Raw genomic sequence first — 72,089 nt, forward strand, 5'->3', positions numbered from 1 at the left:
TCTTCACGAAGTAGGCGATCTCCTTGCCCTTACAAACTCCTTGGTTCAACTCCACAATCTTGTCGGAGGCTCCCAAGTGACACCTAGCCAATCTAGGAGACACCACTCTCCAAGAAGTAACAAATGGTGTGTAGGTAATGAACTCCTTGCTCTTGTGCTTCAAATTATAGTGTCCCCAACACTCAACTCTCTCTCATAGGATTTGGATTTTGTGGAAAGAAGATTTGAGTTGAAAGCAACTTGGGGAAGTCTAGAGATCAAGATTCATATGGTAGGAATGGAATATCTTGGTCTCAACACATGAGTAGGTGGTTCTCTCTCAGAACATATGAGTTGGAATTGTGTATGTGTTCTGATGGCTCTCTCCACGAGTGAAGAGGAGGTGGAGGGGTATATATAGCCTCCACACAAAATCCAACCATTACACACAGTTTTCCAATCTCGGTGGGACCGAATCAACAAACTCGGTCGGACCGAAAAGGTAAACCTAGTGACCGTTAGAGATTTTCGGTGGGACTGACATGCAACTCGGTAGGACCGATATGGTTAGGGTTTGGGCATAACGTAATCTCGGTGAGACCGATTACACAAACTCGGAGAGACCGATTTTGGTAATTAGCTAACCAGAGAGTTGGTCAGGCAAACTCGGTGGGACCGATTTGCTCTTTCGGTGAGACCGAAAAGTTACAAAAAGGAAACACTGAATTTACATTGCAATCTCGGTGGGACCGATCCGCTCTTTCGGTGAGACCGAAAAGTTATGAAAGGGAAACAGAGAGTTTGCAATCCCATCTCGGTGAGATCGAGATCCCTATTGGTAGAACCGATTTGCTAGGGTTTGGCAGTGGCTTATGACAGGTGAAACTCGGTGGCGCCGGATAGAAAGAATCGGTAGGACCGAGTTTGGCTTTGGGTTTAGGTCATATGTGGATATGGGAAAGTAGTTGAGGGTTTTGGAGCATATCACTAAGCACATGAAGCAAGAGGCTCATTAAGCAACACCTCATCCCTCCTTGATAGTATTGGCTTTTCCTAAAGACTCAATGTGATCTTGGATCACTAAAATATAAAATGAAGAGTCTTGAGCTTTTGAGCTTGAGCCAATCCTTTGTCCTTAGCATTTTGAAGGTTCCACTTTCACATCCATGCCATGCCAATCATTGAGCTTTCTTGAAATAGTCATCTTGGAATAGCATTAGCTCAATGAGCTATATGTTGTTATGAATTACCAAAACCACCTAGGGATAGTTGCACTTTCACTGGTCATCGACACGCTCAATACTATGCTCCAGTTCGCGGTCCAATCCGGCATCCTCAAGTGCCTAACACTGCAGCATGCTCCTTCCAGTATCTCCCTGTTCGCCGACGATGTGGTCATCTTCTGCCACCCCGATGCCGCGGAGCTCTCGACCGTCAGCAAACTCTTGGACCTGTTTGGTGCTGTCTCCGGCCTGCGCACTAACTTTGCTAAGTGCCTCGCCGCGCCAATTCAATGCCCCGTCGACGTCTCTACCTCCATTGGCTCTACGCTCTCCTGCCCCGTCGTGGCCTTCCCGATCCAGTACCTGGGTCTCCCGCTGTCCATAAAGAGGGTGCCTCCACCCCAGCTCATGCCGATCATCGAGAAACTCACGCGCAAGCTGGCCACCTGGAAGGCCGCTCTTCTCAACCGCGGCGAGCGTCTCGCTCTGGTTCGCCAAGTCCTGAGTGCCATGCCGGTCCACCTGCTCCTGGCCATGGCAATCTCCCCCACCATCCTCAAGAAGGCCAATCGCATTCTCCGGGATTTCTTGTGGCATGGGCGTACGGATGCGCGCTCGGGATCCTGCTTGGTCAGTTGGGCGCGGGTATGCCGCCCTCTGGACTTGGGTGGTTTAGGTATCCGCGACCTCCGCCGCGCTGGAATCTCTCTTCGCGTGCGTTGGCTCTGGTTGCAGGCTACTGATCCCTCCCGGCCCTGGGCTCACCTTAAGCTACCCAACGACCCCGAGGTGCTTCAGTTTTTCCGAGCCTCCACGATATGGTCCGTTGGTAATGGCACTTCCTGCCGCTTCTGGATCAACCCCTGGCTGGATGGCAAATCTATTCTTGACGCTGCTCCTCATGTCACGGCCCTCGTCCCTCGCCGTGCCCGCAACTCTCGCACGGTGGCAGATGCGCTTACAGATCGCCGCTGGATTCGTGACATCCAGGGTGCTCTGGGCTTGGCGGCCACGGTAGAATACGTTGGCCTCTGGATCCGCCTCTAGCAGGTCCAGCTGCTCCCCCGACCGGACTCGATCCGCTGGCGTTGGGCAGAAAATGGATGCTACTCGGCCTCATCCTGCTACACCGCCCTCTTCCATGGCTCCACCTCCTCGCCCACCTGGCACCTCGCCTGGCAAACCAGCGCTCCCACCTCGGTGCAGTTTTTCATCTGGTTGGCGTCCCTCAACCGCTGCTGGTCCGCGGACCGTCTTGCGCGGCACGGCTTGCCCCACGAGCCGGCCTGCGTGCTTTGCTCCCAGGAACCCGAGACCATGCGCCACATCCTGGTGGGCTGTGTCTTCGCGCGGGCGACTTGGTATGCTATTCTATCCTGGTGCTCTCCTACCACGGCCATCCCTGATGGCTCGGTTGACTTCTTCGACTGGCTAGACACTACTCTGCTAGGCACTCCGACATCGAAGCGTCGTGCGCTCGCTACCGTGGCCTCTCTCGTCGCGTGGTCCCTCTGGCGGCACCGGAACGCCGTCATCTTCGACAAGATTGCGCCCTCCCTGCCATCGCTTATAGTCGCAATCAAGGATGAAGCTCGCTCTTGGGCCTTGGCTCGAGCTAGAGGAATGGACATGGGTCTTAATGTAACCTGATCGTGTCTCCGAGGGCTGAGCAACCCTCTGTCTCCTGCTCACCCCGTCACCACAGAGCCGCCATTTATGTGTACGTCTCCGAGGTGATCCCCCGTAACGCTTGTAACTTCACTATTCCTTCCCTATCAATGCAATGATACGCCACCTAAGCGTATTCGAGAAAAAAAACATCTTTGATCGGGAGATATGTGGTAATGGGCTTCCCCAAAGAGATGGTCATGAAGAGTATGAAGGAGATTGGTAATATAAAAGTAATCACTTCCATTTTATTTATGTGCTTGTGTTTGTGCCATTTGTTAACACCTTTTGATTTCAGGACATAGTGATGCAGATGCACTGCTCGAGCTACTGCTCACGTATACGGTATTTGACTATTTATCCATGTGCTTTGTTACTGAATTTATTCTATAGTGCTCTTGATTCATGGCAAGGATTGTTTATTCCGATTGATATGTGAAATGCAAGCACTAGATTGTAACGCCCTTGCCTTTGGCCGAGGGAGGACGCCGGATTTGGGGCTCGTCGCCGGCGAGATCGGACAGGAGAGGGGATCAGCGAGAGGGAAAGACAGATGCAGACGCAACCAGAGAGAGAGAGAGAGAATTCAAATTCATTCAACGATACCCCGCAGGGATCCACACGGCCAGCTTATATATGCTGCCAACAATACGAATGGCCCAAGGCCCGCTACACGCACCCAAGCCCACACCGGACCGACGCACACATTCAAACCTCCTGCCAACGCTTTACGTCTTCGCCTTCTGAACACGTCTTCCACCCTGCTTGACGGCTAGTGACAGTATCTCCATACTGACATTTCCCTCCCCTTGAGACCCAACTGGTCCCCAGGCCGGTGCATCTGGAAACCGTGCTTTGAGCACTTCATAGTCCTCCCAAGTGGCCACTGAATTCGGCACAGATGTCCACTTGATCAGCACCTACAAATGCGCCGCGTTGCCCTTCTTGACTAAACGCCTGTCGAGGATCTGTTCTGGAATCACTCCTGGAACTGACAAATCAAGAGGTTTGGGGAGCACTGTGAATACTGGTGTGTGATCTGGTACATGTGATTTAAGCTGAGATACGTGGAACACTGGGTGGACTTGACTTCCTTTAGGTAACTCGAGCTTGTAGGCAGCTGCTCCAATTTTGGCTATGATCTTAAACGGTCCAAAGTACTTTAATGTTAACTTAGGACAGGGCCTATTAACCAATGATGATTGAGCATACGGTTGCAGCCTCAGATAAACTTGTTCTCCTTCAGAAAACTCCGGAGGTGACCTGTTTTTGTCAGCATAGTGCTTGTACTTCACTTGTGCCCTTTGCAAATGTTCCTTCAATCTGCTAGTGTGTTCTGTCTGAGCAGAGAGCCAGCTATGGACTTCTCCATTTAGGGAAGAGTGATCTCCAGCTAGTTGTCCAATGTTGGGCTCATGTCCATACAGTGCCTTGTAAGGAGTACAGCCAAGTGATGAATGGAATGTAGAATTGTAACCAAATTCTGCTTGGGGCAACCGGCTTTTCCATTTTGCAGGGCAATCATGAACAGCACATCTTAAATACATTTCTAGGCACTGATTTACTCTTTTAGTCTGACCATCAGTTTGAAGATGATATGCAATGCTCATCTGTAATTCTGTGCCCCATACCCTGAATAATTCCTTCCAAAATGAGCTGGTAAAGATCTTGTCACTGTCAAATATGATGGACAGTGGTAAACCATGTAACTTGACCACATTGTTCAAGAAAGCTTTGGCAACTCCAGCAGCAGTAAATGGGTGTTTGAGGGGTATGAAATGGCCAACTTAGTGAACCTATCTACCACCACTATGATAGAACTGTAGCCCTCAGATTTAGGTAGCCCCTCAATGAAATCCATACTTATGGACTGCCATGGTCCTTCAGGAATTGGTAAGGGTTGCAACATACCAGGAGATTTATACAATTCATGTTTTGCTTGTTGACACACAACACACTGCTTGACAAAGTTTTCAATATCTCCTTTCATACCCTGCCAATGGAACAACTGTTTCACTCTGAAATATGTTGGTAAAATTCCTGAATGTCCTCCCACAGGAGAAGAATGAAAAGCTTGTATCAGTCTGATTTTAAGCCCTGTATTTTCTCCTATCCAAATCTGATCATTATGTTTCAACAATCCTTTATGCAACTGAAACCCTGGACAAGCAGCAGGATCTACAGCTAGCTTTTGCAGCAATTCTTGAGCTTCAGAGTCTACAGTATAGGAGTTCAGCACCTCTTGTATCTAAACAGGTTGAGATGTAGACACAACTTGAATAGGAAATAGATGAGCAACTCTAGACAAGGCATCTGCAGCAGTGTTTTCAACTCCTTTCTTGTACTGAATGCTAAACTGTAAACCCACCAGCTTAGTCATAGCTTTTCTCTGTAGCTCTGAAGTCAGTACTTGATCTCCTAAGTGACACAGACTCTGATGGTCTACTGTTGACAGGAACAGCTCCTGGTACAAGATTAATCACATGATCTATGTGTCTGTGACAAGGTAATGTCTTTGGATCACTGAACACATCAGAAAACTCCTGCAAAACTTCTTTCATTGGTGTAGCAACTTCATTTTCTGCATTTTTATCCCATACTAGTTGTATTAAAGCAACTGCCATAATGTCATTTCCTTTATCCCATTTAACTACTTGTTCCACTGGGATTTCAGTCAACTGTGTTTTTTTAGCTGGTAACACTCCTTGCAGTTTCACAGCTTTCCCTTGGTAATCAAACTGGATCCATTTTTCAGCCCATTGACATTGCATCACTCCCCACTTCTCCAACCAGTCCATGCCCAATATTATGTCATATCCTCCTAACTACAAAACCCTCATTTCATTAGTGAAATTGTGGCCTTGTATCCACCAAGTCAACTGTGGTACACATTCAGAGCACTGTAGTAGATCACCATTAGCCACTTTCACTGACAAGGGTGTAGGCAAGGCTTCTGGTGTTAGTTTAACTCTGTCCAACAGAGCCTGATCCACAAAACTGTGAGTAATTCCTGAATCTAACAGTATCAGCACAACTTGATTTCCAATTAGTGCTCTGAATTGTATGGTTTTGGGATGTGAAGCTCCAGACAGTGCCTGTACAGAAATAGTAGCACACTCCTCTTGCTGTTCTTCCAACAATGCATCTAACACAGCATCAGAAATGATTTGATGAGGATCTATACATTCTGCTGCTTTCAACTGGGCAGTACTGTTATTAGTGATGTTGCATACATGCCCAGGAGTGTATTTTTCTCCACAACTATAACACAGTCCATTTGCTCTCCTGTACTCCTTCAACTGTCTGGCCCTCCAAAGTTCACCTGGAGCTACTGATGATTTACTGTCCTGCTTGTTATATGTACTTTTCTGTCCACTAACTCTATTTCCTTACTCTGACTCATTTGCCTTTCCTGTATGAGAGCATATAGGGCAGCCTGGTGGACTGATTCAGGCAATTGCATCTCAACTCAAGCACTCAATTCCTCTTTCAGTCCCATGGTAAATCTGGTTATTAGCAGAGTATCACTAATGGATGGTTCATAGAGCTTAATGTTGTACACCAACTGATGGAATTTGTTTTTGTACTCTTCCACAGATCCCCACTGTTTCAGTCTCATCAGTGTCTGCAGCAGCTCCCTGTGAACATTAACGTCGAATTCTGCCAGTAATGTTGCACATAACTGCTCCCAACTCGGCCAACCTCCTCCTTGTTTATAGGACTGAAACCAGTGAGCAGCATTATCCACTAGATGCAGGGACGCTGAAGTGACTCTGAAACTGTTGGGAATACTGTACAACTGAAAGAACGCCTCGCACTGATCGATCCAAATCCTCACTCCCGTCCCATCAAATTTTGGGAAATCCATCTTCGGCATCCAGTTTCTCTTCCCTGTCGCCTCCTCTCGCATGACATGCTCGCCTTGCTCACCACTGGGGTAAGGATTGGGGACAGGTACCTGATTTGGCCATGGTTGGCTCCTCGCCGTGGAGCCCAACGCCGCGGGCGCAGCCCCGAGCACCCCTTCAGACAGCGGAGTTCCATTCAACGCTGCGCCTCCCCTGCCCACTGATGCGGCGACGCTCTGTTTCGCCGACTGCGCTTGCTCTTGCTGCACCTTGCCCAGAGTGTCGCAGGAGAGATTCACTTTCACTTGCACTTGGTCCAGGCGCTGAGACTGCTCCTCCAATTTCGTCCAGCGCTTCCAATCGGTCGCAACTCTCCGCCACCTTGCCCAACTTGCTCTGCTCCGCCCGCAGCTCCGCGAATTCCTTCAGCATGCGCTCCTGGAACAGCTCCATCCCGCGCGTGATGTGCTTCGTCTGGGTGCTGGCCTTGAACGCCGTCGTGTCGTTCCTCTCTGGAGCAACCCACCTCAGTTCGAGGATTACACCGATCGAACCCTAGGGTGATCGGAGACCGTCGCCTCGGAATTTGTTGTGTACGCTCTCAAGAATAGCGGAAGCGAGCCACGGACCGGTCGCTCTGATACCAGATTGTAACACCCTTGCCTTTGGCCGAGGGAGGCTGCCGGATTTGGGGCTCGTCGCCTGCGAGATCGGATAGGAGAGGGGATCAGCGAGAGGGAAAGAGAGATGCAGACGCAACCAGAGAGAGAGAGAGTGAATTCAAATTCATGCAACGATACCCCGCAGGGATCCACACGGCCAGCTTATATATGCTGCCATCAATACAAACGGCCCAAGGCCCGCTACACGCACCCAAGCCCACACCAGACCGGCCCACACATTCAAACCACCCGCCAACGCTTTACGTCTTCGCCTTCTGAACACGTCTTCCAACCTGCTTGACAGCTAGTGACAGTATCTCCATACTGACTAGATGACGATGATGCAGTGGGTAATAATCACTCTACTTCTGGCTGCATCCTCCCTGTTGTTGAAGATAACGATGATCTGGATTTTGGGAACTGGGATGGTGATGATGATGCTGGTGGTAGAGAGTCAAGCTCTGATGATTCTGGTTGTGAGGTACTCCCTCTGTTCCCAAATATTTGTCTTTCTAGACATTTTAAATGGACTACAACATACGGATGTATGTAGACATATTTTAGAGTGTAGATTCACTCATTTTGCTTCGTATTTAGTCACTTGTTGAAATCTCTATGAAGACAAATATTTGGGAACGGAAGGAGTAGATGATTACTTATCTTCAGTTCAGTAGCCAAGAATTGTTTGATCATATGCTGATATATTTGAAATCTTTGCCATGAGCACCCCTGTTACTTACTGTTTTGAGATTTCGTGAGTGTAGTTTGAGCACTTGATTTTTGTTACATAGAATTTTCACCATGTTAAAAATTTATCGTTTAAGAGTGTATTATTGTTCTGCAATATTCCCCGTAGATATTTTTGTTAGTCACCACTCGTTTTCTCTTCAGTTTTTATGCATTTGAATATTAGTAGTAAGGCTTGCAACTTGTGGAGTTATGTTGGTACAAGAAAATTATATTACAGGTGCTTTAACCAAGAGAATATATTACACATACCGCAGGCGCTTTAACCTGCAAAAATCCAAGTTTGTGCACCGGTTATGGTTTTTGATTCATTACCTCCGCTCGGAAACAAGTGGTGCGGTTTTAGTTCAAATCTGAACTAAAACAACGCCAGTTATTTCCTAACGGAAGGAGTAATTTGTAGTCCAGGATATAGTCTACAATCATACTGAGCTCAGAAGAGTTTGGAAGAAATAGAAGCTAAACTTGAATGCTTAATACTAAACAAAGAAGCAAGAATATGACTGGACCTAAATAATTATATCCTGCACTGTTGTAAAGTTTGTGCTGCAACCCAGCTCATCACTTCGTCATCTTCTCTTGAAGACGCACGGTTTGCTTCATCATCCATCCACCGGTGTTTAAAATTCTATCACGAAAGCAGCATGGAGAGACCAGATGATTGTGTTTCACTATTGCTATGCATCCAGCACAACCAGATGAAACAACTAACCTGCCCGTTCATTCCTGTCCAGCACAACTAGTACTTCATATTGTTACTTGCTATTGTATTAATGTCATTCTCAAACAGCACCGGAAGAAATGAGGTTCCTAAATTATTGCATTGATATAATTTTTTTTCTGTTTTGTTCGCTTGTTTCTTGGGAGCTCTATGCTATTCATCTCTTGATCATTGAATAGTGTAGGCCCCCTTCTTTTCTCTAGCCATATACATGTTGCTCCGTAGTTGTATATCCCTGTCAGCAATCACTTAGTTTGGCAGTAAGAAGTCAGTGAGATATATCTAGTATATTCTAATCTCTTATTTTGTTGTACTTTTATGCAGGAATTTTTGCGAGAGATGTCAGAGAGGGACGATAAGATCAACTCCTTAGTACACATGGGCTTTTCTGAAGATGAAGCAAATAGGGCTATTACAAGATGTGGCATGCTTCTTTTTGAAATCATTTGCATTAACGGTAATTCTTTCATGGAAAGAATACCTTATGCTATATATTTCTGTTTGAATTTCCCTAGGTGTGGATGCTGATATCTGTCTATTAGTTGATTCGATTAGTGCATCGTGTGCCGCAGAAGATTGTCATTCTAGAAACTTATCTGACCATCAGGTACCTTGTGAGGTACCTTGTGGTTTGATGTACACTTGAATAAGATGCCATTTTCGCTCTTTTAATTTGATGTAAGGACACCAGAATCTGTGTACATTTGGCAGGTTACAGATAGATGCTTCAATTCCTTTGGAGGCAGAAAGAAAGCAAGGTTGATGGAAGAGAGCAGGAAAAAGAGGAAGAGATATGGGGGTGAAGGACAAGGCAATCGACCTTCCTTGGATGGCAGCGATGAGGAATCAATGCCTCTCCCAAATCCAATGTCTGGATTTAACTTGCCTGGTTACAGGGGACCATCAGTTACCCGAATGCTTTCTAAACTAGATATCGGACCACCTTTTTTCTATTATGAAAATGTGGCCCGAGCTCCAAAAGGTGAATGGGCGAAAACTTCAAGGAATCTGTTTGACATTCAGCCAGAGTTTGTGGATTCTCTTCATTTATGTGCAGATTGATAACAGATTGCCTCTTCTTCCTCTGCCCCCAAGACCATATTTGAGGCATTCCCTCATTACAAGAAGTGGTGGCCTTACTGGGACCAGAGAACACAGCTCAATTGCTTACAAACATGTGTAGCAAGTGCATGTTAAACACATCAATATCTACATGGCTGGCGGATATCTTCATGAGTCGCATCTGGTTAGCTAGTTAGATTATAATGTTTATCTCTTGTAACTCTTATCTCTATCTCCTTTCTTCCTCTTCAAGAATGTAATCTCAACCGAATGTATGCGCTGTTATGGGAGGTACGCTCCATCTATATAACATGAAGCCGTCGGCCTGAGAAGGTAAGACGTTCCGCTAGTTCGCACATGGTAATCAGAGCCCCATCTCTTCCCATCTACTGAGATCCCATCTACCGAGCCTAGCCATGTCTTCCTCCTCCTCCTCCGGCGCTTCCGAGACCACCCTCAATGGGCAGGTCACCGAGAAGTTAACACGCACGAACTATGTGCTCTGGCGCATGCAGGTCACTCCTCATCTACGCGGCGCCGGCGTCTTCGGCTACGTCGACGGCACCACACTGGAGCCGGGCAGGCTTCATGTCACCAAGGACAAGGATGGCAAAGAAAGCACTGAGCCCAACCCTCTCCATCCAATCTGGGTCCGGGAGGATCAACAGATGCTGGGCTACCTGCTCAGCACCCTCTCCAAGGAGGTCCTGATTGCAGTGACCACGGTCACCACGGCGCACGCGCTCTGGACAGCAGTGGCAGGTATGTTTGAGCCACGTGAATAACATCAGGACGACGCTCATCAATGCGCAGAAGGGCAACCAGATGGTTGCCGCCTACTTTGCCTCTCTCCGTGGCCTCGCCGACGAGCTTGTCAATGCGGGGAAGGCCATCCAAGATGACGAACTCATCTCCTACATCATCCACGGCCTCGACGTCGACTACCAGCCCCTCGTCTCCGCCCTCGACGCACGCGTCACGCCGGTCTCCCTCGACGAGCTCTACGCCATGCTCAGCAACTTCGACCAGCGCATGGCCCAGTTTAATCACTCGGGCAGCGGCGGCTTCCGCTCCTCTGCCAACGCCGCGGTGCGTGGCCGTGGTGGTGGATCACGTGGCCGTAGCTCTTCTCGCGCCAAGGGGCGATCTGGCGGACACGGTGGTGGCGGCAACAACGGCGGCGGCAACAACCGCTCTGGTGTATCTCGTGGTCGTTGTGGCGGCGGTCCACCTCGGGCCCGACCGGAGACGCCTCGCTGCCAAATTTGCGGTAAGCCAGGGCACACCGCGAAGGATTGCTGGTACCGTTATGATGAAGACGACGAGGACTCCCAAGATGAAGAAAAAGTGGCTGCCGCCGCTGATGGATCCTACGGCATCGACACAACTTGGTACGTCGATAGCGGCACCACCAATCACATCACCAACGAGCTTGAGAAGGTCACGATGAAAGACAAGTATCGTGGCAAAGATCACATCCACACGACAAGTGAAGAAGGTATGCAGATTTGTCACATTGGTCATTCTACGTTTCGTACCCCTCACCGTCCAATTCATCTCAAGAAAATTTTGCATGTCCCTAGTGCTGCTAAAAGTCTCCTCTCAGTTCATAGAATTGCCCTTGATAATCATGTTTTCCTCGAATTTCATCCTTATTTCTTTTTGATCAAGTACCAGGCCACGAAGAAGGTTCTCTATCGAGGTAGATGTGTTCGAGGGCTTTACCCGTTGATTCCGGAGCTTAGGAGACTCAATAAACAAGCCAATGGTGTTGTCAAAGTTTCGTCAACACGGTGGCACGATCGATTAGGGCATGCTGCTTTTTCTTTAGTTGAAAAATTGCTTAGGAAAAATAAACTCCCATTTGTTGGTGAGCGAAATGTCGAAACCATTTGTGATTCTTGTCAATGTGCTAAAAGTCATCAATTACCGTATCCACTATCTACTAGTGTCTCTACCAAACCACTTCAATTGATCTTTTCTGATGTGTGGGGTCCTGCACCCACCTCTGTTGGTAGACATGAGTATTATGTAAGCTTTATAGATGACTATAGCAAGTTTGTGTGGATCTATCTTCCCAAAAAGAGATCTGATGTTTTTCAAGTCTTTCAAAACTTTCAAGCCTTGGTTGAACGAAAATTTGACAGCAAAATTATTGCAGTCCAATCGGACTGGGGGGGGGGGGGAGTATGAAAAACTCAACTCCTTCTTCCAAACACTTGGCATATCACACCACGTCTCATGTCCTCATGCCCACCAACAGAACGACTCCTGTCGGGGATATACCCCCGGTATGACCCGGCCGGAATCATGACCCGGCCGGGCTTGGCGACTCACCAGAGACCTGGCTGGAGCTTGGCGGCTCACTGGCGATCCGCCCGGACATGACGGTTTACATGTAACCCGCCTGGACATTGTGACTCACTGGAGACCCGGCGGGCGAATCAGACAGACGACAAGGCCCAAGGCCCAGCAGGCCGGCTTATACTCTGGTGGGCCGGCTTAAGAGGAAAGGGATGACGAATATTTTCTTTATGAGGAAGCAAGACCCGGACTTGTATTCAACTTGTGAGAAAGGATAGACTAGTCCTAGTCTTACTAGGACTCCACATGTAATCCGCCCCTTCAACATATATAAGGAGGGGCAGGGCTCCCCAAAGAGGGACAGAGAAGAAGAAAACAATCTCTAGGGCTAGACACTAAGGGGGAGCCGGCTTATGCGGCGACTCTTTCATGAGCATAATGAGATCTAGCCACAAACAGCATGTAGGGCTATTACTGGTTGATGTTTTCCGGGGCCCAAAACTGTCTAAATTCTTGTCTTATGCGTTGATCCGCCCTGCGTCTCTCATCCCGATCAACCCCTCTCAAGCTACCACAAAGATGCGTTGGCCTCGCGACTAAGTCCTCACACTAAGACATCTGCTGTGACAATTCCACGACAGTTGGCGCCCATCATGAGGCTCGCGCACGATGGTGTTGAGTTTTTGAACGGATCTCTCCCAGGGATCGAGAAGCTCGCAGTTGACCGGATTAAGAAGAGCCAGCGTGGAAAAGTATTCAGCGGCGACGTACATATTGGGTTAAAAGGAATTTAGGGTTTGGCATCGCCGATACAACGCGAACCGTCGAAACCGAATAGAAGAATATTTTTTTTGGCTAAAGTCGCGTGTCGCCGAGACCGACAGGAATTATGTTGCAGCCGTACGCCATGTCGGATCAATCTGTATCAACGCGCGTGTGTGAGCAAGGGTCAAGCCCCGAGGCAATACTACTACAGCGCTACTCCGTTGCTACTGTTCGTATAAAGTGGTCTACCAAGTAGTACTTGAGTACCGTCCATGTAAAAGCTCAGATTTTTGGGGAGGAGTAATTTGTCCAGCAAGTTTTTTAATTACCAAAAAAGGGAGAAGGCCACGACCTGGTATCAACTGGTTACGACTCGGGAACGGACGTGGGTTCATCCAACCGACCACGACTCGAGAGCGGCTTCCGCGTGTGTGACCTCGCTTCACAGGCGCCCAACGCCACCTCCGAGCCGGCCGCCTCCGTCGTCCACTTCTGAACCGCCTGGCCTGCATCGGTTGAGCCGCCGCCAGTGATGACCAAAGTCTACTACAGTACAAGTCAGTCCATTGCTGTCAACAAGTACTAAACCGATTAGTACTCCATTTGGTGAGGAAAACATCCAAATACTTGTGCTATGAATCAATCAACGGATGACTGTTGCGACATCTCCTTGCGCTCGTCCAGCGCCGGGTCACCGTCGCCGCCGTCAACCGCTGCGGCCTCACTCCCTTAAGCATCAACTGCGCCGCGCTTGGCTCACACCTGCTCCGTGCCTGCGGCCCTGACCGTTTTCTGCGCCGCCGTGCCGGACGCCGGCTCCGCCTCCCGCACGTCGGTTGACCCGCCAAAGCGCCTCAAGGCCCCGCTTCTAGTCGCTGCTGCGCCCTGCTTCACAGTTTCCGCTTCGCCGAGCCACTTCACTGACCTCGAGACGCCTTGACGACTTGTTGCACGCACATGCAGCGGCAATCTGCGGAAGTCAAAGACCGAAAGAAAGGAGAATAAGAAAAGCACTACTAGTACATCTCACGGGAGGTCTAATACAGGAATCAGCCAAAGTTAACATGATTGGTCACGGCTAATGCAATGATGTATATTGGCGTAAAAAAATGATGTTTGGGCACGCCCTCCAGAGATTGATGGATGCATGGGTGGATATGAAGACCCATTAAAGCCTGCATGATGAATTTTGCTTCGATTGCTACGTCCGACGAAAAACCAGGTGTTCTCAACACTGATTTTTTGTGTCTGTACATGTTAATTCTTTTAGAAAATATCTTCTTTTTTCTGGCCTGTACTGTTTTATACAGGATGACCCGGAGAAGGACATGAACTCTGCGATTACCCTTGCTCCGAGCTACCGCCTATGACTGTGCTGAGCCGCCCTAGCGCGAGCGGTTCTGCCCGATCCGGCCTCGCTACCGTGTTCGTCACTGAACCGCCACGAGTAAGCCGCCGCTAGCAGCGAGCAACCGCCGTGGCCACTACTACTCCACATGAGGTTAAGGGTGCAGTCAAGACATTGTCCATGTTTACCCGCTGAAAATACCAGGTGCTATCTTCTCTATATATCTTATCAGTACATATTAAATTGTTTAAGAACAATTATTTTGGTCTGTATATTTTTATGTGCAGCAAAGGTGGTGCCATGTTGTGTCTATGAAGTGTACGGCAGCAGCATCACGCGCCGGCGTCCGTGCCCGCTTACTGATGGAACAGGTGTGTGCAAGTCGCCGCTCGTGCAGCTTAATTTACATCAACCCGCCGGAGCCGTGTTGAGCCGCCCTTGCCGCTTTGAGCCGCCGGGGGTTATATTAAGTCGCCGGTCTGCCTAAGACACCTCTGTCGCGATAAACGGATCATCCATCGTCCAAACAAATCAGGTAATATCCATCCAAGTTGGTTTTATTAGCACATGTTGTTTTTGTCAAAGAACAGATTTATCTTTGCCTTGGTCTGCAATATTCTTTATGCAGGGCAATTATTTATGACAAAAGGTGATATTATACCGCGGAGATGGAGGCATGCCAACATCTTTTGGCACATGTGGTCGTCGTTACTCAACGGACTCCCGCACCGTCTTATAACGTCGTGGCCGTCTCTCGCGGCCGCACCGACTTACAAATCGTCGTGGTCGTTTCTCGCGACCGCACCGGTTTACAACGCCGTGGTCGACTCTCCCGTCCACACCGGTTTAAAACGCCGCGGCCGACAGATCTGTCAGCACCCGCGGCCGACTCGGCCGTGATTGATTCCAGTGTCACCATGGTGATCATCAACTCCTCGGTCATAATTGCTGACCTGACACATCAGATGAAATCCATCCAGTATATTTTTATATTATATATTGCTTTTTCCTTAAAAAGAGCAATTGCTCTGGCTTGCAAGTTCTTCAATACAGGACAAGTTATATCACTGAGCTGTTGAATGACTCTTACCGGTTTACATCACGATCAAATATGGAGAATCTCAAGACAACTCCTCGAGTTGCCTCGAGACTCGGGGGTTATGATGACATGACTAAGTAAATAATTGCCAGTTTAAGGCAGATTCAAGAACTCCGGGTCATTGGAAGAAAAAATAGCCCGGCCCCGGACGCTACTGTCTTTTTGATGAATATTTAAAGGCCGTCAGGAAATTTCCAGCTTAAAAGGAAGGATTTCGGTTCAAAATCCGGTTCAAGGTAAACCTGTTTCCCACAAAGCTTGAAGCTCTCAAAACCGGTTTAAAGTTCCGGTTCAAAAAGAATTAATCTCTTGCAAGTTTGAGTTTTCAGACAAATTAATAGTTGCCAAAGAGAACTTGCTGATGCGCGATTCAAACATGGGTATCCTGCCTTACGGCTTACGGCTTATCTTATTATGATCACTTGGGGGCTTCCTTCTCATCGAGCATAGCTGTCGGTACCCTCTTGATCGGCGCGATGCCAGAATTTATATGGTCACTTGGGGGCTTCCTGTTCAAACATAGGTCGTATTCGAACCAAAGAGAACGTAGCTGTCGTAACCCTTTTCATCGGCGCAAAGCCAAACTCACTAGGGGGCTTCTTGATCGTATCCAAATCATAGCTTAACCGCTTTTGGGTCCGACTTGGATCGTATTCGAATCAGGGTCGTTAAAAACCTCTCAAGGTCATTTGGGGGCTTCCTGTTCAAACATAGGTCGTATTCGAACCAAAGAGAACATAGTTGTCGGTACCCTCTTGATCGGCGCAACGCCAAAGCCACTGGGGGCTATATGATCGTATTCGAATCTTAGCTCAACCCCTTTGGAACGGTTTTCTGATCGTATACGAATCAGAAGCCTTAAATTTTTTAAGTCTTTTTTGCAAACAATTTTGGGTTTGACTTGAGACCTTTTTTGGATTATATCTCAAATGTATATAAGTGTTTTATGCTTAAACCAGCTTGACTTTTGACTATAAGTCACCAGCTTATGACAATCATCATGTATGTGGAAGCATTGGCTTCTAAGGATTGGGTTATCATCCTTACTGCACAGGTCATGTAAACCGGCAATACAAATTCAATATCACAGTGGTTATATGTGAGGTATTATGACCCGCCCTGCGGCAAACCGTCAAGGGTTCTTGTGATCTACTTGTGTGCAGGGTAAGACTACATTTGGGTGGTTACCCACCCTGCCTCTTGATGTTAAGTCGCCAGGGCATATATTGTTTAAACTCTATGCAGGATTTGCAGAACTATGACTTATATAAATGCTTCAGTCCAAGCTCATCACTGAAATTGGTGTCTCAAAAGGGTTATCAATTATTGATTTTCTCAAGGGCTATAGGCCATCGGGTTACAAAAATTCCGGCTTACAATGAATGCGCATTAAGTCGTCATCGGCCAAGAGCCACCAGGTATTTAAATTCCGGATCTACTTGTCAACCGATGAGGTATTCAAATCTTTAATAGCCAAAACTGACTGGATTTTCATGATGATATTGAATGATTGAGGTTTTCGTACCGGATTATATTATTCAAATCTTGAATAGCCAACATGGCTGGATTTCTATTGTGATTATCAGTAACCAGTGTTATGATTGAGGTTTTCAAAGTCGCTGTAGCGCAACGGCTATTATTTTTATCAATGGGCATGATTTATTTTACAATGGAGGAAATAGTCCCGAGTCGCTGCAGGCTTACGACCCGGCACTTGGGGGCTACATTGTTCAAATCGAGATTACATCGAATATACAAGTCCCATGTCACTGCCAGCATGCACCATGGTACTTGGGGGCTAATGCAAAGTCATTTTTTGCTCAACTTATTAAAGACCCGACTCATCACATTTTAAATGAACCGGCCCTTGGGGGCTACCAATTGCTCCTATCGGAAATTCAAGGTACACAAGCCTTAATTCATTATATTGAAAGATCCATTATTCAGTTGGTAGAGTACAAAGCTCTTAACCTTGTGGACGTGGGTTCAAGCCCCATGGTGGAGATTACATCATTTGATGGTATTATCAATGAATCATATACAAAGTCTCAGCTCAGTAATATCTTATTGACCCGGCCCTTGGGGGCTACACGTTGTTGCTCAAATTTACATGATCATATTTACAAAGTTCCTGCTCATTATTGCATATTGACCCGGCCCTTGGGGGCTACACTGGTTGAAATCTTTATGAGCATAAGGCAATTACAAGTCCCAGGTTGTTGCAAGCATGGCAACCCGGCACTTGGGGGCTACAGGTGATATGCATATAAGGGAGGAATAACTTCAAATTATCAGTTTTGAGTAAACCAGATTGACCCGGCGTCACCAATAACTATGACCTAGTGTCGGCAACAATTATGACCCGGTGCTATCAATATTTACAAACCGGATATTTTGGCAATGATAAACCGACAAGTTCTACAAGCCGACTGAAAGTTAGATGAGTTTTTCAAGACCAATATTTTTTAAGCCGGTGCTTTGGAAGCCGATTCAAGTGGATTATTTATTACAATATTTCTCTGTAAGATACCAATGTCTGCAAATTGGCTCTGAAGCTGGCCTATTGACCCGGAGTTCTCAAAAGAAGTATCTGGATTTTTGCATTGGCAAGGTTTGGACATATCTGTTAAAGGAGATTTGCTATAAGATCTTTGAGTATGCATCCAGAAGTAAATGACAAGGACTTAAAGATAATCAGGTGCCGGTTCAGGAAAATATTTAACCCAAAGCACAACCTATCAAGTTTGTTCTTGTGTTTATTTTACAGGATCAGTTTAACATGAATAAATCCAAATTAAACAGGGGGCTAATGTCGGGGATATACCCCCGGTATGAACCGGCCGGAATCATGACCCGGCCGGGCTTGGCGACTCACCAGAGACCTGGCTGGAGCTTGGCGGCTCACTGGCGATCCGCCCGGACATGACGGTTTACATGTAACCCGCCTGGACATTGTGACTCACTGGAGACCCGGCGGGCGAATCAGACGGACGACAAGGCCCAAGGCCCAGCAGGTCGGCTTATACTCTGGTGGGCCGGCTTAAGAGGAAAGGGATGACGAATATTTCCTTTATGAGGAAGCAAGACCCGGACTTGTATTCAACTTGTGAGAAAGGATAGACTAGTCCTAGTCTTACTAGGACTCCACATGTAATCCGCCCCTTCAACATATATAAGGAGGGGCAGGGCTCCCCAAAGAGGGACAGGGAAGAAGAAAACAATCTCTAGGGCTAGACACTAAGGGGGAGCCGGCTTATGCGGCGACTCTTTCATGAGCATAATGAGATCTAGCCACAAACAGCATGTAGGGCTATTACCGGTTGATGTTTCCCGGGTCCCGAAGCTGTCTAAATTCTTGTTTTATGCGTTGATCTGCTCTGCGTCTCTCATCCCGATCAACCCCTCTCAAACTACCACAAAGATGCGTTGACCTCACGACTAAGTCCTCACACTAGGACATCTGCTGTGACAATTCTACGACAGCTCCGCTGAACGGAAGCACATACACATAGTTGAGGTTGGGCTAGCCCTCCTGGCAGGAGCCTCCATGCCCCTCAAGTTTTGGGATGAGGCCTTTCTTACTGCTGTTCACATCATTAACATGCTTCATAGTCGAGTCATCAATAATCAAACTCCAGTAGAAAGACTTCTTCACATCAAACCAGACTATAAATCTCTTCGCGTGTTTGGGTGTGTTTGTTGGCCCAATCTTCGCCCATACAACAAAAGAAAACTCATGATTCGCTCAAAACAATGTGCTTTTCTAGGGTATAGCCCTCAACACAAAGGTGTCAAGTGCTTAGATATTTCCACTGGCCGTGTCTATATATCTCGTGACGTCGTTTTTGACGAAACACAATTTCGTTTCGCCACCCTACACCCAAACGCCGGTGCTCGTCTCCGAGAAGAAATTCTCCTCTTACCTACTCATCTTACCACCATTGATCAAGGGGGTCCGAATTCTGATGATCAAATGCTGACTAATCCTGCTACTAATGGTGTGCATGAGTTTTCTGATGATGTTCCAGGAGATAACAGCGAAAATAATGAAGAAATCAGTGAAAAAAACACGCCGGCAGGTCCATATTGCATGTGTCCGCATCCGGGAGGCAAATCATCCTCGGGATTGACTCCGCAGCAGCAGCTCAGTCGATCTCCCTCGGGATCGGCGCCGGCAGACGCGCCAGACACGCAGGCGACAGCGCCAGCCGACCGTGCGGCTGTCTCCAGCCCAGCGCACGCCGCGCGTCATGCCCCAACTGGTGGCGGCCTAAGTGCCTCTCCGCGCCAATCCTCAATCGACACGAGGTCGCACGTGTGTGATGCTCGGATAATTGATCCCACGCTAATGGTGCCACGTCACCACGGTTACTGCTGCTAATCTATCGTTAGATCAAACCGGTCCAAAATTCAAATTCAAGTGTGGTAAATAATAAAAGTTTTCAAACATTAAAGTAAAAATGTTCGGTTTGTACTAAATATTACACAGATAAATATGGTGTAGTAAACACATTTTTATAAAAGGCCTAAATAATTTAAAATGATTTAAAACAGGAAATAAAATAAACAAAAGAAAAGGAAAAATACAAAACCAGAAAAAACAAAACTAGCAAAAAAAGGAAAAGGAGAAAGAGAACCCCCCCGCTGGACCCCTTGGCCCAGCCGGCCACCCCCTGGCCTATAGGCCACCCCCACCCCGACCAAGACCCTAACCACCCGATCCCCACTTCCCCCACTCTCCCCTCACTCCCTCGATCTAGATCGAGATCGGGGCGACCACGCACCCGACCCCATCGACGCCACCGCCCCGGATTGCCGTCGCCGTTCACCGGAGGAGCCTCGCCGGAGCTCCTCCGCCTTGACTTCCCTGACCCTAACGTCGCCGACGCCGTCGACACACGCCGCTGCACCTCGTCATCACGTCGCCGTCGTCTTCGACTTCCTCCTCGACTCCCATTGCCCCGTGCCCTACAAACCCCTCGTGAGGCCCCTCCTTCTCCTCTGCCTCGCTCCCGCCGCGCACCGCGAGCCTCGTGCCGCGCACTGCGCGTCCCTGCCGTGCTACTCCTCCTGCCGCCCGTGCACCCACGCGCGCTCACGCGCGCGGGGCCGCGCCTGCGCCTCCAGCGCTCATGCGCCCGCGCGCCCGTGTTTGGCCCCGCCTTTCGCTGCGGCCTGCTGCTGTTGCGCCCGACCCTCGCCCCACGACCATTGCTCCTCGGTGTCGCCCGCCGTGTCCCCGCCTTGCCGAGGCCGCGCCGCCTCTCACTCATCCCCGCACGCTGACCGCCACGCTGCGCCACCGCGACTGCTCGCCGCCCCTGCTCCCGCTCTGCGGATCTGCTCCACCGCGCCGCCCCGCTCCCACCGGCCGCTCGCGTCGCCCGCTTGCGGTGTCCTCACGCCTCGCTTGCCCGTGCTGCTACGCCTTCCGCCGTCCCCTGTTGCATGTAGCCGCCGGCGCATACCGCGCTCCCCTGCGCCTGCCGAAGGCCGCCACGGCTCGTCTCGCCGGCGTCGTGCCACGCAGCTCCCCGTGCTCGGCGCTGCTCCCGTCGTCGCCGGCCACCGAGGCCCCGGGAGTGCTCGCCCTCGCCTCTCATGGCCACAGTTGCGAGCACCCGCAACCATGAACCCGCGCCCGCAAGGCCCTGGGCCACTTACACGCGGGCCCCAGCGCCTAGAACGTCTATAAAAAGGGGATTAAAAAATTATTAAATAAAAATAAAAATAATTAATAATTAATTAATTAGTTAATTAATTAACTAAAGAAATAATTAACTTAATTAATTTTGATTAATTAAATTAAACAACTAATTAAACGTTAGTTACCTAATTAACCTGATTAGTTAATTACTTAATTAGCCAATGACAGTGGGGCCCACCCCCCCTAATTAACCCTGATTAGGTTAATTAATGTGGTTAATTAAAATGGGTCACTGACAGGTGGGACCAACCTCTCAGGTTGACCAGGTCAACTGCTGACGTCATGCTGATGTCAGCAAACACTATTCTGGATAATATTGATTTAAATAATTAAACAAATTCTAAAAATGATTTAAATCTTTTAAAATTAATATAAAATAAACCGTAGCTCGGATGGAAAAAAATTGTACATGAAAGTTGCTCAGAACGACGAGACGTATCTGGATACGCAGCCCGTTCGTCCGCCACGCATCCCTAGCATAGCGAACACGCAACTTTCCCCCTCCGGTTCATCTGTCTGAAAACGCGAAACACCAGGGATATTTTTCCGGATGTTTCCCCCCTTCACCGGTACCACCTCATACCGCGTTAGTGTTGGAAATATGCCCTAGAGGCAATAATAAAAGCATTATTATTATATTTCCTTGTTCATGATATTTGTCTTTTATTCATGCTATAATTGTGTTATCCGGAAATCGTAATACATGTGTGAATAATAGACACCAACATGTCCCTAGTAAGCCTCTAGTTGACTAGCTCGTTGATCAACAGATAGTCATGGTTTCCTGACTATGGACATTGGATGTCATTGATAACGGGATCACATCATTAGGAGAATGATGTGATGGACAAGACCCAATCCTAAACATAGCATAAGATCGTATAGTTCGTTTGCTAGAGTTTTCCGATGTCAAGTATCTTTTCCTTAGACCATGAGATCGTGTAACTCCCGGATACCGTAGGAGTGCTTTGGGTGTACCAAACGTCACAACGTAACTGGGTGACTATAAAGGTATACTACGGGTATCTCCGAAAGTGTCTGTTGGGTTGACACGGATCAAGACTGGGATTTGTCACTCCGTATGACGGAGAGGTATCACTGGGCCCACTCGGTAATGCATCATCATAATGAGCACAAAGTGACCAAGTGTCTGGTCACGGGATCATGCATTACGGTACGAGTAAAGTGACTTGCCGGTAACGAGATTGAACGAGGTATTGGGATACCGACGATCGGATCTCGGGCAAGTAACATACCGATTGACAAAGGGAATTGTATACGGGGTTGCTTGAATCCTCGACATCGTGGTTCATCCGATGAGATCATCGAGGAGCATGTGGGAGCCAACATGGGTATCCAGATCCCGCTGTTGGTTATTGAGCAGAGAGCGATCTCAGTCATGTCTACATGTCTCCCGAACCCGTAGGGTCTACACACTTAAGGTTCAGTGACGCTAGGGTTGTAGGGATATGTATATGTAGTAACCCGAATGTTGTTCGGAGTCCCGGATGAGATCCCGGACATCACGAGGAGTTCTGGAATGGTCCGGAGGTAAAGAATTATATATAGGAAGTGTTATTTCGGCCATCGGGACAAGTTTCGGGTTCACCGGTATTGTACCGGGACCACCGGAAGGGTCCCGAGGGTCCATCGGGTGGGGCCACCTGCCCCCGGGGGGCCACATGGGCTGTAGGGGGTGCGCCTTGGCCTACATGGGCCAAGGGCACCAGCCCCAAGAGGCCCATGTGAAGGAAATATGCCCTAGAGGCAATAATAAAGTTATTATTTATTTCCTTATATCATGATAAATGTTTATTATTCATGCTAGAATTGTATTAACCGGAAACATAATACATGTGTGAATACATAGACAAACAAAGTGTCACTAGTATGCCTCTACTTGACTAGCTCGTTAATCAAAGATGGTTATGTTTCCTAACCATAGACAAAGAGTTGTCATTTGATTAACGAGGTCACATCATTAGTTGAATGATCTGATTGACATGACCCATTCCATTAGCTTAGCACCTGATCGTTTAGTATGTTGCTATTGCTTTCTTCATGACTTATACATGTTCCTATGACTATGAGATTATACAACTCCCGTTTGCCGGAGGAACACTTTGGGTGCAACCAAACGTCACAATGTAACTGGGTGATTATGAAGGAGCATTACAGGTGTCTCCAAAGGTAGATGTTGGGTTGGCGTATTTCGAGATTAGGATTTGTCACTCCGATTGTCGGAGAGGTATCTCTGGGCCCTCTCGGTAATGCACATCACATAAGCCTTGCAAGCATTGCAACTAATGAGTTAGTTGCGAGATGATGTATTACAGAACGAGTAAAGAGACTTGCCGGTAACGAGATTGAACTAGGTATTGGATACCGACGATCGAATCTCGGGCAAGTAACATACCGATGACAAAGGGAACAATGTATGTTGTTATGCGGTCTGACCGATAAAGATCTTCGTAGAATATGTAGGAGCCAATATGGGCATCCAGGTCCCGCTATTGGTTATTGACCGAAGACGTGTCTCGATCATGTCTACATTGTTCTCGAACCCGTAGGGTCCGCACGCTTAAGGTTACGATGACAGTTATATTATGAGTTTATGCATTTTGATGTACCGAAGGTTGTTCGGAGTCCCGGATATGATCACGGACATGACGAGGAGTCTCGAATGGTCGAGACATAAAGATTGATATATTGGAAGCCTATGTTTGGATATCGGAAGTGTTCGATCGGGATTTTACCAGAGTACTGGGAGGTTACCGGAACCCCCCGGGAGACATATGGGCCTTAATGGGCTTTAGTGGAAAGGAGAAAGGGGCAGCCCAAGGTGGCCGCGCGCCTCCCCCTCCCCTAGTCCTATTAGGACTAGGAGAGATGGCCGGCCCCCCTCTCTCTCTTTCCCCCTCGGGGAATCCTAGTCGAACTAGGATTGGGGGGGGGAGTCCTACTCCCGGAAGGAGTAGGACTCCTCCTGCGCCCTCCTCCTGACCGGCGGCCCCTCCCCCTTGGCTCCTTTATATACTGAGGCAGAGGCACCCCAGAAACACACAAGTTGATCCACGTGATCTATTCCTTAGCCGTGTGGGGTGCCCCTAGCCACCATAGTCCTCGATAATACTGTAGCGGAGTTTAGGCGAAGCCCTGCTGCTGTAGTACATCAAGATCGTCACCACGCCGTCGTGCTGATGGAACTCTTCCCCGCCACTTTGCTGGATCGGAGTCCGAGGATCGTCATCGAGCTGAACGTGTGCTCGAACTCGGAGGTGCCGTAGTTTCGGTGCTTGATCGGTTGGATCGTGAAGACGTACGACTACTTCCTCTACGTTGTGTCAACGCTTCCGCAGTCGGTCTGCGTGGGTACGTAGACAACACTCTCCCCTCTCGTTGCTATGCATCACCATGATCTTGCGTGTGCGTAGGAATTTTTTGAAATTACTACGTTCCCCAACAGTGGCATCCGAGCCTAGGTTATTTATGTTGATGTTATATGCACGAGTAGAACACAAGTGAGTTGTGGGCGATATAAGTCATACTGCCTACCAGCATGTCATACTTTGGTTCGGCGGTATTGTTGGACGAGACGACCCGGACCAACATTACGCGTACGCTTATGCGAGACCGGTTCCCCCGACGTGCTTTGCACACAGGTGGCTTGCGGGCGACTGTCTCTCCAAGTTTAGTTGAACCAAGTGTGGCTACGCCCGGTCCTTGCGAAGGTTAAAACGGAGTCTATTTGACAAACTATCGTTGTGGTTTTGATGCGTAGGTGAGATTGGTTCTTGCTTAAGCCCGTAGCAGCCACGTAAAACTTGCAACAACAAAGTAGAGGACATCTGACTTGTTTTTGCAGGGCATGTTGTGATGTGATATGGTCAAGGAATGATGCTAAATTTTATTGTATGAGATGATCATGTTTTGTAACCAAGTTATCGGCAACTGGCAGGAGCCATATGGTTGTCGCTTTATTGTATGCAATGCAATCGCGATGTAATGCTTTACTTTATTACTAAGCGGTAGTGATAGTCGTGGAAGCATAAGATTGGCGAGACGACAACGATGCTACGATGGAGATCAAGGTGTCGCGCCGGTGACGATGGTGATCATGACGGTGCTTCGGAGATGGAGATGACAAGCACAAGATGATGATGGCCATATCATATCACTTATATTGATTGCATGTGATGTTTATCCTTTTATGCATCTTATCTTTCTTTGATTGACGGTAGCATTATAAGATGATCTCTCACTAAATTATCAAGAAGTGTTCTCCCTGAGTATGCACCGTTGCCAAAGTTCGTCGTGCCCAGACACCACGTGATGATCAGGTGTGATAAGCTCTACGTCCATCTACAACGGGTGCAAGCCAGTTTTTGCACATGCAGAATACTCAGGTTAAACTTGACGAGCCTAGCATATGCAGATATGGCCTCGGAACACGGAGACCAAAAGGTCGAGCGTGAATCATATAGTAGATATGATCAACATAACGATGTTCACCATTGAAAAACTACTCCATCTCACGTGATGATCGGTTATGGTTTAGTTGATTTGGATCACGTGATCACTTAGAGGATTAGAGGGATGTCTATCTAAGTGGGAGTTCTTTAAGTAATTTTATTAATTGAACTTAAATTTATCATGAACTTAGTCCTGGTAGTATTTTGCAATATGTTGTAGATCAATAGCTCGCGTTGTTGTTTCCCTGTGTTTATTTTGATATGTTCCTAGAGAAAATTGTGTTGAAAGATGTTAGTAGCAATGATGCGGATTGGATCCGTGATTTGAGGTTTATCCTCATTGCTGCACAGAAGAATTATGTCCTTGATGCACCGCTAGGTGACGGACCTATTGCAGGAGCAGATGCAGACGTTATGAACGTTTGGCTAGCTCAATATGATGACTACTTGATAGTTTAGTGCACCATGCTTAATGGCTTAGAATCGGGACTTCAAAGACGTTTTGAACGTCATGGAGCATATGAGATGTTCCAGGAGTTGAAGTTAATATTTCAAGCAAATACCCGAGTTGGGAGATATGAAGTCTCCAACAAGTTCTATAGCTAAAAGATGGAGGAGAATCGCTCAACTAGTGAGCATATGCTCAGATTGTCTGAGTACTACAATCGCTTGAATCAAGTGGGAGTTAATCTTCCAGATAAGATAGTGATTGACAGAATTCTCTAGTCACCATCACCAAGTTAGTAGAACTTCGTGATGAACTATGATATGCAAGGGATAACGGAAACGATTCCCAAGCTCTTCGTAATGCGGAAATTGACGAAGGTAGAAATCGAGAAAAACATCAAGTGTTGATGGTAGACAAGACCACTAGTTTCAAGAAAAGGGCAGAGGGAAGAAGGGGAACTTCAAGAAGAACAGCAAGCAAGTTGCTGCTCAAGTGAAGAAGCCCAATTCTGGTCCTAAGCCTGAGACTAAGTGTTTCTACTGCAAAGGGACTTGTCACTGGCAGCGGAACTACCCCAAGTGATTGGCAGATAAGAAGGATGGCAAAGTGAACATAAGTATATTTGATATACATGTTATTGATGTGTACTTTACTAGTGTTTATAGCAACCCCTCAGTATTTGATACTAGTTCAGTTGCTAAGATTAGTAACTCGAAACAGGAGTTGCAGAATAAACAGAGACTAGTTAAGGGTGAAGTGACGATGTGTGTTGGAAGTGGTTCCAAGATTGATATGATCATCATCGCACACTCCCTATACTTTCGGGATTAGTGTTGAACCTGAATAAGTGTTATTTGGTGTTTGCGTTAAGCATGAATATGATTTGATCATGTTTATTGTAATACGGTTATTCATTTAAGTAAGAGAATAAATTGTTGTTCTATTTACATGAATAAAACCTTATATGGTTACACACCCAACGAAAATAGTTCATTGGATCTCGATCGTAGTGATACACATAATCATAATATTGAAACCAAAAGATGCAAAGTTAATAATGATAGTGCAACTTATTTGGGGCACTGCCGTTTAGGTCATATTGGTGTAAAGCGCATGAAGAAACTCCATGCTGATGGGCTTTTGGAATCACTTGATTATGAATCAGTTGATGCTTGCGAACCATGCCTCATGGGCAAGATGACTAAGACTCTGTTCTTTGGAACAATGGAGCGAGCAACAGATTTGTTGGAAATCATACATACTAATGTATATGGTCCGATGAATATTGAGGCTCGCGACAAGTATCATTATTTTCTGATCTTCACAGATGATTTGAGCAGATATAAGTATATCTACTTGATGAAACATAAGTTTGAAACATTTGAGAAGTTCAAAGAATTTCAGAGTGAAGTGAAAAATCATCGTAACAAGAAAATAAAGTTTCTACGATCTGATCGTAGAGAAGAGTATTTGAGTTACGAGTTTGACCTTCAGGTAAAAACAATGTGAAATAGTTTCACTACTCACGCCACCTGGAACACCACAATGTAATGGTGTGTCCGAACGTCATAACCGTACTTTATTAGATATAGTGCGATCTATGATGTCTCTTACCGATCTACCACTATCATTTTGGGGTTATGCATTAGAGACAGCTGCATTCACGTTAAAAGGGCACCATCTAAATCTGTTGAGACGACACCGTATGAATTATGGTTTGGCAAGAAACCAAAGTTGTCGTTTCTTAAAGTTTGGGACTGCGATGCTTATGTGAAAAAGTTTCAACATGATAAGCTCGAACCCAAATCGGAGAAGTAAATCTTCATAGGATATCCAAAGGAAACTATTGGATACACCTTCTATCACAGATCCGAAGGCAAGACTTTTGTTGCTGAGTTCGGAAACTTTCTGGAGAAGGAGTTTCTCTCGAAAGAAGTGAGTGGGAGGAAAGTAGAGAACTTGATGAGGTAACTGTACCTGCTCCCTTATTGGAAAGTAGTTCATCACAGAAATCTGTTCCTGTGACTACTACACCAATTAGTGAGGAAGCTAATGATGATGATCATGTAACTTCAGATCAAGTTACTATCGAATCTCGTAGGTAAACCAGAGTGAGATCCGTACTAGAGTGGTACGGTAATCCTATTCTGGAGGTCATGTTACTTGACCATGACGAACTTGCGAACTATGAGGAAGCGATGATGAGCCCAGATTCCGCGAAATGGTTTGAGGCCATGAAATCTGAGATATGATCCATGTATGAGAACAAAGTATGGACTTTGATGGATTTGCCCGATGATCGGCAAGCCATAGAAAATAAATGGATCTTCAAGAGGAAGACGGACGCTGATAGTAGTGTTACTATCTACAAAGCTAGAATTGTCGCAAAAGGTTTTCGACAAGTTCAAGGTGTTGACAACGATGAGATTTTCTCACTCGTATCTATGCTTAAGTCTGTCCGAATCATGTTAGCAATTGCCGCATTTTATGAATATGAAATTTGGCAAATGGATGTCAAAACTGCATTCTTGAATGGATTTCTGGAGGAAGAGTTGTATATGATGCAACCAGAAGGTTTTGTCGATCCAAAAGGAGCTAACAAAGTGTGCAAGCTCCAGCGATCCATTTATGGACTGGTGCAAGCCTCTCGGAGTTGGAATAAACGCTTTGATAGTGTGATCAAAGCATTTGGTTTTATACAGACTTTCGGAGAAGCCTGTATTTACAAGAAAGTGAGTGGGAGCTCTGTAGCATTTCTGATATTATATGTGGATGACATATTACTAATTGGAAATGATATAGAATTTCTGGATAGCATAAAGGGATACTTGAATAAGAGTTTTTCAATGAAAGACCTCGGTGAAGCTGCTTACATATTAGGCATAAAGATCTATAGAGATAGATCAAGACGCTTAATTGGACTTTCACAAAGCACATACCTTGACAAGATTTTGAAGAAGTTCAAAATGGATCAAGCAAAGAAAGGATTCTTGCCTGTGTTACAAGGTGTGAAGTTGAGTAAGACTCAAAGCCCGACCACGGCAGAAGATAGAAAGAGAATGAAAGTCATTCCCTATGCCTTGGCCATAGGTTCTATAAAGTATGTCATGCTGTGTACCAGATCTATTGTATACCCTGCACTGATTTGGCAAGGGAGTACAATAGTGATCTAGGAGTAGATCACTAGACATCGGTCAAAATTATCCTTAGTGGAATAAGGATACGTTTCTCAATTATGGAAGTGAAAAAAGGTTCATCGTAAAGGGTTACGCCGATGCAAGTTTTGACACTAATCTAGATGAATCTAAGTCTCAATCTAGATACATATTGAAAGTGGGAGCAATTAGCTAGAGTAGCTCCGTGCAGAGCATTGTTGACATAAATATTTGCAAAATACTTACGGATCTGAAAATAACAGACCCGGTGACTAAAATTATCTCATAAGCAAAACATGATCACACCTTAGTGCTCTTTGGGTGTTAATCACATAGCGATGTGAACTAGATTACTGACTCTAGTAAACCCTTTGGGTGTTGGTCACATATCGATGTGGACTATGGGTGTTAATCACATGGTGATGTGAACTATTGCTAATAAATCACATGGCGATTTGAACTAGATTATTGACTCTAGTGCAAGTGGGAGACTGAAGGAAATATGCCCTAGAGGCAATAATAAAGTTATTATTTATTTCCTTATATCATGATAAATGTTTATTATTCATGCTAGAATTGTATTAACCGGAAACATAATACATGTGTGAATACATAGACAAACAGAGTGTCACTAGTATGCCTCTACTTGACTAGCTCGTTAATCAAAGATGGTTATGTTTCCTAACCATAGACAAAGAGTTGTCATTTGATTAACGAGGTCACATCATTAGTTGAATGATCTGATTGACATGACCCATTCCATTAGCTTAGCACCCGATCGTTTAGTATGTTGCTATTGCTTTCTTCATGACTTATACATGTTCCTATGACTATGAGATTATGCAACTCCCGTTTGCCGGAGGAACACTTTGGGTGCTACCAAACATCACAACATAACTGGGTGATTAGAAAGGAGCATTACAGGTGTCTCCAAAGGTAGATGTTGGGTTGGCGTATTTCGAGATTAGGATTTGTCACTCCGATTGTCGGAGAGGTATCTCTGGGCCCTCTCAGTAATGCACATCACATAAGCCTTGCAAGCATTGCAACTAATGAGTTAGTTGCGAGATGATGTATTACAAAACGAGTAAAGAGACTTGCTGGTAACGAGATTGAACTAGGTATTGGATACCGACGATCGAATCTCGGGCAAGTAACATACCGATGACAAAGGGAACAATGTATGTTGTTATGCGGTCTGACCGATAAAGATCTTCGTAGAATATGTAGGAGCCAATATGGGCATCCAGGTCCCGCTATTGGTTATTGACCGAAGACGTGTCTCGGTCATGTCTACATTGTTCTCGAACCCGTAGGGTCCACACGCTTAAGGTTACGATGACAGTTATATTATGAGTTTATGCATTTTGATGTACCGAAGGTTGTTCGGAGTCCCGGATATGATCACGGACATGACGAGGAGTCTCAAAATGGTCGAGACATAAAGATTGATATATTGGAAGCCTATGTTTGGATATTGAAAGTGTTCCGGGTGAAATCGGGATTTTACGAGAGTACTGGGAGGTTACCGGAACCCCCCGAGAGACATATGGGCCTTAATGGGCTTTAGTGGAAAGGAGAAAGGGGCAGCCCAAGGTGGCCGCGTGCCTCCCCCCTCCCCTAGTCCTATTAGGACTAGGAGAGATGGCCGGCCCCCCTCTCTCTCTTTCCCCCTCGGGGAATCCTAGTCCAACTAGGATTGGGGGGGGGAGTCCTACTCCCGGAAGGAGTAGGACTCCTCCTGCGTCCTCCTCCTGACCGGCGGCCCCCTCCCCCTTGGCTCCTTTATATACTGAGGCAGAGGCACCCAAGAAACACACAAGTTGATCCACGTGATCTATTCCTTAGCCGTGTGCGGTGCCCCCAGCCACCATAGTCCTCGATAATACTGTAGCGGAGTTTAGGCGAAGCCCTGCTGCTGTAGTACATCAAGATCGTCACCATGCCGTCGTGCTGACGGAACTCTTCCCCGACACTTTGCTGGATCGGAGTCCGGGGATCGTCATCGAGCTGAACGTGTGCTCGAACTCGGAGGTGCCGTAGTTTCGGTGCTTGATCGGTTGGATCGTGAAGACGTACGACTACTTCCTCTACGTTGTGTCAACGCTTCCACAGTCAGTCTGCGTGGGTACGTAGACAACACTCTCCCCTCTCGTTGCTATGCATCACCATTATCTTGCGTGTGCGTAGGAATTTTTTTGAAATTACTACGTTCCCCAACACCATGCGCCTAGGGTTCAAGAAGGGAAGAGTCCCAAAAGGGGAAGGCACCCCTAGGTGCCTTGGGGGGGGGGGAGGGATTCCTCCCTTGGCCGCCGCCCCCAGGAGATTGGATCTCCTAGGGCCGGCGCCCCTCCTAGGCTCCCTATATATAGTGGGGGAAGGAGGGCCTCTCAATCCACACCTTTGGTGCCTCCCTCTCCCTCTCCAACACATCCTCCTCCTCCATAGTGCTTGGCGAAGCCCTGCCGGAGTACTGCAACTCCACCACCACCACGCCATCGTGCTGCTGTTGGAGCCATCTTCCTCAACCTCTCCTTCCCCCTTGCTGGATCAAGAAGAAGGAGACGTTACGCTGACCGTACGTGTGTTGAACGCGGAGGTGCCGTCCATTCGGCGCTAGGATCTCCGGTGATTTGGATCACGTCGAGTACGCCTTCCTCATCCCCGTTCTTTGAACGCTTCCGCGCGTGATCTACAAAGGTATGTAGATTCAATCCAATCACTCGTTGCTAGATGAACTCCTAGATGGATCTTGGTGAAACCGTAGGAAATTTTTTGTTTTCTGCAACGTTCCCCAACAGTGGCATCATGAGCTAGGTCTATGCGTAGTTCTCTTGCACGAGTAGAACACAATTTGTTGTGGGCGTTGATGTTGTCAACTTTCTTGCCGCTACTAGTCTTATCTTGCTTCAACGGTATTGTGGGATGAAGCGGCCCGGACCAACCTTACACGTACGCTTACGTGAGACCGGTTCCACCGACTAACATGCACAAGTTGCATAAGGTGGCTGGCGGGTGTCTGTCTCTCCCACTTTAGTTGGAGCGGATTCGATGAAAAGGGTCCTTATGAAGGGTAAATAGAAGTTGACAAATCACGTTGTGGCTTTCACGTAGGTAAGAAAACGTTCTTGCTAGAACCCTACTTCAGCCACGTAAAACTTGCAACAACAATTAGAGGACGTCTAACTTGTTTTTGCAGCAAGTGTTTTGTGATATGATATGGCCAAAGTTGTGATGAATGATGAATGATCTATATGTGATGTATGAGATGTTCATTCTATTGTAATAGGAATCACGACTTTATTGTGCACCCTAACTGTGCTAAACGCGTTCCCCCTAAAATTTGTTCATTCACTAAAATTACGACTATTACTTCTATCACACCCGATAGAATCACGATAGGAATCACGATAGAATCACGATAGAATGAACATATCACGACTTTTTGTAATAAGATGATCCCTCACTAAAATTTCAAGAAGGTGTTCCCCCTAACTGTGCACCGTTGCGAAAGTTCGTCGTTTCGAAGCACCACATGATGATCGGGTGTGATAGATTCTTACGTTCGAATACAATGGGTGTTGACGAGCCTAGCATGTACAGACATGGCCTCGGAACACATGCGAAACACTTACGTTAACTTGACGAGCCTAGCATGTACAGACATGGCCTCGGAACACAGAAGACCGAAAGGTCGAGCATGAGTCGTATAGAAGATATGATCAACATGAAGATGTTCACCGATGTTGACTAGTCCGTCTCACGTGATGATCGGACACGGCCTAGTTAACTCGGATCATGTTATACTTAGATTACAGGAGGGATGTTTATCTAAGTGGGAGTTCATTGAATAATTTGATTAGATGAACTTAATTATCATGAACTTAGTCTAAATTTTTTACAATATGTCTTGTAGATCAAATGGCCAACGTAGTCCTCAACTTCAACGCGTTCCTAGAGAAAACCAAGCTGAAAGACGATGGCAGCAACTACACAGACTGGGTCCGGAACCTGAGGATCATCCTCATAGCTGCCAAGAAAGATTATGTCCTACAAGCACCGTTGGGTGACGCACCTGTTCTCCCTGCAGAACAAGACGTTATGAACGCTTGGCAGGCACGTACCGATGACTACTCCCTCGTTTAGTGCGGCATGCTTTACAGCTTAGAGCTGGGGCTCCAAAAGCGTTTTGAGAGACACGGAGCATATGAGATGTTCGAAGAGCTGAAAATGGTTTTCCAAGCTCATGCCCGGGTCGAGAGATATCAAGTCTCCGACAAGTTCTTCAGCTGTAAGATGGAGGAAAACAGTTCTGTCAGTGAACACATACTCACTATGTCTGGGTTGCATAACCGCTTGACTCAGCTGGGAGTTAATATCCCGGATGACGCGGTCATTGACAGAATCCTTCAGTCACTTCCACCGAGCTACAAGAGCTTTGTGATGAACTTCAATATGCAGGGGATGGAAAAGACCATTCCTGAAGTATTTGCAATGCTGAAATCAGCAGAGGTAGAAGTCAAAAAGGAACATCAAGTGTTGATGGTGAATAAAACCACTAAGTTCAAGAAGGGCAAGGGTAAGAAAGCCTTCAAGAAGGACGGCAAGGGAGTTGCCGCGCCCGGCAAGCAAGCTGCCGGGAAGAAGCCAAAGAATGGACCCAAGCCCGAGACTGAGTGCTTTTATTGCAAGGAAAGTGGTCACTAGAAGCGGAACTGCCCCAAATACTTAGCGGACAAGAAGGCCGGCAAAACGAAAGGTATATGTGATATACATGTAATTGATGTGTACCTTACCAGTACTTGTAGTAGCTCCTGGGTATTTGATACCGGTGCAGTTTCTCACATTTGTAACTCAAAGCAGGAGCTGCGGAATAAGCGGAGACTGGCGAAGGACGAGGTGACGATGCGCGTCGGGAATGGTTCCAAGGTCAATGTGATCGCCGTCGACACGCTACCTCTACATTTACCTACGGGATTAGTTTTGAACCTCAATAGTTGTTATTTAGTGCCAAGTTTGAGCATGAACATTGTATCAGGATCTTGTTTAATACGAGATGGCTACTCATTTAAATCCGAGAATAATGGTTGTTCTATTTATATGAGAGATATGTTTTATGGTCATGCTCCGATGGTGAATGGTTTATTCTTAATGAATCTCGAGCGTAATGCTACACATGTTCATAGTGTGAGTACCAAAAGATGTAAGATTGATAATGATAGTCCCACATACTTGTGGCACTGCCGCCTTGGTCACATAGGTGTCAAACGCATGAAGAAGCTCCATGCTGATGGACTTTTAGAGTCTCTTGATTACGAATCATTTGATGTTGGGTAACGTAGCATAAATTCAAAATTTTCCTACGTGTCACCAAGATCTATCTATGGAGTCATCTAGCAACGAGGGAGGAGTGGATCTACATACCCTTGTAGATCGCGCACGGAAACGTTCAAGAGAACGGGGTTGATGGAGTCGTACTCGTCGTGATCCAAATCACCGATGATCCTAGCGCCGAACGGACGACACCTCCGCGTTCGACACACGTACGGAGTAGCGACGTCTCCTCCTTCTTGATCCAGCAAGGGGGAAGGAGAGGTTGATGGAGATCCAGCAGCACGACGGCGTGGTGGTGGAAGTAGCGGGATTCCAACAGGGCTTCGCCAAGCACTGCGGGAGGAGGGAGATGTGTCATGGGAGGGAGAGGGAGGCGCCAGGGCTTAGGTGCGGCTGCCCTCCCTTCCCCCCCCACTATATATAGGGCCAAGGGAGAGGGGGGGGGGGGCGCAGCCTTGGCCCTTCCTCCAAGGAAGGGTGCGGCCAGGGAGGAGTCCATCCTCCCCAAGGCACCTAGGAGGTGCCTCCCCCCTTTAGGACTCTTTCTTTCCCTTATCTCTTGGCACATGGGCCTCTTGGGGCTGGTGCCCTTGGCCCATATAGACCAAGGCGCACACCCCTACAGCCCATGTGCCCCCCGGGGCAGGTGGACCCCCTTGGTGGACCCCCGGACCCCTTTCGGCACTCCCGGTACAATATCGATAATGCGCGAAACTTTTCCGGCGACCAAAACAAGACTTCCCATATATAAATGTTTACCTCCGGACCATTCCGGAACTCCTCTTGACGTCCGGGATCTCATCCGGGACTCCGAACAACTTTCGGGTTACCGCATACTAATATCTCTATAACCCTAGCGTCACCGAACCTTAAGTGTGTAGACCCTACGGGTTCGGGAGACATGCAGACATGACCGAGATGACTCTCTGGTCAGTAACCAACAGCGGGATCTGGATACCCATGTTGGCTCCCACATGTTCCACGATGATCTCATCGGATGAACCACGATGTCAAGGACTTAATCAATCCCGTATACAATTCCCTTTGTCTAGCGGTACGATACTTGCCCGAGATTCGATCGTCGGTATCCCGATACCTTGTTCAATCTCGTTACCGGCAAGTCTCTTTACTCGTTTCGTAACACATCATCCCGTGATCAACTCCTTGGTCACATTGTGCACATTATGATGATGTCCTACCGAGTGGGCCCAAAGATACCTCTCCGTTTACACGGAGTGACAAATCCCAGTCTCGATTCGTGCCAACCCAACAGACACTTTCGGAGATACCTGTAGTGTACCTTTATAGCCACCCAGTTACGTTGTGACGTTTGGCACACCCAAAGCACTCCTACGGTATCCGGGAGTTGCACAATCTCATGGTCTAAGGAAATGATACTTGACATTAGAAAAGCTTTAGCATACGAACTACATGATCTTGTGCTAGGATTAGGATTGGGTCTTGTCCATCACATCATTCTCCTAATGATGTGATCCCGTTATCAATGACATCCAATGTCCATGGTTAGGAAACCGTAACCATCTATTGATTAATGAGCTAGTCAACTAGAGGCTTACTAGGGACATGGTGTTGTCTATGTATCCACACATGTATCCGAGTTTCCTATCAATACAATTCTAGCATGGATAATAAACGATTATCATGAACAAGGAAATATAATAATAATAACTAATTTATTATTGCCTCTAGGGCATATTTCCAACATTTGACACGTGCGAACCATGCCTCATGGGTAAAATGACCAAGACTCCGTTCTCAGGAACAATGGAGCGAGCAACCAACTTATTGGAAATCATACATACTGATGTGTGCGGTCCAATGAGTGTTGAGGCTCGCGGTGGCTATCGTTATGTTCTCACCCTCACTGATGACTTGAGTAGATATTGGTATATCTATTTAATGAAACACAAGTCTAAGACCTTTGAAAAGTTCAAGGAATTTCAGAGTGAGGTTGAGAATCAACGTGACAGGAAAATCAAGTTCCTGCGATCAGATCGTGGAGGAGAATACTTGAGTCATGAGTTTGGCACACACTTAAGAAAATGTGGAATAGTTTCACAGCTCACGCCGCCTGGAACACCTCAGCGTAATGGTGTGTCCGAACGTCGTAATCGCACTCTATTAGATATGGTGCGATCTATGATGTCTCTTACCGATTTACCGCTATCTTTTTGGGGGTATGCTTTAGAGACTGCCGCATTCACTTTAAATAGGGCTCCGTCGAAATCCGTTGAGACGACACCGTATGAATTATGGTTTGGGAAGAAACCTAAGCTGTCGTTTCTAAAAGTTTGGGGATGCGATGCTTATGTCAAGAAACTTCAACCTAAAAAGCTCGAACCCAAGTCGGAAAAATGCGTCTTCATAGGATACCCTAAAGAAACTATTGGGTATACCTTCTACCTCAGATCCGAAGGCAAGATTTTTTTTGCCAAGAATGGATCCTTTCTAGAGAAGGAGTTTCTCTCGAAAGAAGTAAGTGGGAGGAAAGTAGAACTTGATGAAGTATTACCTCTTGAACCAGAAATTGGCGCAGCTCAAGAAAATGTTCCTGAGGTGCCTGCACCGACTAGAGAGGAAGTTAATGATGATGATCAAGATACTTCTGATCAAGCTCCTACTGAAATTCGAAGGTCCACAAGGACACGTTCCGCACCAGAGTGGTACGGCAACCCTGTCTTGGAAATTATGTTGTTAGACAACGGTGAACCTTCGAACTATGAAGAAGCGATGGCGGGCCCAGATTCCGACAAATGGCTAAAAGCCATGAAATCCGAGATAGGATCCATGTATGAAAACGAAGTATGGACTTTGACTGACTTGCCCGTTGAGCGGTGAGCCATAGAAAATAAATGGATCTTTAAGAAGAAGACAGACGCGGATGGTAATGTGAGCATCTATAAAGCTCGGCTTGTCGCTAAGGGTTATCGACAAGTTCAAGGGGTTGACTACGATGAGACTTTCTCACCGGTAGCGAAGCTAAAGTCCGTCTGAATCATGTTAGCAATTGCCACATTCTATGATTATGAGATATGGCAACTGGACGTCAAAACGGCATTCCTTAATGGTTTCCTTAAGGAAGAATTGTATATGATGCAGCCGAAAGGTTTTGTCGATCCTAAGAATGCTGACAAGGTGTGCAAGCTCCAACGCTCGATTTATGGGCTGGTGCAAGCATCTCGGAGTTGGAACATTCGCTTTGATGAGATGATCAAATCGTTTGGGTTTACGCAGACTTATGGAGAAGCCTGTGTTTACAAGAAAGTGAGTGGGAGCTCTGTAGCATTTCTCATATTATATGTAGATGACATACTTTTGATGGGAAATGATATAGAACTCTTGGACAACATTAAGGCCTACTTGAATAAGAGTTTTTCAATGAAGGACCTTGGAGAAGCTACATATATATATTAGGCATCAAGATCTATAGAGATAGATCAAGACGCCTCATAGGTCTTTCACAAAGCACATACCTTGATAAGATATTGAAGAAGTTCAATATGGATCAGTCTAAGAAGGGGTTCTTGCCTGTGTTGCAAGGTGTGAAATTGAGCTCAACTCAATGTCCGACCACGGCAGAAGATATAGAAGAGATGAGTGTCATCCCCTATGCCTCAGCCATAGGTTCTATTATGTATGCCATGCTGTGTACCAGACCTGATGTAAACCTTGCCGTAAGTTTGGTAGGAAGGTACCAAAGTAATCCCGGCAAGGAACACTGGACAGCGGTCAAGAATATCCTGAAGTACCTAAAAAGGACTAAGGAAATGTTTCTCGTCTATGGAGGTGACGAAGAGCTCGTCGTAAAGGGTTACGTCGACGCTAGCTTCGACACAGATCTGGATGACTCAAAGTCACAAACCGGATACGTGTATATTTTGAATGGTGGGGCAGTAAGCTGGTGCAGTTGCAAGCAGAGCGTCGTGGCGGGATCTACATGTGAAGCGGAGTACATGGCATCCTCGGAGGCAGCGCATGAAGCAATTTGGGTGAAGGAGTTCATCACCGACCTAGGAGTCATACCTAATGCGTCGGGGCCGATCAAGCTCTTCTGTGACAACACTGGAGCTATTGCACTTGCTAAGGAGCCAAGGTTTCACAAGAAGACAAGGCACATCAAGCGTCGCTTCAACTCAATTCGTGAAAATGTTCAAGATGGAGACATAGATATTTGTAAAGTACATATGGACCTGAATGTAGCAGATCCGTTGACTAAACCTCTCCCTAGAGAAAAACATGATCAACACCAGAATTCCATGGGTGTTTGATTCATCACAATGTAACTAGATTATTGACTCTAGTGCAAGTGGGAGACTGTTGGAAATATGCCCTAGAGGCAATAATAAAAGCATTATTATTATATTTCCTTGTTCATGATAATTGTCTTTTATTCATGCTATAATTGTGTTATCCGGAAATCGTAATACATGTGTGAATAATAGACACCAACATGTCCCTAGTAAGCCTCTAGTTGACTAGCTCGTTGATCAACAGATAGTCATGGTTTCCTGACTATGGACATTGGATGTCATTGATAACGGGATCACATCATTAGGAGAATGATGTGATGGACAAGACCCAATCCTAAACATAGCATAAGATCGTATAGTTCGTTTGCTAGAGTTTTCCAATGTCAAGTATCTTTTCCTTAGACCATGAGATCGTGTAACTCCCGGATACCGTAGGAGTGCTTTGGGTGTACCAAACGTCACAACGTAACTGGGTGACTATAAAGGTATACTAAGGGTATCTCCGAAAGTGTCTGTTGGGTTGACACGGATCAAGACTGGGATTTGTCACTCCGTATGACGGAGAGGTATCACTGGGCCCACTCGGTAATGCATCATCATAATGAGCTCAATGTGACCAAGTGTCTGGTCACGGGATCATGCATTACGGTACGAGTAAAGTGACTTGCCGGTAACGAGATTGAACGAGGTATTGGGATACCGACGATCGGATCTCGGGCAAGTAACATAACGATTGACAAAGGGAATTCTATACGGGGTTGCTTGAATCCTCGACATCGTGGTTCATCCGAGGAGATCATCGAGGAGCATGTGGGAGCCAACATGGGTATCCAGATCCCGCTGTTGGTTATTGACCGGAGAGCGATCTCGGTCATGTCTACATGTCTCCCGAACCCGTAGGGTCTACACACTTAAGGTTCGGTGACGCTAGGGTTGTAGGGATATGTATATGCAGTAACCCAAATGTTGTTCGGAGTCCCGGATGATATCCCGGACGTCACGAGGAGTTCCGGAATGGTCCGGAGGTAAAGAATTATATATAGGAAGTGCTATTTCGGCCATCGGGACAAGTTTCGGGGTCACCGGTATTGTACCGGGACCACCGGAAGGGTCCCGGGGGTCCACCGGGTGGGCTGCCCCGGGGGGCCACATGGGCTGTAGGGGGTGCGCCTTGGCCTACATGGGCCAAGGGCACCAACCCCAAGAGGCCCATGCGCCTAGAGTTCAAGAAGGGAAGAGTCCCAAAAGGGGAAGGCACCCCCTAGGTGCCTTGGGGGGGAGGGATTCCTCCCTTGGCCGCCGCCCCCCCAGGAGATTGGATCTCCTAGGGCCGGCGCCCCCCTAGGCTCCCTATATATAGTGGGGGAAGGAGGGCCTCTCAATCCACGCCTTTGGTGCCTCCCTCTCCCTCTCCAACACATCCTCCTCCTCCATAGTGCTTGGCGAAGCCCTGCCGGAGTACTGCAGCTCCACCACCACCACGCCGTCGTGCTGCTGTTGGAGCCATCTTCCTCAACCTCTCCTTCCCCCTTGCTGGATCAAGAAGAAGGAGACGTTATGCTGACCGTACGTGTGTTGAACGCGGAGGTGCCGTCCGTTCGGCGCTAGGATCTCCAGTGATTTGGATCACGTCGAGTACGCCTTCCTCATCCCCGTTCTTTGAACGCTTCCGCGCGTGATCTACAAAGGTATGTAGATGCAATCCGATCACTCGTTGCTAGATGAACTCCTAGATGGATCTTGGTGAAACCGTAGGAAAAATTTTGTTTTCTGCAACGTTCCCCAACAGTTAGGGCACCCCTAGCACCGCTACTTGCCATGTCATGCATCACCATGCTTTTGTTTGCATTATATTTATTGTTTCTTCCCCCTCTTCTCTCGCTAGACACCGAGACCGACGCCGCTGCTACCCAGTACGACTACGGTGTTGACGACCCCTCTCTCTTGCCAGAGCAACCAGCCAAGCCCCCCCCCCTTGATCACCAGATATCGCCTACTCTTCTCTCTACTGCTTGCATTAGAGTAGTGTAGCATGTTGCTACTTCCCGTTAATCCTATTCTATTGCATAGCCTGTCATTGTTGCTACAACTGTAGATACTTTACCTGCTATCCTAATGCTTAGTATAGGATGCTAGTGTTCCGTCAGTGGCCCTACACTCTTGTCTGTCTGCCATGCTATACTACTGGGCCATGATCACTTCGGGAGGTGATCACGGGTATATGCTATATACTTTATACTGTTACATTACTTATGATACTGTTCGGAGATGGGGGCTGAAGGGGCAGGTGGCTCCATCCCGGTAGAGGTGGGCCTGGGTTCCCGACGGCCTCCGACTGTTACTTTGTGACGGAGCGACAGGGCAGGTTGAGACCACCTAGGAGAGAGGTGGGCCTGGCCCTGGTCGCCGTTCGCGGATACTTAACACGCTTAACGAGATCTTGGTATTTGATCTAAGTCTGGCCACTGGCCTATACGCACTAACCATCTACGCGGGGACAATTATGGGCACTCGACGTCGTGGTATCAGCCGAAGCCTTCGTGACGTCAGCGACTGAGCGGCACGCGCCGGATTGGACTGGAACGCCTGCTAGGCTAGGTCTGCTTCCGGGCACCCTCGCAACATGCAGGTGTGCAATGGGCGATGGGACCGGACCCCTGCACCATAGGATTTAGACTGGCGTGCTGACCTCTCTGTTGTGCCTAGGTAGGGCTGCGACGTGTTGATCTTCCGAGGCCGGGCATGACCAAGAAAAGTGTGTCCGGACAAAGGGGATCGAGCGTGTTGGGAAATGTGGTGCACCCCTGCAGGGAAGTTAATCTATTCGAATAGCCGTGATCTTCGATAACAGGACGACTTGGAGTTGTACCTTGACCTTATGACAATTAGAACCGGATACTTAATAAAACACACCCTTCCAAGTGCCAGATACAACCCGGTGATCGCTCTCTAACAGGGCGACGAGGGGAGGATTGCCGGGTAGGATTATGCTATGCGATGCTACTTGGAGGACTTCAGTCTACTCTCTTCTACATGCTGCAAGACGGAGGCTGCCAGAAGCGTAGTCTTCGACATGATTAGTTATCCCCCTCTTATTCTGGCATTCTGAAGTTCAGTCCACTGATATGGCCCTTTACACATATACCCATGCATATGTAGTGTAGCTCCTTGCTTGCGAGTACTTTGGATGAGTACTCACGGTTGCCTTTCTCCCTCTTTTCCCCTTTTCCCTTCTACCTGGTTGCCGCAACCAGATGTCGTAGCCCAGGATCCAGACGCCACCGTCGACGATGACCCCTACTACACCGGAGGTGCCTACGACGTGCAGGCCGTTGACGACGACCAGGAGTAGTTAGGAGGATCCCAGGCAGGAGGCCTGCGCCTCTTTCGATCTGTATCCCAGTTTGTGCTAGCCTTCTTAAGGCAAACTTGTTTTAACTTATGTCTGTACTCAGATATTGTTGCTTCTGCTGACTCGTCTATGATCGAGCTCTTGTATTCGAGCCTCGAGGCCCCTGGCTTGTAATATGATGCTTGTATGACTTATTTTATTTATAGAGTTGTGTTGTGATATCTTCCTGTGAGTCCCTGATCTTGATCGGACACGTTTGCGTGTATGATTAGTGTACGATTGAATCGGGGGCGTCACAACGCGGTTCGCCAGGACGGCGTGCGCTTCCGTGACCATCCGTTCACGTACAAGCGGCGCGACCAGGTTCGCCGACCTGACACGGGACCCGGATCTGCTGCGGGACCGGGCGCAGGCTCCTGTGCACCCATGCGCGCGCCGAAGACTGGCGTTCGCCTCGAGGCTGATTCGCCATCATCCTCCAATGATGAGGCCCCGGGATCTTCTGCGCCTACAGAACATGCTGCACCTGATCAAACTGCCACAGAAGATCCGGCTGGAGCAGATTCTGCTACAGGAGCTTCTGTTTTGAGATTCTCTGTGGCCGAGGATCCTGATGCTGCACCATCACGACGTACACGACTACAGCATGGGGTAATACATGCTGTTAATTATAAACACATAACCAAATACAATATGGTTTGTTCTACAGGTGAACCAGGTGAACCCCAGACGCTTCAGGAAGCGCTTGGTGATGAAAGATGAAAAAATGCTATGAATGAAGAATACATGGCACTCAAGAAAAATAAAACTTGGCATTTGGTTCCTCCACAGCAAGGTAAAAATTTAATTGATTGCAAGTGGGTATTCAGAATAAACAGGAAATCTGATGGAACTATTGATCGCTACAAAGCTAGGCTCGTTGCAAAGGATTTTAAACAACGGTACGTCATAGATTACGAGGACACATTTAGTCTAGTTGTTAAAGTTGCCACTATCCGTCTCATTTTGTCTATTGCCGGGATGGAATCTCAGGAAACTTGATGTTCAGAACGCGTTTCTTCACGGTGTTCTGGAAGTGGAGGTATATATGAGACAACCTCCTGGGTTTATAAGTAAAAGTGCACCCTTTCATGTCTGCAAGTTGGACAAAGCACTTTATGGTTTGAAACAGGCACCAAGAGCATGGTACTCCCGTCTCTGTCACAAAATGCAAACACTTGGTTTTGTCCCTTCAAAGTCTGACACCTCTCTGTTCATCTACAACAAGTTCAATACATGCATGTTTGTCTTGATATATGTTGATGATATTATTGTGACAAGCTCATCTGGTGAAGCTATCATAGGGTTGTTAAAAGATTTGAGTGCAGATTTTTCCTTAAAGGATCTTGGAGACTTGCATTATTTTCTTGGGATTGAAGTAAAGAGGCACAAGGATGGACTTCATCTCTCCCAAGAAAAGTATGCAGTTGACTTAGTAAGAAAAGCTGGTCTACAGGGTTGTAAACCTACACCTACTCCACTGTCCAGTTCAGAAAAGTTATCTCTCACACAAGGAACTCTCTTGACTCAAGAGGATAGCACAAAATACAGAAGCTTGGTAGGAGCTCTTCAATATCTTACTCTTACTAGGCCTGATATTTCTTTTGCTGTCAACAAAGTATGTCAGTTCCTTCATGCACCTACAACTGTTCATTTGACTGCTGCCAAACGGATAGTTAGATATGTCAAAAACACATTAAGCATGGGTCTCAATTTTAGCAAGTCATCCTCTACACTTGTCAGTGCATTCTCTGATTCTGATTGGGCAGACTATCTGGATGATAGACGCTCTACTGGTGGTTTTGCTATTTTCTTTGGACCCAACTTAATTTCATGGTGTGCTCGCAAGCAAGCTACAGTCTCCAGATCTAGTACAAAAGCAGAATATAAAGCATTGGCAAATGCCACGGCTAAAATCATATGGGTTCAATCCATGCTCAAGGAACTTGGCATAAAAAGTAAACAAGCTCCATGTTTGTGGTGTGATAACCTTGGTGCTACTTATCTCTCAGCTAATCCAGTGTTTCATGCCAGGACTAAACACATTGAGATAGACTTTCATTTTGTTAGAGAGAGGGTGGCTCACAAACAACTTGACATTCGTTTTGTGCATTCCAGTGATCAAATTGCAGATGGATTCACAAAAGCATTGCCGGTCAAGAGCTTTGAAAACTTCAAGTATAATCTCAACTTAATGGAGTTGTGATTAAGGGAGGGTGTTAAACACATCAATATCTACATGGCTGGCGGATATCTTCATGAGGCGCATCTGGTTAGGTAGTTAGAGTATAATGTTTATCTCTTGTAACTCTTATCTCTATCTCCTTTCTTCCTCTCCAAGAATGTAATCTCAACCGAATGTATGCGCTGTTATGGGAGGTGCGCCCCATCTATATAACACGAAGCCGTCGGCCTGAGAAGGTAAGACGTTCCGCTAGTTCGCACAGTGCAAAGTTGACAGAACGGATCCAGCGTGCTCTTGCAAGCTCAGGCAATCCACCACCAAAAAGTGTTCAGAAATATGTCATGGACGAGTGCAAAAAAATGGAATCTTGTGTGGGTTGGGAAAAACATTGTTGCTCCCTTGGATCCTGATGAGATGGAATTTCTACTTGGTTTCCCAAAGGACCACACAAGGGGAGTTAACAAGACACAGCGATACAAGTCTCTCAGCAACTCATTTCAAGTTGATACAGTTGCGGGAAGCAACCGACACCACCGTGATGGCTTGGAGGGCAAGCACTCAGCTTTGTTCTACGACTACGTCAGAATCTTGAATTTTGTCAAGTCGGCCATGGGATAGATGTAGAATGTAGCCTAATCATTGTAGTACGTATGCTATCTTTAATGCTTATATGTAGGAACTGTGACTTATCTGTGTTTAAACATTGAGTTGATGTGGAGGATGTTTATTTTGGAGAAAGATCACACTAACATTTAGCCATATGGTTTATTGTTGCTAACTAATTTAGAGCCTGTTCATCTTTATTTGAAAAAAAACTATTGCAGCCCCCAATTTATTGTTTGCTAGTGTCCTCAATGTGGAAGAGGGTTTAAAGTTAAGGACATTATCACTTTCTGTGCACCGGAGGTTGATCTTCCAAATAATGATCTTGAAAAGGTTGGGTTTGTTTCTTCACTTTGTCTGTATATTCTGGTTAGCCATGAACTGAACATTGTTGCATGTGTGCAGCAATTATTGTCTTGCAGGGAAAAGGTCGAATCCCTGGAGGAAGTGAAGTAATTTCTTTATACCATCTGTGAGCTTCTTTAGTTTCTTACCATGTATTCCTGTTCAGTTACTAGAGTAAAAAACAAAATACTTCTCTTGCTAGCTTGTATTGGTAACTTCCTGGTAACATGTTTTGTTTAATCTTGTCGTAAGGTTCTGAAACATGGGAAGTTGCTTGAGGAGATAATTACTGAGAAGGTACCTCAGTTGCTTATTTCACTGTCCAAATTCTGAATGATGACAATTGTGTCACTGTGTAGTATGTTTGCACCTGAAAAGAAGATGAGGTTCTTTATATGAACTAATACATCTCTTTTCTTGCTCTATCCATTGACTGTTCCTGTATAAGAAAGTTGATGTAGCAACAATCAATACTTGTCACTTCTGTGAGAAATTTATGCTTACATTTGCGTATGCCATGTTTCAGAATATACTTGTTCCATCCATGTGTTTGGTGTAGAAAGCAGTGCTTTATTACTACTTCCTTTTTGTTCAACTCGGCCTAAAAATGTCAGATAAATAAATAAGTTTGCCCAACAGGATTTTTTAACTATGGAGTCGAGTTTATGCTGTTGATTTCTTTCTTGGAGACCACATCCAGAGAGGCAGTGGAGGATGCATTAGCTCATCTTCAGAAGCTGTGCATTATCTCCTCTTAAAAACGTCAGACAGTGCAGGCAACCTCAGGTATGGCGAAAACGGGTTTCTTTGCAGTGCACATGACTGCTCTTTCTAACTTGATCTGCTTGACTACTTATAATTTGCACAAACATTCTCCTGCATAGTTTGTCCCGTATCATATGCTGATGTCATATTTCGAATCAGGTTGTTGTCTGTATCATATGGATAATATGCAGTCACGATGTTGTCTATATCTAGATGTAGAACAAAGCTAGAATGACGGAGAAAGATCTTCAGCAATCACCAAGGCTGATTACTATCTTTTCTTGTTTTCTGCAGTTGATGACTTCAAATTTTTCAAGGAGTGTACAAGGGTGTAAGGTTTCTGCACTTGTATTCATAGAGATCTGGGTGTTGGTAAATCTGTTTCCAATGGATTTTGAAGGGGAACTTTTGTTTTTATCGATGATCAGACAATACTAAGAGACTAACAAGAGTATGGTAAATTACTAGATCATCCGTAGTTCGACAGACTAGAACTTGCCGTGGTTACTTTCTTAGGGTTCTGAAAATAATTTCTCTGAAACTGAATCATTCAGTCATACCTTCAGTTGAGTAAATAATGGCTCTGAAAACTGGGATCTCTCATCTTGGTTACCTTAACCTATTGCACTGCAAAACCTGAAGCTCAAGCTAGGCTAGGCTCACAGAATAATGGTGATGATTAGTTAGCTAAAATCTGAAACTCTCTGCCCACTTGCTCTAGCTGACAGCAAGAATAATGAATAGTAAGCACTATGCTTGATTGTGTCCTGAATGCCTAATCAAGTTTCATCTGAATACAATTTCATTGTGTTTGACTTGAGAAATCGGTGCAGATGTTGGCGTCAAAGTTTTGTCTGGCCACGGAGAGATGCCTGGAGTTCCAGTACAGGCAATCTCTCTCTCGGGTATGACGAAAACGGGTCTCTTTTGCTTCTGCCATGACTCTGAATCTCCACTGCACTTGACTGCACCCTCTATCTTGATCTGTTTGACAACTTATAATTTCCACAAACATTCCCCTTCATAATCTGTCCTTGGTCTGAAAGAACAATTCCTGATGATATACTTCAGGTCAGGTTGCCATTATCCGTTTTCCTTCCAGTAAGTTTTCACTAGATTTCGTTTCTAAACCATGTAGATTGTAGAGCAAAGATAGATGATGGACTCACCAGGGCTGATTACTACTACCTTTTTCTTGTTTCCTGCAGTTGACGACTTCAAATTGTTTAAGGAGAGAATGGCATAAAAGGATGTAAGGTTTCTGTGCTTGCATCCATGTAAATCTGGGAGTCGGTCAATTCTGTTTGAATAAGGGGAATTTTGTTTTTCATCAAGGACAAGACAATAATAAGATATTAATAAAAGTAAACAAATGCTCAGAAAACTCGCTTCGCTTTTGTGCCACTTCAGTTCAGTAAGTTGGAACATTCTTACCCAACGAAATTAGATAATTTATACCTTCAGCTCAGAACCTATTGCGGTTACTTTCCTTGGGCTCTGAAAACTTTAGTTCAGTAAACGTACGATTGCTCCGAAACCGGGATCTCTCATCTTAGTTACCTGTACTTAGTCTTTCCGCTGGGTCATATTCCGAACTACGGCACTGATCCGTTCGTGGTCGCTACTCACCCAGACGGAGGCCAGGGAGCATTTGGTTACTGGGTCTTTCCGCTAGGAGATGGTAGCTCGGGATATTTTCAACCGGTTTGGATGGCGGTCATGTAATAGGATAGGCATTTGGATTCCCTATCTATTTTTTAGCCAGCCGGTTGTGGCGTTTTTTCTCGGCTAGTTGGTGTTTCTAGCCCCTTTTTGGCTCCGTGTGAGCTGTCTGTGCTTTTTTATTATTTGTGGAGACCTTTGGAACCATGTTGACACTACTTTATTTGGTTAATAAGAGGGCCGTATGCATCTTTCTGATGCAGAGGCCGGGGAATCACCCCTTTTCCAAAAAAAAAAGTTACCTGTACTTAGTGCATTGCAAAACCAGAACCTCAAGCTAGGCTCACAGAAGGGTGATGATGATTAGTAGCTAAGATTATGCTCGATTGTGTTGCGGATGTCTAACCAAGCTCCATCTCAATGTACTTTCTTTGTGTTTGCCTTGTGGGATGCATCCGAGTTTTATCCGATCGCGGAGAGATGCCTCGAGCTGCATTTGGTTCGTGGTCAACCACTCAACCCTGTCCCCGTGGGCAACCAGCTGATGTAGACCTCTGAGCCGTCGTGCTCTGAACCTGAACCTTAACCTGGACCTGGACTGGATCGGTCTGTATATTTTTGAGTTGTTCAAAGTAAGAGATGCTGAAACGGAACCTCCGTCGTCAGTGTGCTTGGTTTCTGTAGATTTTGAAGATGACATTATCCCTCTCTTTCAGAGGGGCGAGGTGATGTAATTGACATTGTGTTGCACAGATTGTTATCTTCCTTTTTGTTAGCACTGCATCTGGACATGATTTTGCTTTTGTAAACAAGATTTTAACTAATGCTGTTGATATCTTGTAGACCACATCCGGAGAGGCAGTGGAGGATGCATCTTCAGAAGCTGATCATCCACTATACTTCTTTCATTGTGCAGGCAACCTCAGCTCAGGTATGATTAAGCGGGTTTCTTTTGCTTCCGCCGGTACGACTCTGAATCTCCACTGCATCTTGAGCACACCTTCTATTTTGATCTGCTTGACAGCTTATAATTTGCACAGACATTCCCTTGCATAGTTTGTCCTTTGTCTGAAAGAAACAATCCTGATGTTATATTTCAAATCAGGTTATGAATGTCCTTGGTCCTCGGTAAATTCTGTTTTGAATGAAGGAGAACTTTGTTTTTTTATCAAGGACCAGATAATAATAAGATATTTACAAAAGTAAAGAAGTGCCCTGAAAACTGGCTTCGCTACTGTGTAACTAAAGTTCAGTAGTAAGTTGGATCATTAACACCCAAAGAAATTAGATCATTTATAGATTCAGCTCAGAACCTGTTGTTACTTTCTTGGGCCTCTGAAAATAGACCGTTCAGCTCAATAAAAAGTTGCTGTGAAAGTTGTGATCTCTTGGCTACCTGCCGCATTGGAAACCCGATATGCTCAAGCTAGGCGAGCGGAACAATGACGATTAGTGGCCTAAAATCAGGAGATACCGAGCTCGAAAACTCTGAAACTGAAACTCTCTACACATTTCTCTAGCGGACAGCAAGCCCTATGCTTGGTTGTGTCGCGGCCCTATATAACTTCTTTGTGTTTGCCTTGTGAGATGTAGGTGCAGGTGTTGAAGTTTCATCCGGTCGCGGAGAGATGCATTTCGTCGTCGACCCTTGATGTGGGCAGCGAGCTTGCAAATCATGGTGATTGCTTTTCTGGATGCTGTTTTTCCTTGTCTCTCTTGTGACTCTTTACCACGTTGATGTAACTAAGCTAGTGTGTGCGGCGCTTTTCTTCATTGAAACTGGCAGTTGTACTCCATCTGCTTGCCCAGATGCCTGAGCCAAACCTGAAGCTCCTCACATCAACACGCCTTTCCAATCTTCACATCAATTGCAGTTTTTCAAGTTGATGTGCACATAGATCTGCAAGCATTCTTTATGGGAGTCGGGGCTTTCTGATTTGAAGTTGCTGGAAAAGAAAGGACTCAGCTTCCGCAAAAGTGATCGATGGAGAGTGAGGGATACAAAATCGAAGCAGCAGAGAAGAGCTAGTCACAATTCACAAACAATAACAGGGGGAACAAAAGACTACATAATTTGTGTCATGGCAGGTCGCAAAGAATATTATTTCCCACACGGCTCCCGAAAGGGACCGGGCTCAACTATCATTACAATAACATAATAGATAATAGGTTTCAAAAGGATCAAGCCCCAACATAAAGAACAATAACAACTAGAGCATCTCTCTTAACAGAGGGCCTGGAGCAGAAAAGATTCAATACCGCCAGGGGTGGGTTGCTTGAAAAACACGTTGGCGTGTTCTTCCATGAGCCACACAACGGTCATGAGCTCGCCGCCGCGGTTTATCTGGCTGGCATGGGCATCTCTGCTGCACTGGACGGAAGCGAAGACGAGCAGACGCACCCATGCATCCAAGATGAGCGCCAACGCCTTGGGCATATCAAACACACCACCTCCGGCTCCGTTGCATGAGTGTTCCAGATCTGGCATCAGACGCTCCAGTTTATCCATGGCGACATGATCACGATCCTCGTAACAAGATATGATGCCAGGCTTATCACCGTTGCCTGCATCTACAAGTTCCAGCATCAGCCTGGCATATAAAGTCCCATGCCAGAGAGTTACGCATGCCTCTCCCATATCCTCGTGCGTGCGGTCTTGCAGGATGCTGAGAAGCCTCTTCACGCTATCTATAGAGGAAGTATGGCTACCCCATGGACAACATATGCACCTCAAATCTTCGACGGTTGATTCGTACATGCTGCGTAGTTCAAGACCGGGTATCATGTCAGGACGTACCGCTACGAGGAATACCATGTAATCTGACAGGGCCTTGATCGCCTTCAGATAAGTGGATGATGCCGCATCCTTGGGGGTGTCGATGGACAAGAGGAAAACATTTGTGAAGACGTGCCAGGTAAGGATCACCTCTTGGAGTTCGGCATCAAAGTTGAGAGCATCGTCTAATCTCTCGCGCCTCCTGGCAGTTTCATTGTATAGTGCAGGACGAAAGCCTGGCAAATCATTCATAGGTGGCATCATCCCCATGAGTCCTACCATGCCATTCTCGCAAGGTGAGGACTCAATCTCATTTTCTGCACTTGGATGGTGAATCTTCTTCACTAGTTGCCATACATGTTTGAACACCAACTCCTTGACATCCTGTGAAATCACTAGGGTTTCAGAGCAACGCCATTTGTTCCACCAATCCTCCAGGCCCATCATCTTGGCCACTCTGCTTCTTATCTTGTACGTGTCAGGGGAGAAGAAATGCAACAAGTTGAACTGCCCAATTGAGCCTGACCACCCTCTACTGCCGGCAGCCTTGACACGCCGACGAAGAGACAGGATGACAAGACCAAGATTACTCCAGCCTCTGGTCCACAGGAAACTACATGACCAGGTCGACCCCAGAGTACTGAACACCGACGCCATGTCCAGAAGGAAGGCCCCGACCAACAAGATGTACGTGGTAACAACATCGACTCTGTTGTAACCATTTTTATTACCACTTAACTGGAACATGACGAACGCGGCGAGGGTGGCCAAGGGTGAAACCAGACGGAACAAGTAACCATACCAAGTATGGATCACCACTGCCTTGGTGTAGATGATGTCATACATGAGGGAGAGCTCCATCTCCACCACCTTGTACGTAGCTTTCCAGTTCCAGCTCTTCCATTCATATATAGATGCAAGTGACCCTGTACCTCTAACTTTGAAACTAAACAAAGCCACCGGAGAATCAGACATAGCACCCTTGCAAAGAGGGAGCATGGCTTGAGCAAACAACAGGAGCTCCTCTTCATCACACTCCTCTGCCCTCAATGCCTGGGGAGAAAGCTCATCATAATTAGGGAGACGCCGATGATTATTGATAGAGCTCCGGATGCTGACCAGGGTGGCGCACTTGAGGGCCCAAATCCTTTCTGCATACTTGATGAGACCAATGGCGAATATCAAGCCGGTAGCCAATCCCAGGGAGGTGGGGATCTCCATGATGTGCTTATAGAGGACATAGGCAACCCCAAAGGCTTGGACGCCAAGATTTAGCAGGTGGCGTGGCCAGAGCTTGTTGTCCTCGAGGGCGTAGCCGGTGATGGTGTCCTGGCTACCAAGATGCACCAGGAGAAAGGGCGCCCAGAATACCGCGAGCTTCTGCTTGCGTGGCGAACCATTGATTGAGAGATGGCCGAGAGTGTAGACAGCGGTGGAGTCAGCCATGAGGTACACTAACCACAGGAGGATCCTCAGCACGGCGGAGGATCCGTGCCGACGGGTCCTAGCGAAGACAAAGAGGAAAATCTGCAGTGTGAAGCTGAGTAGGACAAGGATTTGGGTCGCCCATTCATTCCAGAGCTGCAGCATCGGACGTCCAGACATTGCTCCTCCGGAAATTGATTTACTGTAACAAAAAAAAGCTCTTATTAGCAACTAAATCTATGCATATTCCTTTAATTCGATAAAGAACACTTGATTAAGCATCAAGTTGAGATAAAATGCACCGGCCTCGGTAACAATAGGTTGCCAAGAGGTTGTTAAGACATTGAAGATCTATGCATTGTTATCTGCATATGCAAAGAAGTCTTTGTTGTTTATTATCAAAAATCAAGCCTACAGCAGCTGGCACAGTAAGTATTCTCTGGCCAAAGAAGAATGAAAGCAAAACGGCACCTTCACCAGCCCCATACGCCCAACACCCATCATCAAGAACAAACAGGCAACTAGCCTTTTGAAGTTTGAAAAAACAACTATACAAGTAAAAGAGCTATATCGCATCTTACTACCAATAAGTTCAGCAGCAAATAGACATTTAGACCAAACTTCCGAAATCTTCCATTGTATTAGTACTTAGTTATACACTACTACAACCAAATGATGGGGCCTCTTAGAACTAAATGCTATAATTAGTGCTACATTCAGTATATATATTACCGGCCACTCAGATCTGTATTTTTTCCTCTTTTTTCCAATTAAGAACACTCAAATATGCATTAAGATCATATAAAATGCATCACCCTCTGCAATAGCACGATGCCGGCAGCAGCAAGAAGGCAATAACATACAGGCAACCAGCCATTTTTTTTTTGACAACGGGTGTTTTTTATTGACTCAAACTTAGCATCAAGCGATACAATTGTAATGAGTACACACCCGGCCTCTGCATAACTAGGATGCACACATCCAACACTAACACACACACACGCAAAGTATCACGTCGGCAAATAGCAAAGTCATTCAAGACCGAAGCTATGCCTAGGCGAAGGGGAAAAGGAAAAAAAATCCCAAAAGTGATCAAAACAATGATTGATGACATACAACAGTGGACATCGGCTCCAATCATCTCTTGACAGCACGAGGGCTACAAAGATGGTTCTTCAAAAGCGACGTCTTCACGAAGAGAACGATGTGCAAGCGCCGCCGTCGCCTGATCCGACCATTAAAGATCAAATCGTGGATTTTCACCTTGAAGATCAAGTCCAAGTAAACTCCGAGCAATGCCTTCATCAAGGATACGACGCATAGAAAGCTGCCGGCCATTTGAAGCTTGCCAACACAAGTACAGGTAAAAGAGCTACACCGCATCGCACTACCGAAAAGTCTAACAGAAAAAACTGCGATGCCCACTAAACTTGAGGTATCTTCCTGAAACAGAGCTTCATTGTACGCAAGGAATGCGTATGCATGCATGACGAGTAACTGCAAACTACTCGTAGATTGCTAGCACGCATAGTGTTTAGCATTCCTGCGAAACGAAACGCCCCTGCAGGATTTGCCCTATGACTCTATGTTAGCATTACTCCGTCCCTAAAGCCTCGTACGCCTCTCCTTGAGATCTGAGTTTCTTGCAGTAGGGAGGCTCGATTTTGGAGGAAATGCAGCCGCCGACGAACAGGGGAGAGAGGACTGGGAGATTACCTTGGTTTTGGACGAAGAGCGACGCATGGCGCGGGTGGTGCGGTTCTGGATCCTCCTGCCGTCGGCCGCCAGGAGCTGGAGCTCGAGGAGCAATTAATAGGTAATAGCAGTGGGTGAGGAGGGTGACTGACCGGAAGGAGAGGAGGGAGGTCGTCGCGTTTCTTTGCGTTGACGCGTGAACCGCGGGTCAAGAGGCCCACCTGAATCCATTTTTTCATTATTTAAAAAGACCATACAGACATCCTCAACACCTCAACAGTGGAGACTGGTCAGCTCATAGAATAAAACTTACACAAGACAGGCCACGAACGCCGCTCGGGAGAGAGCAATGCGAACCCAAACCTACCCGCCATTAATGGCCTCCAGCTCCCTACCAACCTCCGAGCCCACCCCATCTACTCGCTAGTTAGAGCATGGCAGGATGGTTAATAGTATAGCCAACAACAAGAAGTGTATGGGTGAATCCGGATACATATGAACCCATTTTGAAAAACACATTTTGCAATGTTAAAAAATTCTGAAAAAAGGTGTGCGCGGACATCTCCATATTCTATGCGTGTGCAGAAAGTTTTACAGAAAAAACAACTTTTTTTGTAGCTTGTGCAAAAAAGACAAAATTTTGTACCGTGAAACGCTATTTAGAAGTAGTAAAATTTGTCTTTTTTATTGAGACAAAACAAAAATACTTTTTTACACAAAACTTTGTGCCGTGGACATACCTTTGCCAACATGTATGCATAATTTGTTTTTAGAATTTTTGAACATTACAAAACGCGTAAAAAGTACATTTTTGAAAAGCAGGTGCAGATGCCCCCATGTGCAGATCGTCCACTCGCAGCCAACAACCGCCTATATGAAGTTGCCATGTTAGCCAACTTACTAGCCCATTCATATAATAGTTAGATATACTAGTGTACTATACAATTAATGTATGGTTCACTTCTTTTCTCACAAAGGGTGTTGGAGCTCGTGTTACAGCTAGCTGTAAGCTTGTAGCCCGATTCTTTTCTCTCTCCTCTCCTCTCTCCTCCACCTAGACATAAATCTGATGTGGCATCTCTTATAGCCCGCCTACGTCACAGCTAGCCGCTGACTATAAGACGTTATCACATCATCTATAGTCAAGCTTATAGCCGGCAAGTATAATAGTCAGATGCAAATAAGTAGTACTTCATTGATACATGGCCCACCTCTCTCTCTCACAAAGTGTTTAGGAGCACGTGCTACAGCCGGCTGTTAGTTAGTAGCCCGCTTCTCTTCTCTCTCTTCTTCTCTCTCTGCCAACTCAGCAACAATATACTATTTTAAGTCTTACAGCCCGCCCACATCACCTTACTATACTTGCTCTTAGTACGTAGTCTCGATCCCAGCCGATTTCTCTCACCACAAACGACGCCTCAGATGACAGGGAAGTCACGCCGCGGAGCTCGCGCGAGGCGGACTACGCCCGGCGTCGCGGGTGGCAGCCCCGGCAGATCCCCGCGTCGCAGCCGTCGATTCCGGTGGAGATGTTGCCGGAGATCGACGCGGCGTCAACGGAGACACGGGGGGGATAATCAAGTAGATGGTGCGGGAACGCTTCCCTAACCGCGACAAGTGGCCAAAATCTGCGTGGAAAAATCATCCACAGTGCAACCTTTGCGGAGAGCTGCCGCTCCATCGGCGACGAGGGAGGGATGGAGTACGAGATGCTTTTCTAGGCCATTCAAGAGGCAGAGTCGCCGGATCCAGTGCAGGCGGCGAGATGGTGCCGCTTCAAGGCAAGCAACCTGACGCGGAGCATCCTACAATCATCTCCATGGACGTACCTTCGTCTCCCAAGACACCAAGTGGGCCGATGACTAGAGCTCGTGCAAGGGCCATGAAAACCGAGGTGAACTCGCTCCTCTCCGAACTTACACGTTCCACATCTGAGACATGTCTACTACCTCAAGCGGAGACAAAGTGTGTGATCTGGTATTTGGAGGAAGGCCATGGAGCTGCTACGAATAATGGACAAGATGACAAGGAGCCAAGCGCGAGAAGCAAGAGAAGGAGTTTCCGACAAGCTATAGCTACTAGATGTCCGGCACACAGCGGATCAGCCAGCCAGAAGGGCCAGCCGAGAAACTCTATAGCGGCTGGACGACCGGCAAGTACCGGACGTCCGACATGTTCTAGCGCCCGGACGTCTGCTCCCCTCCGGAAATCTGGTGCACCATGTCCAATACGAAAATGCCAGAAAATCGACTTCGTCCGTACGTCCGACGTCCTCTGAAAATCCGACATCATTTCGCCCAAGCCAAATCGATGGAAGTCCGGCTGATAACCCACAAGTATAGGGGATAGCAACAGTTTTCGAGAATAGAGTATTCAACCCAAATTTATTGATTCGACACAAGATGGGCCAAAGAATATTTGCAATTATTAGCAGTTGAGTTGTTAATTCAGCCGCACCTGGAGACTAAATATCTACAATAGCGTGATCAGTAGCACAATAATATGATAATTTTGAAAGTAGTGGTAATAGCAACAACAGTAACAGTGACAGTAGTAGCAGTAGTTTTGTAGCAATTGCGAGAGTAGCGGCAACGGTAGTAACTTGGCAAAGACAATATGTGAAAAGCTCGTAGGCATTGGATTGGTGATAATGTTGAATAATATTCATCATATAACAATCATAACCTAGGGCGACACAGAACTAGTTCCAATTTATCAATGTAATATAGGCATGTATTTCATAAGTAGTAATACGCAAGGTTGTCAGAATCACAATTTTGAATCGGATCGGTGCTTCTATGATAGGATCAGAAATCATAGAATTTTCACTAATAGGATCGTAGAAATGTAGATTCTGAGAACTAAAATGGTAGAATCAAAGGGGTTAGTTTGGATCGTAAAATCGTAGAATTGTATAACATAATCGAGATCCTGAGTGCATATGGAAAATAATTTGCATGACATCTTTTGGCATACCTTCCCGTGGCAGCGGAGTCCATAAGAAACTAAGAGATATTAAGGCCTCCTTTTAATATAGAACCAGAACAAAGTATTAACACATAGTGAATACATTAACTCCTCAAACTACAATAATCACTGAAAAGAATCGTAATTATTGTCACCTTGGGGTATGCGGATCATAACACGTAGAAGGTGCATATCACTTGCATGGTAGGATAATGAACACAAATATATTCATGAAAATATAAAGGGTTCAGATCTGAAATCATGGCACTCGGGCCCTAGTGACAAGCATTAAGCATAGCAAAGTCATAGCAACATCATAAGTGAACATGTAAGACGATGATTGTAACGCCCCGAGACCGATGTGCCAGGTGCCTTCCAGTTATTCGCTGTTGTTGCCTTGTATTTGCTTACGTGTCATGCATTTCATATCATGTCATCATGTGCATTGCATTTGCATACGTGTTCGTCTCATGCATCCGAGCATCTTCCCCGTTGTCCGTTTTGCGTTCCGGCGCTACTATGTCCTCTGGTGTCCCTTTCTACCTCTTTTTGTGTGTGGGTGTTAAACGTTTTCGGATTGGACCGATACTTGTCATGCGGCCTTGGTTTACTACCGATAGACCGCCAGTCAAGTTTCGTACCATTTAAACTTCGTTTGATATTCCAACGGTTAATGGAGGGACTGAAAAGGCCTCGTGTGTGTTGCAGCCCAACACGCTTCCAAAGTGGCCCAAAACTCACCTAAACCCCTTCTATCATCTATAGCGTTCGATCACGATTGCATGGCCGCAAACCGCACCTCATTTGAAGCCTCCTAACTCCTCCTACCTATAAAAAGGTCCTCCCCTTCGAAATTCCGGGTCTTCTCCTACCCTAACCCTAGCCCTTTCTTCATTCGCGCGCCGGACGTGTCCGCCGGCGCCGGACACTTTTCCCGCCGCCGCCCGCAACCACTGAGGAGCCGCCACGTGTCCTGGCCGGCCTCCCCACCGCCGCGGCCCGCGAGGCCCAGGGAGAGCCCTCCCCGGCCCGAGTCGCCGCCGACCGACGCCTGCGTCCGCGCCCGGTCCCCGCCGCCATCCTCTTCGACCCCGGCGCGCTCAGCCGTCGCCCGCGCCGTCAAGCGTCACCCCGCTTCGCCGTCTCCTCGTCGCCGCACCCGGCGCCGGCCACCGCCTCTCCGTCGCCCTGCGCCGCCCCGGTGCCCGTCCGCCTCCTCACCGGCGAACCCCGCTCCGGATCCGGGCGCCCCCGCAGCAAACTCTGGCGAACAGCGAACCCCGATGATCCTCGACTTCCACGCCCGGCTAGATCAGGATCTGGAGACTCGGTTGACTTTCCCCCGAAACCCTAATCTCAGTATTATTTTGCTGTCTTCATCATGTCATAACTCTGTCATCGTAGCTCCGATTTGTGCGTGTAGCATATCAAAATGTTCGTCTCGACGAGTACATCGTTTCATCTCATTGCATCATTTTCATTTGAGCTCATCTTGGTGCCAAAAATTCTGTTGGAAGAGGGCTATGTGATGATTATTTTAGATCTGTTTCAGCAAATGGACTTTTGTCATTTTTGCCATGATTAATGTGTGCATGCTATGATCATGAGCTCTACATGTGTTTTGAAATATGCCATGCCATCTTTACAGGGGTGTATGCCATGTATTTTTGTGATCTTCGTGGTGACTAGCACAAGCATGCAAAGTATCTTACTCAATGATGTTGATTTCAGGGACTTCAAATTTCACCAAGGCCTTGTCCTGTTATTGTTTTTATGCCATATGTTCATGTTGTTTCCTAGTGATCCGTGCCTCTTTTGAGCATGATCAGTAAGGATGTTTTGTAGATATTGTGGTGCTCTATCCATCCATGTCTTTATTTGCATTTATGGAGCACGCTAGCTTGAGTCAATCGAGCTCTAGTTTTGCTACAAAATGTTCCTTGCAGATTGTTAACATGTTTAGCGATTTTGCCAAGCTTGTTGTTGTTGATCCGTGCATGCTATGTTGTTGTTCTTGCCATGTATAGCTTCTATACCATGTCTACTTGCTGGGTGTATGCTTAGATTATCATGCAATGCCTCGTAGTGAGTGCATTGAGCTCGTAAACATGCCTACTTGTTAACTATTTTGCATGCTCCAGTTTTTCACTAAGTCTGAATCTGGTTTATGTTTTTGCTATGTTCACATGCTTGCAATTGTATCTTCTGATCCCTTTTGGCTCATGGTCACTAAGGGACTTTTGTTATATGCTTTGAGTATCTTCATGCCATGCCTTGCTTTGCCATGATATGTTCCTGTAGCATATAGTTTTCATGCTCTAAACATTGCTTGCTGATGATAAATTCCTGACATGCTGTTAATTTCACTAAGTCTGTAACCTGTTATCTTTTACACTTTTGCCATGCTTGTTTGGACCTGTTAATGAGTGATTTAGCCGTAGCTCAGTGTTCATCTTTTGTTAAGCATCATGAGTGGATCCCTGCCATTTATCTTGTTGCTATGTTTGAGTGCAGTAACTTATTTGTCTTGATGCATTTAGATGGCCACTTGCTGTTAATCGCAGACCGGTGCTATATTTGTTTTGCTTGCCATTTCCAAACCGTGCATCCGATTCCGGTGATCTTTATATCGATTTCAACCGAAATCAACTCCTCTGTCCAGTGGAACTCTTGGATTTCCATGTTGAGGCCAGGTTCATTCATTCATTTCCAAATCTTGCATATGCATCACATACCGCATCCCGCATATCATACCATGTTTGCATCATGTTGCTTGAGCATTGCACGTGGTTGATTGTGTTCCTTTTGCTTGTTGTTCTTGCTTGGGTAGAGCCGGGAGATGAGTGCGTGATCGAGGAGCCCGTTGAGTACACTTACGAGGATCAAGTCAACTTTGAGAACTTTGCAGGCAAGATGACCATACCCTCGAAATCACTTCTATCTTTGCTTACTAGATGCTCGCTCTTTTGCTATGCATATGCTACGATACCTACCACTTGCTTATCATGCCTCCCATATTGTTAAGCCAAGCCTCTAACCCACCTTGCCCTCGCAAACCGTTGTTTGACTATGTTACCGCTTTGCTCAGCCCCTCTTATAGCGTTGTTAGTTGCAGGTGAAGATTGGAGCTTGTTCCATGTTTGGAACATGGTTATTTTGTTGGGATATCACAATATCCCTTATTTATTTAATGCACCTATATACTTGGTAAAGGGTGGAAGGCTCGGCCTTATTCCTAGTGTTTTGTTCCACTCTTGCCGCCCTAGTTTCCGTCATATCTATGCAACATTGGGTCGCCGACATTGCAACACCACGTGGCTTTGCAATAGTGAAAAAATAGTGGTCGCGGAAATTGCAGCGTCGCGCGGCTTTGCAACAACGGCTTTGCATCAATGAAAAAATAGTGGTAACCTACCTTGCAACGTAGGTTGGCTTCATAGCACGGTTACCCGTTTTGCAGCAATACAGAAATGTCGACGCTGATCTCGCAGCGTCGCGGGCTTTGCAACAATGATGTTCGGTCTTGTACTTACCGCCAACCTTGTAGCTCATGCGCTTTTGTAAGAATGATTTCCGGCCTTGTAGCGGTCGCCGACCTTGTAGCGGCGCGCGCTTTTGCAACTATGATGTTCGGTCTTGTAGCGATCACCGACCTTGTAGGGTCGCGTGCTTTTGCAACAATGATGGTTGGTCTTGTGGTGATTGCCGACCTTGCAACATCGTGCGGCTTTGCAACAATGGTTGTCTGGCATCAAATTAAAAATAGCAATCGCCAACCGTGGAACGTCAGTTGGCTTTGCAACACTATGGTCCATTCCGCAGCAATACCAAAGTGCCACCGCCGATCTCGCAGCGTCGGCTGCTTTTGCAGCAACGATTGTCCAGCCTTCTAACATCGCATGGTTTTGCAACAATGATGTTCGGCCTTGTGGTGATCACCGACCTTGCATTGTCATGTTGTTTTGCAAAAATCGTTGTCTAGCATCATTTAAATAATTGTGATTGCCAACCTTTGCAGTGTTGGGTCGCCAACCTTTCACGGTCGCTCATTTTTGCAACACAACAAACTGGCATTGTAAAAAATATATAGAAACAACGGCAGGCAACAATAGTAGTTTGTCTTTTTTTGGGGGGGAGGGGGGGACAGTAGTTTCTTTTTTTGTTTTTTTGCGGAAACAGTAGTTGGTCTTGTAGGGTTGTAAATCCGGCTTGCAGTGTCGCTAGCAACAACCAAAATTCTACTAGCTTGCAACGGCGCACGTCCCAAATGCATCAATGATGCCTAGCCGGCATTTGCATGGATATCAACCCGGACATTTTGATTTTGGGAAAAGCTTACCGTCATCCGGCGGATCGTACTGGACGCGTCCATCACCTCCACTGCATGACACGTGTTCAATTAATGGCTTACATGTTGTTCTTTATTGAACGCGCTTCCAAAATAGAGGCTATGTTTCATAAACATATCCGGTGTTGCAATGATCTATGACGGGTCTAGTTTTGTAACAAAACCTCTGTTACGGAAATTTTCTGCAACAAGACTTCAGTTGCAGAAAAGTTGAAACAAAACCATAGTCGTAATTTTTTTTCGACAAAACAGCCATTGCAAAATAATTCTGCAACAAGACCTATGTTGCAGAAATAATTTTGCAACAAGACCTGTGTTGCAGTACTGGCGGCGCGCTCAACTCGCTTGATGTGGCAAATCCGACGGCTCGCGAACCGGCTAATCTTTTAAAGATATCCGTCGGCGAATGCGTAACACGCCCCTTTGATTTTTTATGTAATATAAATCCGTATTTTTTTAACTTATAAATCCTCATTTTGATTAGCTAGCAAATGACTCGTTGCTAGCACTACGGTGCTGAAGTTAAACACACAGATCGCAAGGCTAAAATCACTTGGCTGAATATATTACTTTCCCTTACAACAAACAACTTCCAATAGCTAAAAGATGCAAAAACCTCCCTGCTCCACTTTTGCATAGCCCTGGCTATCAAGGCAAGCTGCTGACATGCCGCACCCATTCCGGGCTGCATCCGATTGGCTGCATGGGCCTCTTCCCATGCATTGGCCACCATGGCCTCATAATCCGCATGCCTAGTCCAGGTCGCCTCGTACTGGAAAGGCCTTTGCGGCCGCACAGATTGGTCGACCAGTGTCGATGCAACACAGATAAATAACGCCAGGTGACCTGACTCCTCCGTCAAAATATGTTGTATGCTACCTCTTGAGCACTGCGTTGGTTTTTCCTTAAAGAGAAAGGGTGATGCGGTAAATGTTGGAAATATGCCCTAGAGACAATAATAAAAGCAGTATTATTATATTTCTTTGTTCATGATAATTGTCTTTATTCATGCTATAATTGTATTATCCGGAAATCGTAATACATGTGTGAATAACAGACACCAACATGTCCCTGGTAAGCCTCTAGTTGACTAGCTCGTTGATCAACAAATAGTCATGGTTTCCTGGCTATGGACATTGGATGTCATTGATAACGGGATCACATCATTAGGAGAATGATGTGATGGACAAGACCCAATCCTAAGCATAGCGCAAGATCGTGTAGTTCGTTTGCTAGAGCTTTTCCAATGTCAAGTATCTTTTCCTTTGACCATGAGATCGTGTAACTCCCGGATACCGTAGGAGTGCTTTGGGTGTACCAAACGTCACAACGTAACTGGGTGACTATAAAGGTGCACTACAGGTATCTCCGAAAGTGTCTGTTTGGTTGACACGGATCGAGACTGCGATTTGTCACTCTGTATGACGGAGAGGTATCACTGGGCCCACTCGGTAATGCATCATCATAATGAGCTCAAAGTGACCAAGTGTCTGGTCACGGGATCATGCATTATGGTACGAGTAAAGTGACTTGCCGGTAACGAGATTAAACGAGGTATTGGGATATCGACGATCGAATCTCGGGCAAGTAACATACCGACTGACAAAGGGAATTGCATACGGGGTTGCTTGAATCCTCGACATCGTGGTTCATCCGATGAGGTCGTCGTGGAGCATGTGGGAGCCAACATGGGTATCCAGATCCCGCTGTTGGTTATTGACCGGAGAGCGATCTCGGTCATGTCTACATGTCTCCCGAACCCGTAGGGTCTACACACTTAAGGTTCGGTGACGCTAGGGTTGTAGGGATATGTATATGCAGTAACCCGAATGTTGTTCGGAGTCCCGGATGAGATCCCGGACGTCACGAGGAGTTCCGGAATGGTCCGGAGGTAAAGATTTATATATGGGAAGTCCTGTTTCGGGCATCGGGACAAGTTTCGGGTTTATCGGTATTGTACCGGGACCACCGGAAGGGTCCCGGGGGTCCACCGGGTGGGGCCACTTGTCCCGGGGGGGCACATGGGATGTAGGGGGTGCGCCTTGGCCTACATGGGCCAAGGGCACCAGCCCCAAGAGGCCCATGCGCCTAGGGTTTCAAGGGAGGAAGAGTCCTAGGAGGGGAAGGCACCTCCTAGGTGCCTTGGGGAGGAGGGATTCCTCCCCCTTGGCCGCACCCCCCTAGGAGATTGGATCTCCTAGGGCCGACGCCCCCCCTTGGCCCTCCTATATATAGTGGGGGAAGGAGGGCTTTCATCCCACACCTTTGGTTGCCTCCTTCTCCCTCTCCAACACCTCCTCCTCATCCATAGCGCTTGGCGAAGCCCTGCCGGAGTACTGCAGCTCCATCAACACCACGCTGTCATGTTGCTGCTGGTGCCATCTCCCTCAACCTCTCCTCTGCCCTTGCTGGATCAAGAAGGAGGAGACGTGGCTGTTCCGTACGTGTGTTGAACGCGGAGGTGCCGTCCGTTCGGTGCTAAGATCTTCGGTGATTCGAATCACGTCGAGTACGACTCCCTCATCCACGTTCTTTGAACGCTTCCGCTCGCAATCTACAAGGTACGTAGATGCATCTAATCACTCGTTGCTAGATGAACTCCTAGATGGATCTTGGTGAAACCGTAGGAAAATTTTTGTTTTCTGCAACGTTCCCCAACAGTGGCATCATGAGCTAGGTCTATGCGTAGTTCTCTTGCACGAGTAGAACACAATTTGTTGTGGGCGTTGATGTTGTCAACTTTCTTGCCGCTACTAGTCTTATCTTGCTTCAACGGTATTGTGGGATGAAGCGGTCCGGACCAACCTTACACGTATACTTACGTGAGACCGGTTCCACCGACTAACATGCACAAGTTGCATAAGGTGGCTGGCGGGTGTCTGTCTCTCCTACTTTAGTTGGAGCGGATTCGATGAAAAGGGTCCTTATGAAGGGTAAATAGAAGTTGACAAATCACGTTGTGGCTTTCACGTAGGTAAGAAAACGTTCTTGCTAGAACCCTACTTCAGCCACGTAAAACTTGCAAACAACAATTAGAGGACGTCTAACTTGTTTTTGCAGCAAGTGCTTTGTGATATGATATGGCCAAAGTTGTGATGAATGATGAATGATCTATATGTGATGTATGAGATGTTCATACCATTGTAATAGGAATCACGACTTGCATGTCGATGAGTATGACAACCGGCAGGAGCCATAGGAGTTGTCTTTATTTTGTATGACCTGCGTGTCATTGAGAAACGCCATGTAAATTACTTTACTGCTAAACGCGTTAGCCATAGTAGTGGAAGTAATAGTTGGCGAGCAACTTCATGGAGACACAATGATAGAGATCATGATGATGGAGATCATGGTGTCATGCCGGTGAGAAGATGATCATGGAGCCCGAAGATGGAGATCAAAGGAGCTATGTGATATTGGCCATATCATGTCACTATTATTATTTGATTGCATTTGATGTTTATCATGTTTTGCATCTTGTTTACTTAGAACGACGGTAGTAAATAAGATGATCCCTCACAACAATTTCAAGAAGTGTTCTCCCCTAACTGTGCACCGTTGCTAAAGTTTGTCGTTTCGAAGCACCACGTGATGATCGGGTGTGATAGATCCTTACGTTCACATACAACGGGTGTAAAACAGTTTTACACATGCAAAACACTTAGGGTTAACTTGACGAGCCTAGCATGTGCATAGACATGGCCTCGGAACACAGAAGACCGAAAGGTCGAGCATGAGTCGTATAGAAGATACGATCAACATGAAGATGTTCACCGACGTTGACTAGTCCGTCTCACGTGATGATCGGACACGACCTAGCCAACTTGGATCATGTAATACTTAGATGACTAGAAGAGGGATGTCTATCTAAGTGGGAGTTCATTATAATCTGATTAGATGAACTTAATTATCATGAACTTAGTCTAAAATCTTTACAAAATGTCTTGTAGATCAAATGGCCAACGTAGTCCTCAACTTCAACGCGTTCCTAGAGAAAACCAAGCTGAAAGACGATGGCAGCAACTACACGGACTGGGTCTGGAACCTGAGGATCATCCTCATAGCTGCCAAGAAAGATTATGTCCTACAAGCACCGCTAGGTGATGCACCTGTTCTCCCTGCAGAACAAGACGTTATGAACGCTTGGCAGACACGTACCGATGACTACTCCCTCGTTCAGTGCGGCATGCTTTACAGCCTAGAGCCGGGGCTCCAAAAGCGTTTTGAGAGACATGGAGCATATGAGATGTTCGAAGAGCTGAAAATGGTTTTCCAAGCTCATGCCCGGGTCGAGAGATATGAAGTCTCCGACAAATTCTTCAGCTGTAAGATGGAGGAAAATAGTTCTGTCAGTGAGCACATACTCACTATGTCTGGGTTACATAACCGCTTGACTCAGCTGGGAGTTAATCTCCCGGATGATGCGGTCATTGACAGAATCCTCCAGTCGCTTCCACCGAGCTACAAGAGCTTTGTGATGAACTTCAATATGCAGGGGATGGAGAAGACCATTCCTGAAGTATTTGCTATGCTGAAATCAGCAGAGGTAGAAGTCAAGAAGGAACATCAAGTGTTGATGGTCAATAAAACCACTAAGTTCAAGAAGGGCAAGGGTAAAAAGAACTCCAAGAAGGATGGCAAGGGAGTTGCCGCGCCCAGCAAGCAAGCTGCCGGGAAGAAGTCAAAGAATGGACCCAAGCCCGAGACTGAGTGCTTTTATTGCAAGGGAAGTGGTCACTGGAAGCGGAATTGCCCCAAATACTTAGCAAACAAGAAGGCCGGCAACACCAAAGGTATATTTGATATACATGTAATTGATGTGTACCTTACCAGTACTCGTAGTGACTCCTGGGTATTTGATACCGGTGCCGTTGCTCATATTTGTAACTCACAGCAGGAGCTGCAGAATAAACGGAGACTGGCGAAGGACGAGGTGACGATGCGCGTCGGGAATGGTTCCAAGGTCGATGTGATCGCCGTCGGCACGCTACCTCTACATTTACCTACGGGATTAGTTATAAACCTCAATAATTGTTATTTAGTGCCAAGTTTGAGCATGAACATTGTATCAGGATCTCGTTTAATACGAGATGGCTACTCATTTAAATCCGAGAATAATGGTTGTTCTATTTATATGAGAGATATATTTTATGGTCATGCTCCGATGGTCAATGGTTCATTCTTAATGAATCTCGAACGTAATATTACACATATTCATAGTGTGAATACCAAAAGATGTAAAGTTGATAACGATAGTCCCACATACTTGTGGCACTGCCGCCTTGGTCACATAGGTGTCAAACGCATGAAGAAGCTCCATGCAGATGGACTTTTAGAGTCTCTTGATTATGAATCATTTGACACGTGCGAACCATGCCTCATGGGTAAAATGACCAAGACTCCGTTCTCAGGAATAATGGAGCGAGCAACCAACTTATTAGAAATCATACATACTGATGTGTGCGGTCCAATGAGTGTTGAGGCTCGCGGTGGCTATCGTTATGTTCTCACCCTCACCGATGACTTAAGTAGATATGGGTATGTCTACTTAATGAAACACAAGTCTGAAACCTTTGAATTTCAGAGTGAAGTTGAGAATCAACGTGACAGGAAAATCAAGTTTCTACGATCAGATCGTGGAGGAGAATACTTGAGTCACGAATTTGGCACACACTTAAGAAAATGTGGAATAGTTTCACAACTCACGCCGCCTGGAACACCTCAGCGTAATGGTGTGTCCGAACGTCGTAATCGCACTCTATTAGATATGGTGCGATCTATGATGTCTCTTGCCGATTTACCACTATCTTTTTGGGGCTATGCTTTAGAGACTGCTGCATTCACTTTAAATAGGGCACCGTCGAAATCCGTTGAGACGACACCGTTTGAATTATGGTTTGGGAAGAAACCTAAGCTGTCGTTTCTAAAATTTTGGGGATGCGATGCTTATGTCAGGAAACTTCAACTTGAAAAGCTCGAACCTAAATCGGAAAAATGCGTCTTCATAGGATACCCTAAAGAAACTATTGGGTATATCTTCTACCTCAGATCCGAAGGCAAGATCTTTGTTGCCAAGAATGGGTCCTTTCTAGAGGAAGAGTTTCTCTCGAAAGAAGTAAGTGGGAGGAAAGTAGAACTTGATGAAGTATTACCTCTTGAACCGGAAAATGGCGCAACTCAAGAAAATGTTCCTGAGGTGCCTGCACCGACTAGAGAGGAAGTTAATGATAATGATCAAGATACTTCTGATCAAGCTCCTGCTGAAATTCGAAGGTCCACAAGGACACGTTCCGCACCAGAGTGGTACGGCAACCCTGTCTTGGAAATCATGTTGTTAGACAACAGTGAACCTTCGAACTATGAAGAAGCGATGGCGGGCCCGGATTCCGACAAATGGCTAGAAGCCATGAAATCCGAGATAGGATCCATGTATGAAAACGAAGTATGGACTTTGACTGACTTGCCCGTTGAGCGGCGAGCCATAGAAAATAAATGGATCTTTAAGAAGAAGACAGACGCGGATGGTAATGTGACCATCTATAAAGCTCGGCTTGTCGCTAAGGGTTATCGACAAGTTCAAGGAGTTGACTACGATGAGACTTTCTCACCGGTAGCGAAGCTAAAGTCCGTCCGAATCATGTTAGCAATTGCCGCATTCTACGATTATGAGATATGGCAAATGGACGTCAAAACGGCATTCCTTAATGGTTTCCTTAAGGAAGAGTTGTATATGATGCAACCGGAAGGTTTTGTCGATCCTAAGAATGCTAACAAGGTCTGCAAGCTCCAACGCTCAATTTATGGGTTGGTGCAAGCATCTCGGAGTTGGAACATTCACTTTGATGAGATGATCAAAGCGTTTGAGTTTACGCAGACTTATGGAGAAGCCTGCGTTTACAAGAAAGTGAGTGGGAGCTCTGTAGCATTTCTCATACTATATGTAGATGACATACTTTTGATGGGAAATGATATAGAACTCTTGGATAGCATTAAGGCCTACTTGAATAAGAGTTTTTCAATGAAGGACCTTGGAGAAGCTGCTTATATATTAGGCATCAAGATCTATAGGGATAGATCGAGACGCCTCATAGGTCTTTCACAAAGCACATACCTTGATAAGAGTTTGAAGAAGTTCAAAATGGATCAGTCCAAGAAAGGGTTCCTGCCTGTTTTGCAAGGTGTGAAATTGAGCTCAGCTCAATGTCCGACCACGGCAGAAGATATAGAAGAGATGAGTGTCATCCCCTATGCCTCAGCCATAGGTTTTATTATGTATGCCATGCTGTGTACCAGACCTGATGTAAACCTTGCCGTAAGTTTGGTAGGAAGGTACCAAAGTAATCCTGGCAAGGAACACTGGACAGCGGTCAAGAATATCCTGAAGTACCTGAAAAGGACAAAGGACATGTTTCTCGTTTATGGAGGTGACGAAGAGCTCGTCGTAAAGGGTTACGTCGACGCTAGCTTCGACACAGATCTGGATGACTCTAAGTCACAAACCGGATACGTGTATATGTTGAATGGTGGAGCAGTGAGCTGGTGCAGCTGCAAGCAGAGCGTCGTGGCGGGATCTACATGTGAAGCGGAGTACATGGCAGCCTCGGAGGCAGCACATGAAGCAATATGGGTGAAGGAGTTCATCACCGACCTAGGAGTCATACCCAATGCGTTGGGGCCAATCAAACTCTTTTGTGACAACACTGGAGCTATTGCACTTGCCAAGGAGCCCAGGTTTCACAAGAAGACAAGGCACATCAAGCGTCGCTTCAACTCCATTAGTGAAAATGTTCAAGATGGAGACATAGAGATTTGTAAAGTACATACGGACCTGAATGTAGCAGATCCGTTGACTAAACCTCTCCCTAGGGCAAAACATGATCAACACCAGAATTCCATGGGTGTTCGATTCATCACAATGTAACTAGATTATTGACTCTAGTGCAAGTGGGAGACTGTTGGAAATATGCCCTAGAGGCAATAATAAAAGCATTATTATTATATTTCTTTGTTCATGATAATTTTCTTTATTCATGCTATAATTGTATTATCCGGAAATCGTAATACATGTGTGAATAACAGACACCAACATGTCCCTAGTAAGCCTCTAGTTGACTAGCTCGTTGATCAACAGATAGTCATGGATTCCTGGCTATGGACATTGGATGTCACTGATAACGGGATCACATCATTAGGAGAATGATGTGATGGACAAGACCCAATCCTAAACATAGCATAAGATCGTATAGTTCGTTTGCTAGAGTTTTCCAATGTCAAGTATCTTTTCCTTAGACCATGAGATCGTGTAACTCCCGGATACCGTAGGAGTGCTTTGGGTGTACCAAACGTCACAACGTAACTGGGTGACTATAAAGGTATACTACGGGTATCTCCAAAAGTGTCTGTTGGGTTGACACGGATCAAGACTGGGATTTGTCACTCCGTATGACGGAGAGGTATCACTGGGCCCACTCGGTAATGCATCATCATAATGAGCTCAAAGTGACCAAGTGTCTGGTCACGGGATCATGCATTACGGTACGAGTAAAGTGACTTGCCGGTAACGAGATTGAACGAGGTATTGGGATACCGACGATCGGATCTCGGGCAAGTAACATAACGATTGACAAAGGTAATTGTATACGGGGTTGCTTGAATCCTCGACATCGTGGTTCATCCGATGAGGTCGTCGTGGAGCATGTGGGAGCCAACATGGGTATCCAGATCCTGCTGTTGGTTATTGACCGGAGAGCGATCTCGGTCATGTCTACATGTCTCCCGAACCCGTAGGGTCTACACACTTAAGGTTCGGTGACGCTAGGGTTGTAGGGATATGTATATGCAGTAACCCGAATGTTGTTCGGAGTCCCGGATGAGATCCCGGACGTCACGAGGAGTTCCGGAATGGTCCGGAGGTAAAGATTTATATATGGGAAGTCCTGTTTCGGGCATCGGGACAAGTTTCGGGGTTATCGGTATTGTACTGGGACCACCGGAAGGGTCCCGGGGGTCCACCGGGTGGGGCCACCTGTCCCGGGGGGCCACATGGGCTGTAAGGGGTGCGCCTTGGCCTACATGGGCCAAGGGCACCAGCCCCAAGAGGCCCATGCGCCTAGGGTTTCAAGGGAGGAAGAGTCCTAGGAGAGGAAGGCACCTCCTAGGTGCCTTGGGGAGGAGGGATTCCTCCCCCTTGGCCGCACCCCCCTAGGAGATTGGATCTCCTAGGGCCGACGCCCCCCCCTTGGCCCTCCTATATATAGTGGGGGAAGGAGGGCTTTCATCCCACACCTTTGGTTGCCTCCTTCTCCCTCTCCAACACCTCCTCCTCATCCATAGCGCTTGGCGAAGCCCTGCCGGAGTACTGCAGCTCCATCAACACCACGCCGTCGTGTTGCTGCTGGTGCCATCTCCCTCAACCTCTCCTCTGCCCTTGCTGGATCAAGAAGGAGGAGACGTGGCTATTCCGTACGTGTGTTGAACGCGGAGGTGCCGTCCGTTCGGTGCTAAGATCTTCGGTGATTCGAATCACGTCGAGTACGACTCCCTCATCCACGTTCTTTGAACGCTTCCGCTTGCGATCTACAAGGTACGTAGATGCATCTAATCACTCATTGCTAAATGAACTCCTAGATGGATCTTGGTGAAATCGTAGGAAAATTTTTGTTTTCTGCAACGGTCCCCAACAGTAAAGTAGCGTAAGTATTTTCTTCAGTTTTTGAGAACCAAGGTATCAATCCAGTAGGAGATCACGCACGAGTCCCTCACACCTACACAAAAAATAAGAACCTCGCAACCAACGCCATAAAGGGGTTGTCAATCCTTCAACGGTCACTTACGAGAGTGAGATCTGATAGATATGATAAGATAATATTTTTGGTATTTTTATGATAAAGAGAAATAAAGATGCAAAGTAAAATAAAAGAGCAATGAAAATAACTAAGTGTTGGAAGATTAATATGACGGAAAATAGACCCGGGGGCCATAGGTTTCACTAGTGGCTTCTCTAAAGAGCATAAGTATTACGGTGGGTGAACAAATTACTGTTGAGCAATTGATAGAATTGAGCATAGTTATGAGAATATTTAGGTATGATCATGTATATAGGCATCACGTCCGTGACATGTAGACCAACTCCTGCCTGCATCTACTACTATTACTCCACACATCGACCGCTATCCAGCATGCATCTAGAGTATTAAGTTCATAAGAAAAGAGTAACGCTTTAAGCAAGATGACATGATGTAGAGGGATAAACTCATGCAATATGATATAAACCCCATCTTGTTATCCTCGATGGCAACAATACAATACGTGTCTTGCTGCCCCGGCTGTCACTGGGAAAGGACACCGCAAGATTGAACCCAAAGCTAAGCACTTCTCCCATTGCAAGAAAGATCAATCTAGTAGGCCAAACCAAACTGATAATTCGAAGAGACTTGCAAAGATAACCAATCATACATAAAAAAATTCAGAGGAGATTCAAATATTATAAATAGATAAACTTGATCATAAACCCACAATTCATCGCTCTCAACAAACACACCGCAAAAAAAGATTACATCGAATAGATCTCCACGAGAATCATGGAGAACTTTCTATTAAGATCCAAAGAGAGAGAAGAAGCCATCTAGCTAAGAACTATGGACCCGAAGGTGTGAGGTAAACTACTCACACATCATCGGAGAGGCTACGGTGTTGATGTAGTAGCCCTCCATGATCAATGCCCCCTCCAGCGGAGCGCCGGAAAAGGTCCCAAGATGGGATCTCACGGGTACAGAAATTAGGTTTTTGGCTCCGTATCTGTTAGTTTGGGGGTATTTAGGTATATATAGGAGGAAGAAGTACGTCGGTGGAGCAACATGGGCCCCACGAGGGTGGAGGGCGCGCCCAGGGGGTATGCGCGCGCCCCTGCCTCGTGCTCTCCTAGTTGCTTTCTTGACGTAGGGTCCAAGTCCTCTGGGTCACGTTTGTTCCAAAAATCACATTCCCAAAGGTTTAATTCCGTTTGGACTCCGTTTGATATTCCTTTTCCGCGAAACACTGAAATAGGCAAAAAAACAGCAATTTGGGCTGGGCCTCCGGTTAATAGATTAGTCCCAAAAATAATATAAAAA

General features: G+C 46.4%; 1 protein-coding gene and 2 pseudogenes across 1 annotated transcript; 2 read left to right on the plus strand and 1 right to left on the minus strand.

The window, feature by feature from the left end:
• The first annotated feature begins 7,181 nt into the window (after window positions 1–7,181).
• Window positions 7,182–45,010, plus strand: LOC125507650 (DNA (cytosine-5)-methyltransferase DRM2-like; annotated as a pseudogene).
• On the plus strand, window positions 10,327–11,360 carry LOC147974112 (uncharacterized; annotated as a pseudogene).
• A 4,756-nt stretch (window positions 45,011–49,766) lies between the features above and the next one.
• On the minus strand, window positions 49,767–53,805 carry LOC125506543 (uncharacterized). The gene is made up of 2 exons (XM_048671336.2): window positions 53,685–53,805; window positions 49,767–52,170 (listed from the first exon to the last, which is right to left on the minus strand). Exon 2 carries the CDS (start codon window positions 52,146–52,148, stop codon window positions 49,992–49,994), a length of 2,157 nt encoding a protein of 718 aa, XP_048527293.2. The 5' UTR covers window positions 52,149–52,170; window positions 53,685–53,805; the 3' UTR covers window positions 49,767–49,991.
• Between the last annotated feature and the right edge of the window lie 18,284 nt (window positions 53,806–72,089).

The sequence above is a fragment of the Triticum urartu genome, chromosome 5A, assembly GCF_056163025.1.
Source record: "Triticum urartu cultivar PI428250 chromosome 5A, HENAU_Tu73, whole genome shotgun sequence".
Taxonomy (NCBI): Eukaryota; Viridiplantae; Streptophyta; class Magnoliopsida; order Poales; family Poaceae; genus Triticum; species Triticum urartu.

What these genes read in the sequence shown, in the direction of transcription:
- LOC125506543 (XM_048671336.2), bottom strand. Translation starts at nt 52,148, where the DNA reads ATGTCTGGACGTCCGATGCTGCAGCTCTGGAATGAATGGGCGACCCAA.